The sequence below is a fragment of the Centrocercus urophasianus genome, unplaced genomic scaffold (genome assembly GCF_019232065.1).
Source record: "Centrocercus urophasianus isolate 14NV4802_14NV808 unplaced genomic scaffold, USGS_Curo_1.0 seq_18, whole genome shotgun sequence".
In the NCBI taxonomy this organism is placed as follows: Eukaryota; Metazoa; Chordata; class Aves; order Galliformes; family Phasianidae; genus Centrocercus; species Centrocercus urophasianus.
The window spans coordinates 5,560,762-5,631,884 of record NW_024884733.1 but is presented as its reverse complement, the minus strand read 5'-3'; the positions used below and the strand labels follow the sequence as shown (position 1 = coordinate 5,631,884).

The following is a 71,123-nucleotide window of genomic DNA, read 5'->3' as shown; positions in this document are numbered from 1 at the left end:
GGTAGCTGCCCCATCCCTGGAGGTGTCAAGGCCAGAGCCCCATCACTCAATGGGGGTCCAGACAGTCTGATTTGGTGGGGGGCATCCAGCCCATGGCAGGGGGTTGGAACTGGGTGATCTTTGATGCCCCTTCCAACCCAAGCCATTCTATGATTCATCCTAAATGTCCGCCTCCAGCTTCACTTTTTACAGACTACTGTGGCCAAGGAGGAACAAACCCAGTCCTCATGCACAGAACCAGACACCACAGGTCAAATCTCAGCAAAAAACACTTTGTCACCAAGCCTGCCTGAAACAGCTTTTGTGGATTTAACCACTGAATAATTCCTGCTAATTAACCACATCCCTTTTGTCCTCAGGAGAGGCATACCTGTACAGAAGGCACCTGGTTCAGCCAGTCTGGAGCAGGATGGCAGCAACTAACTCCTATACCTTACCCTCACCCCACCTGCCCCAGCAGCACAGATAAGTAGAGCCAACAGGATGAGGTGGTGCCAACAGGAGAGGGGCTCTTGCAAGCTGGACACTTCCAGCTGCTTTCCCCAAAGCAAAGCAGGACATTTGCTCATACCCTCAATGCTTGGCTGTCCAAGGGCATTGCACAAGACCCCTTTTCTCTTTGTGGATCGCAGCTGCTCCCCAGCAGCAAGGAATCAAATTGCCTCATTATGGTTTTAGGATTGCTAATTGCCAGTTACAAGAAACCCAGCCATAGAAGACAATGTCTCTCTCTACGCCCTGAAAGACAACACTGGCCCTGGGGATGATCTCTGGGTGCAGCAGCCCATACACACAGCACTGAGTGGGTGATTTTTCCTGGCTTCTCCTCCTTGTGCATAGATTTGTGATGACATGGTAATTCATGAGGCACCAGCCTCAGTGAGAGCTGAAGAAGCCCAACTTGCACCCTGGTTTTTACATCCATTCTCACATAGCAACTGGCTCTGCTCTTTTGGGATGCTGAACCACCGCTGTTCCACAGGGCCAGCCTGGAGGAGCTGCCTCAGCCCGAACTTCTGGCCTGGTTTTGTTTGCCCTGCAGATTGCTTTCTTCACACTGTATTTGATTACCTGCCATATATCTGTGGGAGATATCACCTTTTACAACTTCCTCATATCACGTATTCAGGATTAACACAGCTACTGCTAGAACACCCTTATGCTTGTGTTCTTCATCCTGTTCACTTTACAGGCAACCCATATATGTTTCCCATGCTCCGCTCCTGGGCAGTGCTGGAGATCAGACTGGTTTAGAAGTGAAACCACCCAACTCCTCATTGTGCACAATGAATGGCTTTGAGCAGCAGAATAAGTCACACAGCCCCTTCTTCTTTAAGACCCACACTCCTCTGTGTGCCAATTGCATGCCTCAAGCACTCCCTGTGCACAGATCAATGGGCAATCCCAGTGAGCCCACCCTGAGCTGCAGATAGCTCAGACTGATCTCCCTTTGTGCTGTAGTGATATTACTAAATCATATTTTTATTGCTGTCATATTGGTTAAAAAATATGCACTTCAGTACAACCATTAACCACAATTACAACTCATTTGCACAGAATCTGAAACTAGATGTGCATTTGCTCTTCTGCTATCAACCAATAAATCTCAAGTGCACGTGGACCAGACAGCAAGGCAAGCAATCACTTTGCCTGTAGCTTTTAGCTGTCCCAGCAAAGAGCTTTGCAAACAGCATTTTCTCCATTTTTGTTGACTGGTGGGTGCCCCGTCACGGCAGACAGCCAAGGTCAGCCTGGATGGGGCTCTGAGCACACAATGGAGCTGTAGGTATCCCTGTTCACTGCAGGGAAGTTGAACCAGATGGCTTTTAAGGTCTTCTTCCAACTCAAACAGTTCTATGATCCTGGAGCCCACAGCTTGTCCTTGGGCTCTGACCATTTGTAATCTCCTAGCCATGTAAATCCTTTATGGGGCATTGGCCCTGGTGTCTGCTCAGAGCTCCCCTGTGCAGTTTGCCTCTCCTCCAGGACAATGGGCATTCGGATTAAAATATCTGTTAGCTTGCTGAATTTTTTACTCTCCGCTGGTCTCTGGAATCCAAGTAGTGCAGAACTGTTTTGCAGCTTCATGCAGCTCTTTATGGGTCTGTGAGCATTCAGGCTTGGCAGGATCCAGTACGGTGCCAGCTAGCCTAAATTCAGCAGTACTCCAGCTTTGAGGCTTGAGGAAGAGGCTCTTGGAAGCATCCTACCTGCACAGAGAAAAAAAAAAAACAAAAAACCTACACTCTAAGGCCATAAGAAAGGCATTAAACTGAACACACCCTACACACAATTCAACATGGGCAGAGCTCAGAAAAGGGATGCTGCACAGCTCTGAGCTCCTGAGCGCGAAGATACGGGCCCAGGTGGGGCTGCTTGGGGGAACCGAGGTCTATAAAGCCCCAACATCCACCCATACCGATAGGCGTGTTTGTTCCTTAGGCTTAGGTTTGTTCCTTAGGGACCGGCATCCCCCACCCGCATCCACCGCTCCGCCCCAACGCCGGCAGCGGTCCGCGGACGCTTAGCGCCCCCTGACGGTACGGGGTGAGCCGCACAGCGCAGCGGGGCGGGGGCGGGCTGAGCTCGCGGAGATGTTTCTGCCGTGATTCAAGTTCATTAGCTCCGATGATGCCTCCGAAGGGAAACGTTCCTCCTTTCGATTCCAGCCGACTTGGGCCCGAGCCTGTTTTTCATAAGGGCCGGTAAATGCAAACAGATAGGGCTCTTCCATTGGAAACAGGCGGCGTGAGACATAATTAAAGAAGTATGCACTGGCGTTTCAAAGAACCGTTTTCAATTACTGCTATTTCGAGAGTATGAAGGGGAAATATTTTAAACAAGACCGCTTCAGAAACAGATGATGTTTGTCATTAGTTTTGAAATAATATTTGATTATGGGACCGAAGTTTTCATTTGCCAGATCTCCCTTACATGGGCACAATGGGGCTGATGCACTATGGTGTGGGAGCAGGAGTGCAGGTCCTAGGGAGAGGGCTTCTTTTTCCATAGGAAATGTCCTCCTTCTCCCATTGCCCATTTTTCAGTTACAGGATCATTCAGATTGAAAAAGAGCACTAAAAAGAGGACTAGGATTACCAAGGCCAACCCCAATCCCCCCAACATCATGCCCACTGACCACATCCCTCAGTGCCACATCTCCACTGTTCCTGAACACCTCCACAGGTGGTGACCCCACTGCATTCCATACTGACACCCATAGGTTCAGCACCACATTACCCAGCAGCTTGAGGTCAATGAACCTCTCTATCCAAGCTTCCTTTGGCCACATGCAAAGTGGGCACATCCGCGTTCCCTTTCATCTTCTGGATTCTTCCAGCACTTCAGTCACTGGGGCTCCTGGGAGACCCCAAAGCCTTCACGAGGTCAGCAGCATGGGAATTGCCTGGCCATGGAGGAGGGCTCTCCACTGACATCTGCCCTGTGAGCTTGTGAGGCTAGAGCAGCAGAAATGCTGGTCCTCGACAGACCATGAGAAATCCTTTCCTTGCGCTATTTACAGCAGCCAAGGACATTTTTTCCTTCTGGAAACACCGCAAGGAGGACGTTTCTCATGGCTACTGAGAAAGGGGAGGGTCTGCTCTGGGGAATAGTGTGAGCTGGGGCAGCACCACAGCACATCAAAGTGAGCCCAGGAGGCCAAACCCAGTATTTTGCTGCTCCTGTGTCAGAGTGCAGCATTGCTGGCGTCAGCACAGGCTCTCGTATGTAGGATGAGCATCAGCAGGCTGCAGGGACATCCAGCAAGTGGAGGCATCAACAGACAGCTCCTGTCCATGTTCCTGGGCCCACAGCTATTCCCAAATCCATGGCTGCTGGACCTGAGGCGCACATGATGGCTTCCCTGTCTCACCGAGGGTCAGATGATTCCTGCAGATTCTCACCTGGTGGAGCTGGACATGGGTGGTAATGCCTCCTTTTCCATGCATGGATTTTACAGGGGCTGTAAGTGGTGGGTAAGTCAACATTTTCTCACTGAGTCACCATTGCCATTCCCAGTGCAGTTTCCCACTCCTGCTGCCCACTTCGAGGCATGCAGGGGCCCAGGCCCTTTCTCCCCATCTCCACTCCCATCCCCTTTCCCAGCTCCATCACTATTACCACCCCCAATCCCATCCCACCACTCCCCTTCAGCCTTTGGTGACAGAGAGCTATGGCTCCACCACTGGCCTATGGCCTCCCAGGTCCAGGTATGAGCAGAACACTGTGATGATCCAGCAAATCCTCCCTTTCCACACCCACCTCCCTCCCTTCTTACACCACAGCCCCTCAGAAAGGGACCATCCACCTGCATCACTGTCAGACACCATCCTTTGGCATGGTCCCAAGCTAATCCTGGTGCTTTCCAACCACTTGTAAGACCATGACAACACCACCAGCCCTGATTTCTGCTTGCCTCCTGCCTCCATGAGCCTGCAGAAAGCATCCCGCAGAGAGCAGCCACTGTGTTAAAGAGCAGAAGGGTTTCAGCTTTGGCCAAGCTCTGGCAGGTTCCCAAAGCTGGGAAGGAGAAAAGAGTTATGAAAACACTCATCAGAAGGCAGTGAGAAATTAGATGTAGGTCACTTGAACTCCAGCCCCGAGAAAAGGGGTCAAGCCCACGGGGTAAAGCACAGCTGGATGGGAAGAAGCCAGCAGAGTTTTGGAGGAGAAATGGCTTGATCTGTTAATTTGCTGACATTCCCCAGGCTGGGCTTTTCCTCCCCTCGGGGATGCAGGTCTGGCCTCACGTGCACACAACGGGATGTGGATAATGCCTCAGGGATGGGGTCTGGCCCAGGTGACTGGGACCATACATCTGCTGAGAGAAAGCCACAGTGCAGTGTGATTCTCCTTTTAACACACATTTTGGGGATCGTGTGATGCTTTTCTTACCATTTGCACACATTTAAAAGAGCACAGGGCCTTGCTTTCACATCCTCTAAATCTGAGTGAACAAGCCTGAAATTTGTATTAACACTGACATCAAAAAACATGACTTGCAAAATTAACTTAGTGCAGTTCTACCAGTGAAGTTCTTTCCTTCTCATTTGCACACATTTACCAGTAATTATTGCAAACACCAGTTCCAGCACCTCCACTGCTGCCCCTTGCCTAACATCAGGCAGATCTTCACAGATGCCAAACCTCCAATTTCAAAAGCAATTTGTACTTAAGAACAATTATCTCCCAAGAACAACAACCTTTGCTTTGGGGACTTTGTATATTGCAATTTTTAAAGTGCTGCTACTCAGCAGTCTGAAAATTTAGTGGAGAGCTGGAGAACATAACTTCATCTGATTTCTGTCTATAGGGAAGAGCTGAAACCAGGCATAAGGGTTGCAGTGAGGCTGGAGATCCAAGCTGGGGAGGAGCTACCGAGATATAGAATCATAGAATCATAGAATCACCAAGGTTGGAAAAGACCTAAAAGATCATCCAGTCCAACCGTTCACCTATTCCCAATAGCTCCCACTAAACCGTGTCCCTCAACACAACATCCAGCCTTTCCTTGAACTCCCCCAGGCTCGGTGACTCCACCACCTCCCTGGGCAGTCCATTCCAGTGCCTGACCACCCTTTCTGAAAAGTAAGACTTCCTCATGTCCAGCCTGAATCTCCCCTGCCGTAGCTTGAAGCCATTCCCTCTGGTCCTATCACTAATGACACGAGAGAAGAGGCCGACCCCCAGCTCACTACAACCTCCCTTCAGGAAGTATAGAGAGCAATGAGGTCTCCCCTGAGCCTCTTCTTCTCCAGGCTGAACATTCCCAGCTCCTTCGGCCTCTCCTCATATGGCCTGTGTTCCAGACCCCTCACCAGCTTTGTTGCCAAGTAGATGTTGCTTTAGCCATGAGCTGAAAGAGGCAAAGGGGAGCAAATCCTCTGTGCCAGCCCAAAGTATGGCTCAGCCATTCAGATGTACAATTATAGAACCAGCTTGTTTAGAAAAAACCTTCAAGATCATTGACTCCAATCACTGACTTGACCTACAGAGTCCTGTCAGCAGCCCAAATCCCTTAGTGCCATGCGCTCACATCTGGGGACACAAGATAGAATTTCCTTCTGAAGAGCCCAAGACCCTCTACAGAACAGAGGAACCACAAGGAGCAGGTGACCCTTGGAAAGCACAGGGCAGGGCCAGATACCCAGATCTCCAGCCAGCTAGGTGGTGGAGGCTCTCCAAAGACGGCATCCCCTTGGATGCTGCATTCAGGGCCATGGAGAGCCAAGAGACACATTCAGCCTCCCTCTGCTTCCAACTTCATCTTGCCCTGGAAGGCTTTGCAACCTTGCTCCTTCTGGGAGATTTATAGCTTGGCCCCACAGTTGCACTCAGTTCAGAGTTTACATAAACGTTGGGCAAAGTCCATTGCTGACATTTCACGCCATCAAGGACTGCAACAGCTGCTGAAACAGCCAAATCATAGGGGTTCATGCCCTGGAGAGAAGGGGCTTTAAATCTTCCCCTGCCCAGCCACTGACCTCATGTCATTGGGCTGCTCCAGCTGCCGGCAGGGCTGATTCATTCTCCTGCAGGGAGATTTCCCTGGGCAGTAGCACAGAGGCTCAGCTCAGGCACCACCAGCCCAAGATGGTGCCACCATGATGGAGGCTCCAAGGGATGGAGCACAATCACAGCCTCACCTGCACTTCAGGAAGCAAAGAATACCCTTCAATGTCAGAAAAAGCAGAGCCTGAGAATCAAGGAGATTCCTGCACATTGCTGTTCCCTGATGCTCAGGACAGAGACAGAAGCCATAGAACCTGTTTATGACTTGTACAAACATGATGAATGGCTGCTCCGAAAGCATTTCAGATGGGCTGCTCCTCGCCTGCATCTTCATAAGCTGATGTTTGGGAATAGTTAAAGAGCTGTCTTGACTTGGTTAACTTGATAGCCACAATGTTTCACCAAGCTGATGCAGGATTTATGTCTCAATCAGGCGATAATGTTTGGTAAGCATTTGGTTTTGGTGGAGATTTACGTCCTATCAGAGATCTGACAGATTTACATGTGTGCCAGAGGTAGAGTTTCAAGAGGAGCCTACTGTGAAACACTGAGCATAGGGTCTTACTGCCCAGAGGGCAAGTCCCTGTGGACACTGTGTCCTGGCCCCCGCTGTTGCATTGCCCTGCTAATGTTTTCAAGTAATAAAATGAAATAAAGTCTAAGGGAGCTGCCTGGTGACAGAAAGCATTTGCAATGTGGTTCTCCTCCTCCATCTTTTTGATGAGAACCCATCATAATCCAGCCTCAGGAGGGAGGCGATGCCCATCTCTTGTTCTCCCAGCAGAGCTGCAACTCAGAGGAAATATCCCTGTGATGCAAGCAATGGCCACAACAGCTTCATGCTTCAAGCAGGTACATGAGCATCTTGAACATCTACAGGTACGGCCAAAAAGTAGCTGGAGCTGATGGCTGGTTTTTGATTGATGGTTCTGAGCATGCTTTGGCACTGGAAGGAACCAGAGGTCCTCACATCACTGATTTGGCATGCTGAGCTTCAAATCCTGGCTCCTTCTCCATGGTGTTCATCATTAATGTGGGAATCGCTATTAATCAGCAAGTGCTCATTTCCTCATTACTCACCCATAACGGGACGCGGCCAGCGTGCCGGCACCTTCAAGCAGTGGTTGTTTAATGACTCGTACCTTGAAGGCATCCCAGGAAAAACAAGCACGAGCAGAGTCACTCGGTGTCAAATAAACCACACATTTTAGAATTTGCTGAAACAGTGACGTTTAAGTGCATAAAAGTTCTGGAGGGGGTCATCAGATTTCAGATTTGGTTGCACAAGGTAGCATTTGGCCAGGACAAACAAAGACTTGTTTTTTTTTTTTTTGGTTTTTTTTTTTTTTTTTTTTTTTCCCCTCTTCTACTTTAAACAGCTTCCTCCAATCCTTTCTTTGGAAAAGGAGGAAAGGTGAAATGTGGCAAGAAGGGTGCAGGGGAAACAGCTTTTCAGCCACATTGTGCAAACTCCTCCTTTCCCAACGAACAATACTAGGGAAAGGAGCCCCACAACAGTAGCTGGGCAGAGGAACAAGAGGGCTTGTCTCAGTCCCAAAGCATTGCAGACCCTTCCTCAGCTCCCCCCAGCACCTACCTCCTGTCCATGCACTTCTCTTGCTTTTTCTTCATCACTTTTGTTGCCCATGTCTGTGAGTCTGGGAGTCTGTGTTATCAGTTCACATTTAGTGGAAAACATGGCACGTGCAGTAGCTGGATGGGGGAGCAGAGCCTGGACCCACCACTGCTCTCCTGACTAGAGATACTCAAAACCTGGATGTTTTCCTGCTCGATCTACTGTAGAGAACCTGCTTTAGCAGGGATTTGGGCTTAGCGATCTCCAGAGGTCCCTTTCAGCCCCTACACCTACAACTGTACCTCAAGAATACAGCTGCGTGCATTAGCACAGAGCAAACAAATATGTCGCATGTGTACAGCACATGCAACACGCATTTCCCAAATGATTTTGGGCACAGGAACCTTCCTGCTCCTGTACAGCCCACGCTTCTCTCTCTTTGCTTCAATAAACTCAACACATGTGATGAAATCGACTTACACGCATGCAGCAACGCCGTCTTTGAAGAGAAAATCTGCAGAATGAGCCATCCTCAGGCATGCAGCCTGTGGGGCTGTGCAGGTGGGGACACACGTAGCTGCATGGAGACATCTGTGATTGTCCCCTGTGTGTCACTCCTGTCCCCACGTGGGGGCTGGAGGTTGAGATCTGCACAAATGTGCTGCCAGGGCTCCTATCCAACAGAAGGAGTGTGAGTGTTCTGGCACAGTTAGAGGTTTAGGATGCGTTTTTTTAATTAGGAAAATAACAACTTTGCTGACTTTTCTATTCTGGTCTTGTTCTGCTCTCGTTAACTGCTCTTTTTGTATCAAGCAGCACCCTAGCCCAGGCTCAAGCCCTTATGACCGCTGATGGGAAGCATTTTGTTTCGTAACAGTGGTCTCAGCCAGCAGAGCACATGAGAACATTTTTTCATGAACATGAAAGATGCTATTTTAGAAACTGTTCTCCCCCATGTTTATGGTGCTTAGAGATGCGCCAGCTCAAACACTTTGCAGCCACGTGCACCATTTAACCCACTGGGGCCAGGCAATGGGGCGTGCAGAGTTTCCATGTGCCAGATGTGTAGTGGCTGTCCCCTTGATATGTTGGATTCCTGCTGCTTATTCATTTACAGCTTAACAGTCTTTCCTCCTCTTTTGGCATCCTTTATCCTCAACGGGAAGGTCCTTCTCTTTCCTGATGAGCAGACCTCATGCTCACTGCCTTTTCCACCTTGTCTCCTTTGTGGTTACAAAGCCCCATTCAGCATTGTGATTTCACGTCTTCATATCTCCCCAGAAACCAGGCCTGCTGAGGTCAGCTTCAACGCAAGGCTCCAGGTAGGTCTAAAAGCTCCCATGCAGTGCTGGGGATGCCACAAACCCAACAGCATTAAGGCAGCAGGAGGGTTCCAGCAAAAGCTCCACTGAGATCACTATCCACCATGTCCAACAAAAATACACACTCCCCTGTCACAGAGCTAAGCGGAGTCACCCAGAGTTATGATTTCCTTTCAGCAGATATTTCATCTTCAGGCTGTCACTTTCGCTCAGGCCATGATTAAAACAATAAACCCCAGAGAAGCCACCCTGCTCCCCGTCAACAGCTGCTTCTCCTCGCTGCAAGCCATTCATCACCAAGAGGAGAGAGGGGAAATTAAAGACAGATTATTATTATTATTATCTATAATTTGAGGCTGCCACGCTGGGTGAGTGAGCTCTCCTTGGCGAAGCCTGAGGTGGATCTGTTGGTGTGAGGGATGTGCCACATGCCAAGCACCTTCAGCAAGTCATCAACCTGGGTGGATTACTGCTGCTTACCTCTGAAATCCTTCTTGGCCACTTGTGTTAGATCCAAAACTTCATCTTGAGGAAAAAAACGCCCAGTAAGTGCACCACTTTGACTACCAATGTGGTCCTCAACATCCTAACCCAACCCATTCTTCTTCATCTCTGCCATGTCTTAGCTGGGATGGCAGCATGAGACCTTCATGGCCCTAAACAAACTGGGTTATGAGGATGAAGTGGGAACCTGGTTGTCCTCTGAGCCTGCAATCACAGAATCATAAAGATTGGAAAAGATCATCAGGTCCAACCATCCACTTACCAACAATATTGCCCACTGATTGCGTCCCTCAGTGTCACATTCCCATGGTTCTTGAGCACCTCCAGGGACAGTGATACCACCACCGCCTCCCTGGGAAGCCTGTGCCAATCCACCACCACTCTTTTTGAGAAGAGATGTTTTCTAATATCCAACCTGAGCCTCCCCTGGTACAACTTAAAGCCACCCTCATCCTATTGCTATTACCTGGGAAAAGAAGTCAAACCCCACCTCACCACAAAACGTCCATGTGCCATTATGTAGACATGAAGAACCATCCAGCCAGGCTGACTGCAGGGCTCATGAAGGAGATACCTACAACTGTCTGCTTGAGAGATGCTGAAGAAAAGAGCCTTCATCCTGCCAAGTTCTGGACACAAAACATCCTGCTCAGATGTCTCACTTGAGCCATGGTGACGTGTGGCTGTGGCAGACACATAGCAGCTTTCCTGGGAGTTTATTTTTCAAAGGCTCAGTGTGTTCCATTTCAGTACGGCTGGAAAATCTATTGTGTCAGTGCCCCAGCCATGCCTGTGCATACTTGCATTTTCATTACAGTATTTTTAGAGATTTCCACTCCTCGGCCTGATTTGGGAAGAAGTCAAAAATGTGAAATCTTGGACACTACCACAGGAAAAGAAACTCAATTTTTCAGTCAGCATTAGATACAGCCCTCAGACGTGGTGATGGATGTGCTGCCAGCCTGGAGAGCTGCACTCCAAAGATAAGGGCCTGATGTGTCCCAGGAGGACTCTGTCCCCCAAGGAGCTGCTCCCAGCCCATCCTGCCCAAAAGCCACCCCGAAACCCAGCGGTGCTAAGGAGCAATGCCAGCAACATGGTTTGACTGCCTGTGCACTGAAAACTCACCTACTTCTAATCTGGTTGCTTTTCGGGCAGATAGAACCAGCCTTTCTGTCCACTTCCGTTGCACATGGTGCACTTTGGGGTGAAAACCTCCTGGACCAACAGCTGCAGCCAGAAACCTATTGAGCACATTTATCTAGTGACATCCTGTAAGAGCAAAGCTCTACAGTCACTCAGCTTTCCTCCATCAGGTTGATGTTTCAAGCATTTCCACACACCCAGTAGCACTGAGTAAAGCAACAGCCTAGATTCTCACTAAAGGGTGCCTCAGTCCATGGGCCTCACCTCTAGCCAAGCATCTCATGTCAGATGAAGGTCAGCCCAACACTCTGTGACGAGGCCATGAGGGGTGGATGTACTGGGATCCCAATGAGAGGTCATGTTGAGCTGAGCTCTGCTGGTGTTTCTCCCGAAAGCAGGATCCCACATCTTGCTGAGGAGCTCAAACAACTCCAGCCCTGTGGCTGGTTTGGAAGCTACGCCATTTGCAACTCTGTTTCTTTTGATAACCAGACAATCATGTGCTAGGAGCTGATGTTATCATTTCAGTATCAAGGAGCAGCTTAGCTCAAGGCAGGTTAACTGCAGATGCTCAGCAGGTACCTGCCCTCTTTAGAAGGTTCCCAGACATCAGTCGCTCCAAACTTTCAGCCCAGTTGCCTTAATTCAGAAGTTAGGAGTCCATCACAGGGAAGCAGGAAGGTAGCCAATACACACTCAGGAATCCCCCCAACAACTGCTGTATCCCTAAAACACAACTCACCAACTCCAACCAAGCCTGATACCTTTCCCCACAAAGAAAAAAGCTCCTCCTTAGCACCTGCCCACTCCTATTTTAACAGCTGACTCCACTAATTAGCCCTCATTAGCCTCTGTGCCCCTCCTTTGTTTGGCAGTGAAGTCTCTTCCCTGTTGAGGTGATCCCATTTTGTCCCCCATCCAGGCAGTGAGACCAAGCACTTTTCCTCTTCTGGTTTCCTTACCTCCCACCCTCTTTGCCAGCCCCCCAGCCCCACCATAACAATGCCCAAGCTTTAGCCTCACCACACTCAGGGATCTTCCCATCGCCAGCCCACGCTGTGGGACCTCAGGGCAGTAACACGTCACACGTGGGGCAGCTGATGGGGACTGGGGAGCTTTTCCCCCACCTTTTATTGAAAATCATTTCTATTCTAGTGCAAACACTGTACATTTTACATCACAAAGCCAGAGATAATTTACAGGATCCGCTTCCATCTGGGAGTCCCTCCCATGGCATCATGTGTCAAACCCCCCCAGCTTCATCTATCATCCATGCCATGACTGCAAATCCCATTCACAGAGAATCGGTGCCTGTTCCTGTGTCGGGAAGGGGGTAAGGCTGAGAAATCAGTGCTTGTACAGAACAGGCAAGTGTGACTCAAGATCATTTTTTCCCCTGAACCGTACTAAAATATGGCAATAATGGGGGTAACCATGGCAACGTCCTTGGAGCTGCAACCAAACACCTCCTAAAACCCCACAGCACTCCATGCCTTCAGGACAAGGCTCTGAATTTGCAAATCTATTTACACAGTTCAGTAACATACAGATAAAATGAACATGATGGTAACATTTGGCTTGACAGATGATACTGCATGTTGGCTGAGGCCATTGGCGACTGAGTACAAACAAAACCTGCCCATTGATCCAGCTGCACTCGTTTAGCAGATATATGCGAACAAAGCACTACTGATATTATGTGAACCCCTTTGTGTAAACATCCTAGCATGGGCCTTGAGATGTGTTTCTCTGTCCAGGAATGAGTAACACTGGTCGGGTGCAGCAGAGGGCAGAAAGGCAAGGAGGGGGTGAGCCAGACACTGGGCAGACAGCTGAGGAGCTGCCTGTTGCACCAGTCCCTTTTCCTTCTGATGTTGCAGGACAGTTTTCAATCATGGCTCTGTTTGTGTAGGCACAGGAACCAAGAGTTTCTAAATGAAGGCTGAGATTTCCAATAGCATAACCTGGTCCCAGGAGCTGGAACTGCATACTTGTGATAGAAATAGTTTGGTTTAGAAATGCCAGCTCCTCTGCACTATAGAAGGCCAAAAAAAAAAAAAAAAAAAAGGATCAAAACAGAACATCAGGGATTTCTTAAAATCCCTGTTCAGTCTTTGTGTTCTGTTCTGTATAGCTTTAAGTCCTGATCACACGTGCATTTCTTCTTTTGTCAAAAAGGAAGAAAAAAAAGTCCACAAGCAATCACACATGCAATCACCAGCACAACTTACACCAGTTTGGATTCAGGGCTTTGTTTCCAGCGTAGCTCAAATACCTTGTCTGGACTTCCGTTCATACTCAGCCAGTATAATTTCACCTTCACTTTAAAGAGATTTATTTCTCATTTCCTGTAACGTGCTATTTTAGACTACCCTGTGGCAGACATCTGCACATGCCCAAGGCAGCAAACACCAAGATGGAGACCTAAGGAGTATCCCTCATGGCCGAGCTTCATTCTCCTCCCCACATCCCTGTGTGGACCACAGATAAGCTCTGCTGAATTCAGTAGGGCAACTCCAGGGTTAGCATGGGACATGTCTCTTAGAGAAGCACTATTTGCCATAATTAAGCCCCTTCCTCACCCAAGGTTTCCAAGAGGCAGGCACAACAAGCAACACGAAAGATCCTAAGATCTTTGCTTGCATGGAAGACACACCTTTTGGGTTGCATCTTCTCTGCTTTTCAAGGAGAGAAGGAAATAAGGTTCTAATTGGCTCTTCAGATGAGGGAGGGCAGGTGGGAAGAGTAAAGGAGAGTGGTGAAGGCTATAGGGCAGGTGGTAATGATAGGTCTGTGTGTTCTCCCTGCTGAGACATTACCCATCCTCTGAGGGATTGGTGGAAACTTTCCACCCGATGTCCCTGTGCGTTCCCAGTCACACGAACCCACCTAGTCAGTTAGGTGACAAGATCCTCATCTTATTCCATCAGGATGCAAATACCCAAGAGAAAAATGTGCATAGAATTGTGGCTTCCCTCCTGCCCCACTGCTGTGGGGTTTCCCATGGGAGGAGGAGAGCCACTGTGAGTGCTGCAGGAGGCTGTGGGGAAGGGCTCTGACAAGGGTGAGAGATGTTGTGGCTGGAATCTCAACGCATGGCTCCAGGAACCTGGATGCAGCACAAACATCCCAAGCATTTTCAATGGATTTTATTTCGTTTAATAAAAAACACCAACCAAGCTTGCATGTATATCTTATATATATAAATATATACAGTATATATAAAACAAATGCATCTGGACAACGCCTCTCCCTGTGGCACAAGCCATAAGGCATGGAAAGGAGTGTCCTAACAGTCCTATTCTTGGCACTACAGAGCAAACCCTTCTCCATCCTCCCCCCACTCACAAACACACATTGGCTTTTCTCTCTTCTTTGGCTTTTCGAGGCGCTGACAACGTGTGTGAAGCCCACAGAGATCTTCCTTGTGTCGTGGTCCAGGCAACCTGGCAAGGATGCTCCCAGCCCATCGCGCCAATGGGCTTCTTGCAGTCAACATGAACAGCATTGCCTCTGGGGAACAAGGGATGTGGGAGGGGACGGAAGGTCAGGTGGATACAACGGAAAGCAGTGACCAAACAATTTCTTCTTCTAGGGTGAGCTGGGGTGGGGGAGCAAGCTTTGCACCTCAGCGCGGTGTTGGGTGGGAAGCAGCCGCGGGCTGAGATCAGCGAAGGTTTCTTTTTGCAGTCCCATACAAAAATGGAAAACAAGGGTGAGACTGTCCTTAACTGAAGAAGCTCATAGTATACTGAGCAGAAGCAATAAACCTGACAATAACAAGAAAAAAAATGGTGGCATTATCCCAAAAGGAAGGAGGAACCTTGTCACTCGAGCGGTTCAGTTTGCTCCCGCTTTGGTCCCAATATTCAGTTCTGGGTTGGGGTTGGCTTTTTTTTTTTTTCCTTTTTTCTTTTTTTAATATTTTTTAATATATATATATTTTTTATTTCAGCACAGAAGTTGCAAAGCAGGACGGGTGTTGTCGTATTTTCTCCTTCTGCGAAGCAGCTGCCTCCAGTCATTAATTGACTGTGGGCACTTGATTCCTCTGTAAACTATATTCTTTTGCCTTCAGTCTCAGGTTGGCAATACTGTTGGCCATATTCATGCCCTGCGCCGGGCTGGCGTTGGTACACGTGGTGGAGTAGGTGGCCATGGCACTGCAGGGTGGGGGAGAAAGAGAGAAACACTGGGTCACAGCGAGGTCCCTGCACTGCGGCACAATTCTGCATTACTGAGGTTAAACCCTGGGGTTTCCATCCCTGTGGGATGCGATTCTTACATGAGCATGGGATTGTCACAGTCCTTCACAGAACACCCTTGGAAATCTCTGCGCTGCAGCCCACTTGCTGAGGGACAGCCAAGGCCAGAGTTGTTCAAGGCAAGAGGAAATTTTCCACTTCCTATTCACTAACCCAAGAGATTTGCAATGAGGTCAGGGTGCCCGGCCTGCCAACTAGACCATTGTCCTTAAAACTATTCCCACTGGAAGCAATGTCCTTTTGATGAGACCAAGTTTTGTTTTTACTGCTTGAGAAAACACGTCACTTCTGAAACACATGTTACTTCAAAGAAGCGCTCCGGGAAAAACCCATTTCAACAGTTGTGATGCCTGTAGGTTGCAGAATCTTGGAAGGCAAAATTCCACATTTTTTTTCCCTCAAAACTTCAGCTGATCCTATAGAACAAGCCTTAAAGGCTGAGAGGAAAAAAACAAAACAAAAACACATTTTTGCTGCTTTCAAATCACGTATTTGTTCGTGAAAAACAGTACTTTTGGCAGCAGAGGCTGAACAAAGATGTCAGAGTCCTTTCTTATCCTACAAAAAATTTGCAAGTCTGCTTTCCAGACCACTAGAAAACTTCTTTAACTCATGCGTCCCAGGATTCTGCAAAAAGAACCCATCCCAAAAGTCACCAAACTATCTGATGTGGTACATTTCTTTATGGGGGTCCACAAATAAACACCAAGTGAACCAGAGATGCCAATTTAATACGGTCAGTGCATTTAGGAGGAAACTCCAAGTGGTGTTGGTGGTGCTCAGCCTACCAAATCACCTTCCTGGGTAGCTCATGTCTGGGAAATATTCTCCTCTACCCATAGAACCATGGAATCATAGAATCTTGAAGGTTGGAAAAGTCCTCTGAGATCATTTAGACCAACCATCAACCTATCCCATCATGCCCATGGACTCCCTCAGTGCCACATCTCCACGGTTCTTGAACACCTCCAGAGATGCTGATCCCCACACCTCCTTTCTTTCCAGCACCAACTTCCATGACTGGAAGAATTTTTGCAACAGCAAAGCTTCCCAGAGGTCCATGAGGTTTGCTGCATACACAGATGCAAGCTGTGGCTGCATGCTCATCCCAATGCACTGGTACAGCCTTAGACACCATGGGGCAGACCTCCCAGCAGTTTAAACCCAATTCAGCACTGCCTGAATTCTCCGACTGCCAGGAGATCCAGATCAGTGCTATTGGAAGGTCCCACCTTAGGTGATATTTCTCATTTTATAAGCAGGGAAAAGAACTTCAGGGAGGAATGCTACATCTGCATGGAAACAGAACAGCTCACACCCATGGAAATGATACTGAGGGCCATGTATATACAACTGCTTACAACCTCTGAACAGCACAAAACCTCTTGCAGGAGAGAAAACACTGAAGACACTTCCAGAGTTTCCAACATGGAGGTAAGACACTGAAATACACGTATTAAAGCACACCTTTTGTTCCTATTTTCCTCTAGAACAACCCAAGAAATGTCAGCCCCTCCAGCAGCCCTGAGGGCAGGAACTGTGGGGTGAGCTGCTGAGTCCCCGCATACCCCTGGGGCTCAGGGATGCTCTAGTTCTTCCATGAACTTCCATCAGCTCCTTCCCCATGTCCACCTCTGAACTGCTGACCATCCTCTGCCCCGTACTGCAGCAGCAGTAAGAGGAGGCCTATGCTGCTTGGGGCTTCCTAAGATGTATGGAGAGCTGGTAGGCACAGAGCAGCCTTTCCCACAGGTACATCTTCCCTTAGCTTAGTGCTGGAAGAAATGAGGAGAGGCAGAAGGATGCTCCAGCTTAGATAAAAGAGGAATTTTCAGCCTCGGGTGAAAACCGTCCCCATTCTTTTGCTGACATTCATAAATTTGGCTGTATTTATGACTGCTCCACTATCTCCCTTATTGAGACTCAGGTTTCCTCCTCTCCTCCCTCTCCCACAAGATTATTATTATTTTTTTTGGCATCCAAAAACCGTATGTAGCTGCTGCCCAAGTCCTGCCTACAACTCCGAGGAGCCTCCTGCTCCCCAAAGGCCTGGGGGAAATTGCTGCTGGCCCATGAAAACCCTGCTAAAGCAAAAATTCACAGAAACACTCTCCTTTAGCAAGTTGCTCCATCAGGAGCGGCACACGCAAAGGCTTCTCTTAACACTGCTCTGCTCTGAGCAGTTGTTCTAGAGACTCTCCAAGGTCTAAAGGTTGATATCACCCTGAAGTCCCCCCATTGCTCAGTCCAGATGCAGAAGCCAGGCTTTGTCCTCTCCTCAGCCGCCTATTTTCATGAAACATGGAGGAACATCATGTTTCTGAGTCCCAAAATCCTCCTTTCAAATACGGTTTTCAATGGACCACAGAGTCAAAGGTTGTTGGAGTGGGAAGTGCAGGCTGACAGCACGACTGCTAGTCTTGTTTTCTTAGGAACGCACGCTAAAATATGTCTAACCAAAACATTTCAGCTTCAAAAAATAATAGTATCTACTTGGCTATCTATGCAACGCAGATCTGCAAATAGCTTTGGTTGACCTGTAGCAGAATGTATTTGGAGAATAAACACACTGATTGAAAACTTGTCCCAGATCTAACAGTAAAAACAGCACCGGCCACGCAGCTCTCAGTCCTATCTTGAAGCAGCTGTGAATCAGAGGCTGCTGGGGCAGCCCGAGGAGGTGGGGAGGGGGCAGAGGGCCATGCAAACACTCTGCACGGCTGTTTTTTCACCAAACGTCCGATATTTTAATAACCCTACCGAGTTCAAAGCTTTTATGAGGCTCTGACAGCCTGGCCCAGGTGCCCATTAAAATGAATATGACTCAAGTGATGCCCGGCAGAATTAGAAAGCGGGGGAGCAGAAAGTGTCTAAAGGGTCACGACCACCTCATGCTGGGGAAACAAACTGCTCTGTTCCTCTGCCAATGCCACCCACCCCACTGCAGGGGCAGTGGGAGAAGACAGCCTGTCCTAGTTTGGTGTGTTAGTGGGAATGGCCGCAAGCTGCAAATGCCTTTGGCTGAAATGCTTTGGCTGTAAATGAGAGGAAGAAGTCAAGACATTGGGAAAGTGTCGTCTTCTCACCATGGAAAGGCACTGCCAGGTCTGGACCTCACCTCAGGGGGAAAAAAAATTTCCCAAGACTCTCCCTTCTCCCTTGCTCTACTTGTTTGCACACCCTTGATGTGCTGGGCTTCCCCTTGCCCAGAACAGCCCCTGACAGCCCTTCCCCATGTGCCCCTGAAGTTACCTTTGCAGGGTCTTCTCCTAGAAGCCGTTATGAAGCCCCTCGTGTAAACAACATCTTGGGAGGGACGATCTATTTTTAAAAGTGTGAGAGGTAGAAATGAGCCACAAGTGTTCAGCAGAGATCTGGTGCTGTGACCAGAGCAGACTTAGCAGGGTAGGGAAGGACTTGTGCTTCTCTCCCCTAAGCTCACCACCCAAACTCCTCCCTAGGATGCAATGCCTCACAGAGGAAAAGCCTTAACTTCTAATGGGGGATTTGCCAGTCAGTAGTCCTCAAATAAAATCCAGAGGATAAGGACCATTTCTAAGACCAAACCGGTGGTCATCAGAAGCATCTTTTGCAGTTTCTGCAGTGGATGAACCTAAGATTTGTTCTTCTGGAGCTACTGGGTGGGCAAGGGTGACCCCATGGCACAGAAACAACAAACTATCAAGGAAGCAAAATGTTTCCAGACCTCACTGTGCAAACAATGTTTGGGGTGCACAAAGGAGGTCAAGGCGGCTAAAGAAGAAAGGACCTGGGTTTGGTGTAACTCCTACAAGCCAGTGGGAAACTGGCTGTGACAAAGCCAGGTGAACAGAAAGAAATTCAGCCAAGGGCTACAAGAACTTGACCAACAATGAGGTCACTATCCTAAAAAACACCCAACAACCTCATTTTTACTTGCCTGCAAGTCAGCTGGCTCCCCACAAACCAACATATCCAGTGGATCTTGCATCCACAGTTCCCATCAGGTTGTGGAGAGGACAGAAGAGAACAGGGAGACCTGTGATGTGTGTGGACATCCCAGTTCCATTGAGCAGATCAGGGCTGACACATATGCATTTCTTTACCACCACTCCTTAAGCAATGCTAGCCATGGGAGATGGATGTTGAACCCCAGTCTGCCACCCAAAAATACCGGGTCCTGACTGCAGGCAAACCACAGTACAGCAGTACAGCTCATTCAGATACGTGCTTGTGCTCTAGCTACTAGAGAGCAAACACTCCATTCTGACAACTCTGGGGAGGGTTGGGAGCAATATGCCTGGGATGAGTTCTCACTACTTACTGCCATGGGACAGCCACAAAAATCCTTCTCCTGGTCACTGCATGGTGACTCAGTCTCCCTAAGTGCTCTGCCATAACTTCTCCTGGCTATGCGCCCCATGGAAATATTTCCTCCTTGCTTCAAATTAGATGCACAAGAGAAGTGAGTGTTACCCCTTCCGCTTCCATGTACTCCTACCTGATCATAAACAGCCCGTTAGAGCTATTGAAAACAAATGCACTTAAGGGCCATGTTCAGGCTGCTCTGAATCATGCCAGCAACTGAGCAGCCCCAGAGGGGTTACTGACTCACCTGTAAGGCGAAGCGGTACCCCAGGAGAGATAGTCGGTGGGTCTTGGAGCTGGGCGAGGTACTATGGGCTGCTCCACGGCGGTCACGTCCCCTGAGTAGGATTTGAGCAGAGAAGCATTCTTGCTGGCCAGCATGGCCCTCTCATTCCGGCGAAACTTGGCTCTCCGGTTCTGGAACCACACCTGGGATGGGAAGCACACAGACCAACCACCCATCACAACCAGCACTGCTGCGGTGCTCGCTCCTTCACCACACCACCCCAGCCCTGCTGGGCAAGATGGGACCCTGCAAAAGCAAGTTCTCTATCACTGGAAACTCTAATGCAAGACAATCTGTAAGTCTGCTCTGGTAGAGCTCTTGTGTAATAGATTGACTCATCATGGCCCCTGTTCTGTGCTGTACAACCCATCATGTTCCCCAATGCGCCTTCACCTTCAGGAGATGCAGACTTGCAAGCTAAATGCTGAGCAGCTCAAATTGACATCAGCAACCTGCGCACAGCACATCCAGCATCCTAACCTTCAAAAGGCTCTATGAATACATCTGTATGAGTAGGTGGCAAGTACAGAGGCAGATCAGGCCTGGCAGCCTTCCTCAAGACATGGCATCCTTGGGACTGACACATGAGATAACCCAAGATTTGGTGACCTTACTGTCCCATGTGGACTTCAATGATATCTACTGCCATACTGAATGGCCCAATGATGCCAGCTAGGTGAGGTTTGCCTACATACAGGCTGTGAGAATTACCTGAACTCTGGCTTCAGTGAGGTTGACTCTGCGTGCAAGGTCTTCCCGTACAAAAGCATCAGGGTAGTGTGTCCTCTCAAAGACCCTCTCTAGTGCCTGGAGCTGGCTGCTGTTGAAGGTAGTCCTGTTCCTTCTCTGCTTTCTTTTCTTCTTCTCTTCTGAATTCAGCTGATCATCTAGGAGAGACAATTGGAGATATGAAAGGCTAGAAGTTTCAGAGTCCATAGCAATGTTGTGATCTGAATGTTAAGAAGTACCAGAGCGGACAATAGTTCCAGCATGCCATCATCCTCACTGTTTTGCCATCTCCAAAACATCCTTTCATTTGCCAGCTAGGCATGCTCAGAGGTTGCCCTTGGGGATCAGCTGCTTCAGGAAGGTCTGACACCAATTCCTGTCTACTTTGGAGAAAGATTCTCCTCCTCCACTCTCTTGTCCTCATCTGACTTGTATGCATCTTTATATGCACAGACTTCACATGCTGCTCTTTACCCCAGCATCCCTGAGAGCACTCCTTCCAGAAGACATTTATCGTAAATGGAGAATCTACACATGCCCACAGACCCAGTTTGCCTCCCTACCCCATTCTGACAACACCAGAGACTTTTCTGAATATGAAAAATCACAAACTGCTCCTTTCTGGGCTTCTAATTCCCAAGGAATGCCCTTAGAGAAATGAAATAGATCTCTCAGGGAAGTACAAATCCCATGCCTGCTTTGACTGGGACACAGCATACTCATCTCTATGTAAGGAAAAGTAAGGAGCCAGCTACTACTCTGGGACTGACTATAGCCAAGGCAGTGCCACTCTCTGTAAGCCACTCTGTTTGGCTTAAACAAGAACTGCACTTGCACCCAGATAAGAGACATTGGTTTGAGCAGAGTTGGGGAGATGTTAACAAAGAGGTGTCAGGGCTAAAAAAGAAACAAATACAAAAGCCAGTTTTACTTGTATGCTCATAGGCCCTTTGCCTTGCACTTGTCCATCTTTAAGTGCCCCAGTCCCCACATTTCAAGACTCAACATGTGATGGGCCCCACCAAAACCAGCACATTTCTATGCTGCCAAGCACATCGCGTGGGCAGTGGTGGAGAGGTCCTGTTGTTTCATGTAGGGGAACAGTAGCTAAATCTGGGAGGACCACAGCCAATATCTGGATGAACACGTGTTAAAATACATCAATTATTGTACCTACAAAACACATAAGTGAATTACACTTGATGTTAATTAATATGCACCTGGGCCCAGATGACAGTGCCACCACTCAGTGTCCAAGGGCTTAAATCACGCTATGCGGTTGCAGAATAACCCACCAAACATCATTCCTTTTGCCATACAGAAATGTGACAGCTCCGCTCATCTTCCCATTCTCGAGAGGGTACGTAAGGCACAGAGAGATGCTGACAGGGAAATTAAAGTCCACAGCTATTGTCCTCACCACCTGTTTGTGCTGCTTTTCACAGCCTGGTTACAGTTCACATCTGGTTACAGTTACCGCACCTGAACGCCTTTGGAACAGCGCCTATCCATTTGGGAACAAGAGGACATTCTTCTTAAATTAAAGGAGCTTTTCCAAATTCCTGCGGGTTTACAGCCCTTCCATCCCCTCTCCAGCAACCTGACAATCCCCACCAGGCTCCTCTTCAGCCTGGGGATTCCTGGGTGCAGAAATACACCACAGCTCTCTAGTATCTGAGAGGAAGCATTTGGAGATGAGCCAGGAGGGGACTTGCAATGGGATGTGCAAAGAAAAGAAATACACGTAGGAATCCTGAGAAAGCTCCAGAGAGACCTCATTACAGCCTTCCAGAACTTGAAGGGAGCTTACAAGCAGGAAGGGGATTGACTTTACATTGTCTGACAGTAGTGGACAAGGGAAATGGCTTTAAACTAAAAGAGAGGAGATTTAGACTAGATGTTGGAGAAATGTTTCATTCAGAGGGCAGTGAGGTGCTGGCACTGCTGTCCAGAGCTATGGGTGCCCAAGACCATGGATGGGTCCTGGGCAGCCTGAGCTGGGGAGCAGCCAGCCCACAGTGGGGGAATAGAGGGGGGAGGGTATGGGGGGACTTTGAGGTCCCTTCTGACCAAAGGCATTCTATGTTTCTATGATTCTACGCAGTTCATCACATCTCAAGATGTGGAAAGAGAAACTGGGAAGCAGAGGGATAGAATCAAACTGGTGCTCGTGCAGAGCATTGTGCATATTTCCACTTGTAGGGTCTGCCCACAGCAGGGAAAAGGAAGCCCTGCAACTTCCACCTCAGAGTGCTCATCCAAAGAGGCTCCACAGGTGAGCACTGGCACAGCTGTGCACCATGCAACTCAGCAAACAGAGAACCAACCTTGGGGCACGATCACCTCTTCAAATGGCACAAACGCTGCAAGTTCAGCTGCTATCAAAGTCAATGTCAACATGGACATTGTTCTTCCTTCTGAGCTCCCCATTCAATTCTCCTTTTGGATCTTAACCCTGTGTATGCAGACCAGATGAACAAATCTCTGAAAGCCTTTGGAACTTCCTGGGAGTCTGCCAGGCTTTTCAAGATCCTCTCCAGCCCAGAAGACACCCAGTGGAAGGCTCTTGGGGCTGCCTGGCCATTGCTCAGATCCTGCGTGATGCTTCCATACAAGGAAACGTGAGCACAGCGCCCTGAGGGACAAGAAGTAAGCAAGCCAAAGGCTGTACAAGGCTGGGGAACAAAAAACCCTCCTGCCAAACACGTTAACACCACTTGCCTGGTTTCCTCCCGGAGCAAAGCGAGACAGTGGTGATTCACAGCTCACCTCCTAACCGCTGGGCTGAGCGGCGGAAGGATGCCGGCATTACCACAGTGACTCAGGGCCAGATCACCTCCAGCCCTGGCTGGCATCAGGCAGGGACGTGAGTCACTGTCCCGGCACCGAGCGGCAGAGCTCAGCCTGCACAGTGGGCTGCAGCTTTGAGGTCTCCCTTTGCTGCACATCTGGAACAGCGCAGCACAGCTGGATCCAAGCGATGTGGGCAGGAGGAAAAAAACTACAGAACGGCCGTGTGAGCCCAGAGCTGGGCTGACAATCAGCCCTGCTGGAACTCCTTGTCGCGTTGATATGCCACAGGACAACTAAAAACTGCTAACGAGGGAATGCAGGCACTAAACCCCACGGGTCTGCAAATGTCACCTTGCTCACAGCATTTAAGGCAGCCTTTGACATGTTGACAGATATATATATATCTGTCATATATATATATATATTTTTTTTTACACCAGTCACAGAAACATAGAATTGCTCAAGTTGGAAAAGACCTTCAAGTATTGCTTTTCCTTATCAGGAAGGAGCCCTGACAAATGGTACCCCTAAATTATGTTGACAGCACCAATGCCTGGAGTCAGCAGAAACAGAAAGAAGAGGAAACAAGCTCTAAAGTTCTTGAGATGGGTCAGGAGCCTTTCATCAACATTCTTTTAATCAGAAATATTACAAACAGTGTTCTTCAAAGCCCTGCTTCTCGCAAGTGAGGCCCCTGAGGAGAACGAGATGCACGCTCCTCTGCTCCGGAACCAGTGCTGGATATTCTGAGAAGTTCATTTCCAAATCCCAGTGTTTCACACTGCACTGGGGGGATTTTGTTTCCTGTTTCCATATACGTGTTTTTCCTGTACGAGCTCTACGTTCATGCACTACTTAAAAATCCAAACGCACTTCTAGGACGCTCCAGAGCACTTCTAACTGCTCCCAAATAACACAGTGTCCTATCCTTTCCTCCTCACTCATCACGTCTCCCCGTGCAACAGGGCAGAACCGCTGTCTTCATGTCAGGGACAGTCACTGGAGTATCATCAGATGGGTCTGTTGGGATGTCACATTGAAAATATAACAAACTATAAACCAAACCAGAGCTCCGAACTGTATGCCTACATGTAACTTACAAGAGCAGTACTTTTTCCAACAGTACATGCAACCGCGACAAATTTTGGATTTCCAGTTTGTAGGAATGCCTGTACATACTTGCTTTCATTCCAGGTCGGAATAAAAACAAATTTCCAGATGGGGTTTACATTGCGTGGGCAGTTTTGAAAAGTTTTGACCGGTTCTATGAAGTCTTGAAGCAGAGGTTAGAGAGCATGTATCAGATCTGAACTGAAAGTCAACAATTGGGTCTCATTAAACAAGAGACTGAGATGTCCAGCTGCAAATCACTTACAGTAAAGCTGGGCAGATCTGTCATATTGGTTATATAAACTGTAAACCAAGGAAGGATTCCAGGAAAAAAAAAGGAATCACGCTGTAATCATTGCCTGAAAAACAAGAAGTTACCACCAGAGATTGAATACGGATTAAAGAAAACCAAAACAAATCTATTTCATGGGAGAAAACAAAGCTAGAAACTAAAAACCCAGCAACTGATAACTCCTCAAAGGTCAAAAAAATCCCGCAAGCCAAAAAAAAATGAAGGTTTTACTTGGAGTAGTAGGGGAGAAAGAAAAATAGAGAACAGAAGGGAGAGGAAAAATCTTTTGCTTGGGATTGAAGTTGAATTTTAAGACCTTCGCAGGCACACTTTGCAATTTTATCCACTCTGCTTTGCTTTCGGTTCGTTACATTCATCCAAAATACTGTCATTCCTAGTGTACAGGAATCGACACAAGAAAAAGAAGGGGAAAAAAAGAGCTGGAAAGGTTTAATCAAAGCTAATTCTCCTTCTGTAGCTCCAGTGTCCCAACAGATGTCCATGGGACAGTGACACGGGTGCGAGATGCATCACTCCTACACAAGACCTCAAATTATTTCAGTTACACAGAAAATTGCAGTATGTGAAGCTGTCTTGTTTGGATCACCAGGAACACAGGAATGAGAAGAGGAAAAAAAAGAAAATAATAGAAAGAAACAGATGCTGCATTTTTTTAAAAACGTCTTCGGGTTTGATTATCTCATGAACTAGTCAAGTTCACCTCCTTCACAAGAAAAAAAATGGCTATTTTGTGAACAGGGTGTGGGACTTCAGAAAGGCAATATTGAATTTTTCACATCAAAATTCAGTTTTAATATAAAATAGAAAAGCGTGTGCATTTCCAGCGTTACCCAGGGGACGACAGCAGTTCCTCTCCGAAGTGTCTGCAATGTGGAACTTATCAGGGTAATTTCTAGCTGACCGCATACAAACAATTACATATCATTACAGAGCTGTGAATAGCTCTTGCATGGATTGCGTGCCTCCAGACTCCCAGCTCTGCTTGCAGGCTGGGAACTTGCTGAGGTGCTGCACAGCCCTTCACCAGGGCACTACAAGCCCAATCCCAGCTGGAAGACAGCACTCCTCTTTGGGATAGTTTCAGCTCCGGTGCTCTGCCTCTCATCCAGAGGGGATCTCAGAGCCCATAGATTGTGCCATCTGCAGCTGCGCGCCCATAGGATGTCCCTTCTCCCCATGTCAGTGCTCCTGTTTGCTGGACTTGGTAGCAGCAGTGAAGTTGAACAAAAAAATTGCAATTGCGACCCAATGGGAATCCAGACATTCTTCCTAGAAAGGCAAACGATGGTAAGCGCTTATTACTGGGAAACAATATTTGCGGGGGAGGAAGTATACATCCTTCTCCAGGATTTGATACAAAGCCACTGAGAGTCCCCCTAGATCCCAGAGACAAGCCTGAGTTCTGCTCTAACAGCTCTGCTTTGATATTTGCTAGAGTTTTCCTCCTGGGCATCCTACAGCTCAAGGCTTAGCCCAGCTCCTCTAACAAGCCTTCCCGCCGGGTCTTGGGGTCAGAGTGTTCCCATAATACAATAAGCACTGTATGGATCTCATAAGCTCCAAGGCACAGTATGTTATGTGTTTGGAATTCCTCGTATGCTTTTATACTTTGTTTTACATATTGTAATTTTTATATGCATTACCACATTGATCCTTGGAAAATTAATTTAAAAAAAAAAAAAAAAAAAAAAAAAAGAAAGATAATCAAAAGCAAACACATAGTTTAAAAGCCTGCCAGCGGCAAATCATGTTCTGTGAGACTGCACTTTGTAACTGACAAAGAGACCAAACCACCAGACTGTGGCCGGGATCCAGCAGGGTGAGTTTACCAGGCAGGGTGGGGATAGGATCCAGCAGGGCTGCGGACTCCCGAGCCCCTCGTTAGGGCAGCCCAATGCCGCAGGCACACTGGACCTGAGACAGAGGAGCAGAAATGCAATCGCGTGGATGCTTCAGCCAAACCCCACTGCTATACCCAAGGCACGGAACCCATGGCACCCTGAAGAGGCTGTGCCTCCCCAGTGAGTTGGGGCACCTTGACCTTCATAGCTCCTGTCTCACTTTGGGGTCAGAGCTGGAATGGGTGCCTTGGGCAGGGCTGAATATGAAGTCATGCCTTTGCAAGGTCAGGGTATGGCTTCCAACACCCACATCCTCTTCCCATCAGCTCCCCTTCCCATGCCATGTGTCCTGATGTTTCAACTTAGAAACGGCACTCATGCAGCCAAGATCAAACTTCCCAACCTCCGCCCTACTCCGTCGGTATTTTCTCATTTCCAAAGCCCCTCCCTGTCCTAGTTCATTCCAGATAACATCCGTCTTTCCATCTCCCCAGCACCCTTTCTTGGCCTTTCTGAAGAAGCTCAGAAGCCTATCTACGTATAACCAGGTATCTCTGCCTCTTTAAACCTCAGCGTGCACATGGGGTACATCCACACACACACAGCTACAGAGAACACTCCTCTTAAAAGTCCAACCTGCTCTTACACACCGACCACATACCCATCCAGGACCTTCAGGCAGGAGCCCAGCACCAATGTCCACATCCTCCTGCTCATCATCAACTGTCTCCAAGGCAGTGGCAATAAGCTGTCACCGGAGCCTGGCAGGGCCAGGTCATTCAGTTGCTTTCTGTACACATCCCATCACAGAAGGCTCCATATGGTCACAAGCTGTAGACACATGGCATTATTTCCACCTACTGGATTTACCTAGAGTTTCCTCTCTCAGTTAATGGGATGTACTGGAGCCAGGAGCACAAGGGTGGTTGCACCAGCCTTTCTGGATGGCACATCCCAGGGTTTTTTTTTTCCAAGACCCTTCCAAGCCCTGAAAGTAGTCCTCCTTCTCCTGATGGCCATGGGTTCAGCACGTGTTTGTACTCATTCAAGTGGCTGTAGAAGCCATGAAGAGGGGGCCCTGCAGCCCACCTGAAACCACTCCCCCCATCCAGCACCTACCCAAACTCTGGGCAACAGTGCTTTTATTACTGATTTTCTCTTATATTTAAAAAAAAAAAAAAAAAAGTGGCATAAAGTCCCCATGAACTTCAACCACTGACACTTTCTAATGGGGAAAGTTAAAGCAGATACATGGATTAAGAAAAAAGCTTTTGCCAAGGCAGGGAAGAGCTGCTTTGGGGGTATTTTTATTTTTTTTTCAGACCATAGACGGATTACAAATGAGCTAACAGGCGTTCTGGGCAGACAACTCATTTCCAAATGCTCCAGCCGTTGCAAGAGTCTGCAAACATTACCAGGGCCCAGCAACCCACACCGGCAAAGCTTGACTCGGGCTCACCTGCCCAATGAGCATCTGAGCATGCTGGGACCCCGCCGTGCTGAGCAGTGCCATTATCACACAGCCCTACCTCAGCAGGGTCTGGAAATTCACTTGGACGTGGGCTTTGTATGTAGGACCCGTGCGAGCAGACAATAACCGGTGGGATGCACGCCAGCTGGCCCTAGTGGTGCACAGAAAAGCTGTTCTCAATGGATATTTCATCTGTTTGTCATCCAGACATGCAGACCTTTGAGCTGCATGGCAGAGCAGGCTCCAGCTCATCTCGCCTGGCGGCCAGGGCCACTGGTGGAGCCCAGAGCACCAACAAGAAGGGAAGGCGCAGAGCATGGTGAGAATGCGGAAGCCAGCTCCCCAAAGGCTGTGCTCCCCTTTCATTAGCATCCAAGAACAAATGGGTTTTGACCAGATCAGGCCACCAAGTAACATGCAAATCAGAGCGGAGCCGCTGCAGAGCTCCACTCAGAAATCCAGATTTCGACCACTAATGCATTTTATGGGTCCCTCTTGATCATGACTGGAAAAACGATGACATAAGAGGTCCAGAAATAACAGAACTTGAGCCTGGCTGTCAGCATCCAGCCCACCTGCCTCTTCCGAGCATCCCGACAGGGAACGCATTCCTCGGGTGGGGATAAAGGGCCTTTATATCCCACACTGCTCAAGAAGGCAAAGCCTTTGGAGCACTTAGGGCCATTTTGGAGTGTAACTTATCTGACACAGCAGCATTCTGCAGAACAGGACCACAGAGAGGATGCTCCAAGGGCTCCCATGAGCCCTGTGCCCCTCTCTGTGCCATGCCAAGAGAAACCGGGCTGTGCCCCGCCGCCATCCCCAGCCCCTTCTGGGCAGGGAATGCATTTTACATTAGCTAATAAATTGCTACATCTTATGTTTCCTAGCCTGCTGGAATGATGAATATTTCGGAATGTGTTTTGAATGGTTCCTTGCCAGAGTCAAACAATCATCTAGAGATTTTAAATCAAAAGGCTGAAAAATGGAAACCTCTGTCTGTCCACAAAGTTCACTGCAGTTTGAAAAGCCCAACTCCCAGCAGAGGAGGCACAATGATTGTTGTCAGAGCTCCTGCGAATTGGGGCAAATGAGTGATGTGCTGGAAACCGTGTTCCCTAACATGGACTAATAACCTTTGCCTCCAGGTGATGAATATATTAGCAGGTTTTTGCCTATTGCTGCCCTTCATCAGGCTGCGAAGTCAGATATGCTAACCTTGAGGATCAGACGATTTAGGGAAGCTGTATGGAAACACAGGATATTTCTGCCATAAATTGCTGCTCTCAGCCTGCTGCAGGGCTAGCAGATAAATGCTGCTTTTCTAGCCTAATTTAACAAAATTTAAAGGCTTTTAAAGATTCTAGATAATTAATTGCGTCCACTTTTTTACTTACACTACAGCCAGCCTCATGCCTACCTAGAATAGGAATAACTCACTCAAAATAAGACTCGATAGCCCACCCAAAGGGGCACACAATTAACACAACCATTTACACAACACAACAATTAACGCACCCATACTGCGTCCCACCTCCTGCTCCAGCCTCTGCATCCCATCGCTGCGGTAGCACAGGTCACTGCACACTGGATTGGCCATCTGCAACTATGGCTTAGCAAGCTTAGCACTACCCCCATGCAGTGAGATGCGGTCTCCGTTGATAAAGTAGAGCAGGACACGGCCGTGTCTCATTGGAGCAGTCAGAGCTGGAGTGGGTCCAGGAAATAAGCTTCCCTCTCCCCCGTGGAGATGGGCTGTCTAGACACATTGGCAAAGCTGTGAAGTCAAATTTGCAAGGCTGCATCCTTGTATACAGCGTGCTAAAGACACAAGTTCCTGTCCCCTGGCCTGTTAGCATCAGTGTTTTTTCATACTCCCTCATGTCAATCGTGTCCAGCAACGCCAATTACTTTCACTGAGAAATTCTTAAACAGAATTCTTTCCCCTAGAAAAAACAGTTTTTTCGATCAACCCACTGGCAAAACCATTTGCTGGTTATTTTGCTATGCTTATTTTCGCTAACAATTAACGTAAAAATAAAATAAGTCTAGTAGAAAGCATTCTTAAGCCAAAAAACATCAGAATTCATATATAAATTGCAATGGAAGCCTGAAAAAAAAAAGTTATCCGACTAATAAAAAAATATTGAACAAAACCACTGGGAGTCAGGCGATGTTTTCCATGCCCTCAGGGCCCCACTCAACACGGCACTTAAGGGCAGGCTGAAGACCATCCCCCTCCAGTCTCCCAGCGATAATGGGATGAGGGCTTCTGTTCCATGCTGGAGCCCTCCTGAAATCAGTAAATGACTCTCAGCCAGACTTAAGTTCCTGAAGGTCATTAGAGTATGTTAAACAGATCTCTTCACCGCCGGAGGCCCTTGCAATGAGCTAGAAAAACACGTGTTGGAACTGCACCTCCATGTTGGAACTGCACCTCCATGTTGGAACTGCACCTCCATTTCCTTCCTTGCTTTGCCTCCCCCATCCATTTAGACATCCTGCTCTCTGAGGACACGCTCTGGCGCTTCACTCACAGCACTTAGAGGGGTGTGGACAACAAGGAAGTCACTTCAAACTAAACCAGAAATAGGTCATATTGCAATTGTGATCACAATCATAATTAAAACTACTTTGGGCACATTGTGTAAACATACACAGCAGCTCATCGTCTGGATGCAAACAAGCAGGAGTGGGATGGGCTTCCCACTCTGCTCCACCAACTACATCCCTCAAGAGGGCTTCTGAAGCCATCCCACCCCGAGGCAAGAAAGCTCAGCTGCTCCCAGAAATCTCAAGAGCCTTTGACTTCACTTGGGCAATCTCCACCCAGTTGCAGGAATAAACACATCAGTCCATGGCTTCCTCCTCATGCAGCTCTCCATACAGCTCCTGGAAATAGGCACTGGGATGAAGGCCACAGATCAGGCCATCTCCTGCCAGACCAGGTCCCAGCCTCGTGCTGAAAATGTTGAGATGGGACTGGTTGTGTGGAGTGTAACAAAGATTAGAGCATCCAAAGAGCTACGGATCCAGCTCAGAGAGAGCTAACACAGAATGGTCTGATCCTGCAATAGGTCCTCTTTTTCTTGTAAACGCAGCTCATTAAATGTTTGCTGGAAAAACAGAAAAGCATTTTCCACTGAGAAGGGGACATCCAAGAAAAGCCCTTTTGGACATAAATTGGCAAAAGGCTGCCGAGCATTTATCTTCGGCATAGAATGTGCTCTGTCAGGAGGGCTGTAACTAACAATATGCTGAAAAACATGCCACAGACTTCCACTGTATTTTATTTGGCGCAAAGGGGTTATTCCTCAGCACAAAGTATTTGCAACTGGCATTGGTTAAACAAGAAATTACAACCTTCAAAAGATCCATTTAGCGTCGGCTGCAAAAGTACGGAATTTGCCATCGGCTTCGATGACAACAGACTGTGCTCCATAAAACACCATGAAGACGCCTGGCTACGATGCTCAGTGCAAGCTGCCAGTTCAGCAGGGCTCCAGGAGCTTCCTGCCCCTGCTCAGGAGGATGCCACCAGTTTTAGGACAGTGATATCTCTGTCCCCAAACCTCATGCAGCTGCTGACTTCAGCCACCAGGCTCAAGGCACTGCGAGCTGATTTCCACGAGAACCAGCAAAGCCAATGGGGAAATGGCTCTGGTCAGGCTGGGAAGAATCTCTAAGCCACAGCTCAAGTCAACAGCACAGACAGATCCAAGGATGTGGAACTGAATTAATGGGTCATCCGGTCACCATGTGGCACCTGGGGTAGGAAGGGGGGAGTGTCATTACCTCCAGCAGCTGCCCCTGGTGCTGCCAAGTGGCATCCCAGGACAGGAGATGGCCACATGTCCCCATCCCCACCTCTCCATGCAGAGGAAGAAGCTCTGCCAGCAAACTCCCCAGACCCCACATCTTTTTCCATTCCTATTTGCTGGGTGCTCCAGGAAAAGGAAACCTCAGAGGCCTTCCTGGTGTTTGCTTTGCACCTTGCCTTTGCGGGGTGCACATACTAAAGGGAGAAGGTGACTGCCCCCCAGCAGCCTAGTGCTATCTTGAATTGGCCCAGAGAAAGTAACAGAGACTCTGGGTTCAAAATGAGTCCTCACATCAGCTGTCAAAAGTGAATTCTGCACAGTTTAACCTTAACCTTGCTGCAAGCCCAGTGCTCACTCAGTGAGCTGTGAAGTGCTCTGCAGGAACTTTACTGCTTCCTTCCCCAGTCCGAGCGCAGCTACAGCAGACATACAAAGACAGGGTTTTACTAGGCAAAAGCCCTTATAGTTTACCTTGCTCTGGCAGGGTATTTAACCATTCACCAAATTTCTGCATGAGAAGGGAAAATGAAAGCTTTTGCATTGTTGCTGCCCAGCACTATGGTGTCTGCAGCCTTCAGATTAACCCTTGCTCCTGTGCTTCTTCCAACTAGGAGCTTTCACTTGGTTTGAGATGAAGTACAGCCTGCGAGCCTGCTTTGGGCTGGAATGGAGGAGCTGGCCTCAGTTGGCTCCAGGTGCCACGCAGCATCGCTCATATGGGGAAGAAATGCTCACAACACAACCAGCCTAAAAGTTCATGGGCAGAAAGCTGGATGCTCCCAGGATCTGCAACCTAAATAGGTAAATAAAAGAATGAAGAGTCATGATCAAGCAAAGACACACAGATCTGGAAAGTGTACTTGGGTCTCACTGTACCAGCATGGCACGTGTAAGTGACAGCCCTCCCATAAAGCATTTCTGACCGATTCTGGAGCCCTCTCCTCCCTTTTCATCAGACAAAAAATCATTCAGATTTTCTCTCCCGGCACAGACTTGCAAGCCAGTATTGCCTAATGATTGCACTGAAATCCCATCCAGCATTTGATGGGAAGAAATGCATCAAGCTGCATGTCTCCCACTGCCATGCGCTTGCACTGGAGCGAGCGCCAGCAGAATGCCAAGGACACAGAGACTGCTCCCTGCACAGACACTGCTTTTACTCTGCAGATAGTTTAAGTGCCCCTGATGAATAGACATGCTTTCATGAATCAAAAGCAAGAGGAAAAAAAAAAAAAAACCAACAAAAGTCATCACATAAATTAAATCCAAGAAATATTTTGACCAAATCTGCTCCCAGCATTAGGAGGACTCTGAGAGCAGCAGATGAAAAGCTCCTATTAAGTTGGAGAATTCATCTCCTCATCCCTGCTGAAGGATGGATGGGTTGCTAAAACAAATATTACATTTCATTCTGGCTTACAGCACTCTGATCTTGCACCGCATGAACAGGGGAGGCAAAATGCTCCCAATGATCGTCATTCACACGCAGATGAATTCAGACCTTCCTTCTTGACAGAGCTGCCATGATACACACGGGTTTCTCCCACAGACTTCTCTGCTGCTTGGATATTTGTTCTGCACTAATCCTGGCAGTTTTAATGGACCTATTACCCTGGCATGGAGTAACAAAACTAAATCACAGAATTGTAGGGTTTGGAAGGTACCTCTGGAGACCATCCAGTCCAACCCTCCTGCTAAAGCAGGTTGCCTACAATAGGTTGCACAGGAAAACGCCCATGCAGGTCTTGAATGTCTCCAGAGAAGACTCCACCACCTCCCTGGGTAGCCTGTTCCAGGGCTCTGTCACCCTCAAAGCAAAGAAGTTCTTTCTTGTGTTCAGCTGTGTTCCACTTTGTGGCCGTTGCCCCTCGTCCTGTTGCTAGGCACCACCAAAAAGAGCCTGGCCCCATTCACCTGATGTCCACCACAGAGATACTGGTAAACAGTGATCAGATCCCCATTCTGTTTTCTGCAGGCTGAACAGCCCCAGGTTTCCCAGCCTCTCAAACCATCTCCCCCTTCTTGGGCACAGGCTGCATCTTTCCCTCGTTATAGCTTACAGCCCAAGTCTGAATCACAACATCTCTTTCCATTCTGGGATACCCCCACAGCTCTTGCTCACAGCAACACCCCAAATGATGGGTGCCTAACCGACCCCAACCACCTGCAGAGCTGCACCACTGGCACTGCCTGGAATGGCCAGGCTGTCCCAAAACAGTGCAGAACCCCTGCAACGGCCCCTGGCACATGAGATCTCCCTGCTCCATGCCAGAAAGACCTGTCATCCCCATCTTCAATGGGACATGAAGAATGAACAAGGCTGTGGGACCCAGTGCAGACAAGCCACTTTCAAAACAAAAATCGATAATAATTTAAAGAAAAAGCAGGAAAAGCTGTCAGAAAACCCCACTGAAGACCTCTAGCCTCTCTCTGCTCTCCCTACCCACTGCTCCCAGTCCTGGCTGAGCTCAAGGCAGGCTATGCCTTGCCACATCAGAGTGACACAAGCCAAAAAAGGGCCTCAGCCCTTTGAAGCAGCCACAACACAGGACATCCTCTCCATGGAGATGCACTGTGTGAGCCTGGCCCCTCACCACCAGGACACCAAAGCCAATGCGCAGAGTATGGTGGGGGAGAGCTAACGATGGAAGGGAAGATGCATCCCAGCGGAGTTCTGACACCAAACCCCTCTGAGATACCTTCCAAAAGGGCAGCCCAGCTGCTCCAGCTGCTTTCTCCTGGGTTTCCTGAGCAACCATTTATGATGTGATGTGTGCTACATCCCTTACTGCCTCGATGGCTTTAAAGTCATTGGCCAACTTCAACCGCAATTTGAGAACAACACGAACTGCAAAGGTAACCTCTACAGCTTCCCAAATCCGATAGCCTGGTACAAATGAAGAGATCTGATGCACCCGGCTCCTGCAACCCACACCGTCCACTCACATTTCCTTCCCTTTTCCTGCTGTCTCGGCACATTCCTGTAGGCTCGGACCAGTAGATGGCACCAGAATAACAGCAAAGCCCGTCTGGTTCTGCAATTACCAGCAACAACATCCCTGAATGCAGACTGGACAGTGGTACCAGCTCCTGCTGGGTGGGCATTTTCCCCTAGGACAGACCTCCTTTTGCACACACAGGGCACCCTGAAGATCTGTGAGAAACTCAGAGACCTTCCAACTCTTCACACCCAGGACTTACTTAGGAACTCTGTCCAGTAACATTTTAAGAGGAGTTAAGATTATTTTGACCTTTCCCCTCTCCCTACTATCAATTATACCCCAGTGAAGTGCAATTCCTCCGAACTATCTTCCGAACCATTTCTCAGCACGTTTTACCTACTGGTCCTTTTAGGAACACATTTGGAAACAGCAGCGCCTGAATCCTCCTTGGCCAACAGCACACAACTGTGAGCATTGGGCAACACCTACTGGGTTGGGATGGCCCCAGCCCCTGCAGGCTGGAGGGATGGATGGTAGGGCAGAGGGTGAGGCTGTGGAGGGTGAGGCTGTGCACTGTGAACACTGCCCAACCACCCACCTCTCCACTGCTCTTTGGTAATTCCTGGTTTCGGTGAGCTCCTCCTTGGCTGGCAACAAGTAAACACAAAATGGAGGGAAGCGGGCAGCAAGGGATGGCTCGCTGCTATCACTGCTGTCACCACTGCTTCTTGTGCTCAGTGCCAGCCCTGTGCAGCTGTCTCTGACCCTTCCAGGGAGCTCAGAGCCCCTCTGTCCCTAGATGATACTGAGTGTGCTTATCCCCCATCCCATTGATTAGATTTGCAGCTCTCCCTGTTTTCCTCATTTTACCCAAAGCCAACTGTGTTGTGATTATGAGATGCTACTCACACAGACTCTCCAACTTGGCCAGGAACACCAGAAATCTTCTGCAACCGCCTATTTTCTTCAGAGCCTCAGTCAAGTCTGAAGAGGTCCCAAAATACAAGATCAAGTTAGGCCCTTTCCACGCCTGATCTTCACTCTTTGTGGCTCTGCAGAGGTTTTCCTATCTCTGCTACTCATAACAGTGGGACTTTGGAGAGGGGATTCTCCTACAAACAAGCATGGCAGCTGCTTCACATAAGGGCTCGAGTTACAATCAGCGATGAGGACACATTTTTTCTTTTGTTTCTCACTATGTTTTGCTCCAAACCTGTAAACAGTTTTGCACCGCGTGGATCTGCGTTCTCCATCTGGTCCTGTGATCTGATTTCCTGGCAGGAATACCCCTGACATGGAATCACACAGGAATGCTGCAGCACATCCCTCCATCTCCCAGCCAGAACAGAGTTGCTTGGCCCACTGGGGTCTGTGACCCAGCCACAGCATCTCACCCAGTTACCCAATTGCAAGACCAGTGACTTGCATCTTCCAAAAGGCCTTCCAGGCCTTTGTGGCTTGAGAAGCTAACACTCCTTTCTACTTAGTTCTAGTGACTACATCACATTGTAAAAAAAAAAAAAAAAAAAAAAAAAAAAAAAGTATTTTCTGCCTCCTCTGAATGCTTGCCTGGCTTTTGCTCACAGCCCCTGGCTTGTTCTATCTTCTTCTGATGGAAAACAAAGAACTCTTCCTAGAGAGTCACGGAAAGGGATTCAAACCCAACATTGCAAGCGTCTGGAATGGCTCTTGTCAACACACTTGAATGAGAGGGAAAGGGATATGTAACACAAGCAAAAGCCAGCAGAGATGGGGAAACCCAGCGGAGAGCAAAGCCTTACCGAGGCAGCCTGTGGCCAGAGAGGCTGGGGCACGGGAAGCCCAGCACTGAGAGGAAGCCACGGCTCTGCACACAGTCCTGGAATGAACACTGCAACTTTGCTGACCAGCACAGGCAGAGCACCAGGCTAAGAACATGGGTGGTTGCCTGCTGAAATCCCCAGTATCACTGTAACGTGGGCAGGGACATCCAAGAGACCCTAGGGCAGGATCAGCTATATGATATTCACTCCTTCAGACGTCTGTCTTCAGCAGATCTTCATCTGGAGTCTCCACAGAATCCTCCCATCATCTCTCCCAGAGCTTCCTTACCCCAACTAACTAGGGCTGGGAGGACCTTTCCAGCTGCAATACAAGTACATGCACCTGAAGATCAGTCTATTCCCATCTTGAATGTATTTGAAGGCTGTTCTCCTGTCATCTTCTGCCCTCGAGCACCTCTTTCCTTCTAGACCATGGGTTCTGCAGCTCTCCTTACTGCTTTCTATCTCTGGGCTTTTCACTTAGTTGGTGCCTTTGACACTCAGCGAGCACAAGTGGAGCCAAGCACATGAGGACACCCCATAAGTGAAGCAGAACTACAGGTGATACGAGGGGATAAAAAACATCTGTCTTACTTCACAAAGATGCAGCTCTTGCATTGAGTCTGATGATTCACAAAGGGCACAGAGCCACAGCACTCCTTACACCAGATTCATACTCCCCTATAGAGGCAGCAGGTTGATAGCTCCCTCACTGCCTTACACGGCACCATGCATTAAGGCTTGGGTCATGGCTTGGAGGAGACATCTGCTCCATAAGCCTCACAGAGAAACAAGAGTGATTATTTTCCTTTGGGGCGAGTGCCAATCCCTGGCTAGGAGCCACTGGTGTGGATGGGACCAATCCATCTTGCTGGGCATCACAACCAGACCTCACCCCATGTACCATGATGCGCACCCTGCGCCACACGGAGGAAGGGTTCACACTGAACAAGCCAATAGTCAGCGACGTGGGGTTTCTGCATTCTTCTCCAGGCCGCTCGTTTTCCTGAGGGGAATGCCTCAGAAAACCCAGTGGGGAGGAAGAGGAATTCACAGTTCCCTTCCAAAGAGCAGTCTTTTGTTTGTTTGATCATTTTTTTAAATGATCAAGTAACTTGTGAATACAATTTCTGATGATTCTCACATCCTCCCAGCTGGAGAACGGTTCATGAACAGGCTCCAAACTCTGTAAATGAGCTTGTTAGTCATAAGCCTTCAAACAGGCTTGATAAACAACTTTCAGCCCGCAGGATATTCATCAACCATTCTGTCTGCTTGGTCTCCTGACACTAATTTATTATTTACAGTGAGAGATCCCTCTCCTAAATCACAGGTGATTGTTTCTCTTCACTGATTAGCTGTTTCTTTGTGGGATTTTTTTTTTTTTTTTTTTTTTAAAGGAGAAACAATGAAAACCAAATCACAAACAAGCAACACATAGCAAACTCTTATTCCGGAGCAATTCCCTTAGTTTCCATGAGACACATCAGTGTCCAAATGAAACAAACTGTAAGCAAAGATCTTTTTGGCCCAACCATCCAGACCTGGCAATAGCCAAGAAAAAGAGCGTGAACATCCCTGCGGGCTGCTGGGAATTTCTATTGGATACTGGGTGCTCCTTTCATCCTCTGGGAGAGCCCAACCATCTCATGGTGTTCAGCAGACCTGAGCCCGAGGAGTGAGGTGGGTTCAGATGTAGGCAGGCTCAAAACAGGCTCCCTGCAGGAATCCTTGCTGGAAGTTGCTCTGGTTCATGGAAAGGAATCTCCTTATAGCTAATCAGCTAATTAAAAAGGAAGGTGGTCAACTGCAGAGATGGAAGGAAATTAACTAACAACCAGGGGAGGAGATGCGGAGGGAAGAGAATATTCCCAAATCATTGTTAAAGCCAAGCTCTTATGTACAACCTATCCCACAGATCTCAAAGCCCCTCATTAAGGAGTTAGGATCATGACCCACTTCTATGGGTAGGGAAACTGAGCGCAACCAGTTGAACTTGGCCAAGATACTGCAGCAAGAACACAGGAAAAAGGCATAAATGCTGCACTAAGGAATTTTGGAGCAATAAAAAACTGGGCCATGTCTACCGACACTGAGGAAGAAGAATCACACCAAAAACCATTTTCTATTTACATTTTGGGTGCAAGTGCAGTACCAGCACAAAGTCTGTACCTTACAAACCCCACCCCAAGCAGAGCAGCCCCATGCAGCCTGGGTTGTGCACAGAACAGACCAACAGCCTCCCTGAAGTGCTGTCTTTCATTTGAGCACAAAATCCAGACCTGTGGTTCCACCACCTTAGGTCCCCAGAGTGCAGAATCCCATCAGCATTCAGGTGAAGGAAGTAGGATGCAGAGATCAGTTCCAGCCCTGTCCTGAAAGCTTTTGTTTCTCTCTCACTGCAAAATCTCTGCCACCTTTGCTCACCTATCCTCAAGCACTTTGGAACAGACAGGCTGCACTACCAGCCTGGGTGTGGAGATGGACTTCCCAGAGCCAAATTGAGCAAGCACGCTTAGGGAAGAGACACAGAACATCCACCAACTCCTTCTAGCACTGTCAACATGAGAGCGACCCATCCCAAGAAAGGACTTGACGCTGGGTTCACAAACCTCTGTGCTGCTCCCTTCATGGGAGAGAGTCACCAAGGTGCCATGCAGAACCATGACAGCCCAGCACCTTTCCCCACCCAAGTCCGACCCATCCCTGCAGAATCTTGTCTGCTAAGCTGAAGCTGAGAAGCAGCAGCTCTTCAAAAGCTGCAACCACAATTCTTTTTCCTAAATACGGGTCATATTAGTGATGCTTCCAAAAAGCAGATGATTTCCAGAAGCGCTGAGCAGGTCTTTACAGCTTCACCAGCTCACCACCCTCAAACACAATGGAAATAAGAGCAAAGCACAGACTAGCATAGCTCCCCATGGGCTAAAAAACCTCCTTGATCATGACTGGTCTGGCATCTACATGGGCTACAAGACAGGGCTGGGAGCAGCCTGGACCCTTCCCCACAACACCAAGGCACCCTGCTTTGTTCCCAGTGCTGCCGCTCTCCTCAGATCAGGATGCCACGTTCCCTCTCCACGCTGGAAATTTCATCTTGCCCCCAGACACACAGGGCCAAGGATAGATTTGCTTTTCCTTTGGTCAAGGAGGCCACCAGAGAGCTGGTGAGCTCCTTGTCCCCAGGTCCTGACGAATTCCAGCTCTTGGTGCAAAAGCAGTTGTGCTGCCTGAGCAGCCTGTGGCAATGAGGAGAGGGCCTCGGGCAGAGAGCGAGCAGCTCTTTGGACACCCGCCCTGCCCAACAGCCTTGCTGACTGACTGCAGTTTCTCCTGTCAGAAAATGCCTCCAGCCAGAAAACGGGGAAAATTTAGGTGGAATACATCCATGATAGGATGTAGTGACTTGTTAACAGCACAGCTGGCTCCCCTCACCTCTCTGCTCTCCTTCCCTTCCAGGAACACACGGCACCACGAGGTCCCGGGCACAGACTGTCTGGGACAGTGCTCTAAGCTATAACCTTTCCTTAGCCTCTGCAGTGAGAGAGGCGCCCAGAAAGCTACGTAAGCTGAAATAGATGAAGGCTGGCTTGCTCATCACGCTTTCCTCCCGGCTTCGGCCCTGCAGACGCCAGGCGTTCCGCTGCAGGAGGCCATCCCAGCTCCAGCACCGCTCCCAGCCCAGCCAGCATCCTCTGGATGCTCTCATTCTGGGGAAATTTGTCTCTGAGTAACGCTGCAGTGGTCCCAGCGGACGTGCAGTAAGCTCCATCCCCACATCAGGGCGCCTTCCATGGGGGCCCAGCAGAAAGTGCAGGAAGACAAATGATACCTTCTGTGGCTGTGGTAGAGCAGAGGCAGGCAGGAAGGGAAATGGCAGGACAGGCACACGTCACACACCGATGTACCAAGGGACAGCCATCCAACTGAGGTGCTGGAGGACTTCAGAGCCCTGGCTGTCACAACATGGAGTGACAAAGCACAAACCCCTGCACACCCAGCAAAGCGGGTGGCAATGGGGTCTACATTCATAGGCTTCAAGCCATAGAGTCTGTAACATAGTGCTGTTCAGAAGGACTTTTCTGCACGGCCAGTGAGAGGTTGAATTCATACTCCTGCCCCTCAGGGGAGCATCACTGCGACTGAGGGTATTTCAGAGATGGCAGCTCTCTCAGCTCCAGACATCACATCCCACATACACCAACCACGCAATGCACCATCCTTCAAAGAACCAGACCTATGCTCTATGCTCCACCACCCATGCACAGGTTGAAACCTCTGTAATCTGAGCGTAAAGCCACAAGGACAGTCCAGACAAAGCCAGAACAGAGCCCTGGACAGCAGCTCCTCTGCCACGCCGTGGGGATTCTCACTTTGCTGCAGAGAAAGGGAGCAGGGTGGGGAACCAAAAGGCAGTGATTCATCCTCCCCAAAACAGAGGCCCGAGGCTGGGATATTGTGACACTTGGTCATACTCGTGATGTGCTTCATTATGCAACGGAGGCCCAGCAGGAGCGCAGCTCCCTCAGGGCTACTTCATACAGGTTTCCAAAACAATTAAATATACCATAAACAACTTGCGACCAAGAATAAACACCTATAATCTCATCAAGCCATTCTGGTGATCTCAAAAACCATGGGAGTATATTCAGCCATCAGGGAAAAAAAAAAAAAAAAAAAAAAAAAAAAAAGGAAAGACCATTGCCTTGAAGGAATTATGGCCATGTAATTCTGTGCCTGCTTTGTCAGAGCACTCAGCTTTAAAGCCTGCCAGCTCCTCCTGCTCATGCAGTGTCCATGCTCTCTCTCAGCCCAGGCTCCCTACCATCACTATTTGGGTACGTGTTGCACCAGTGCCAAAATGCACAAGGATGGTGCCCCTGAGTACAGACAGCAGCGCCTCATCCCTCCACAGGGACATTTATTCCACCGGCCTCAAAAAAAGGTTTTTTTTTTTTTTTTCACATGACTCCAGGCTGCTGGTCAAGCCTCTAAACGCTAATACTCATCAATTGGCATAGGCATAAACAGACCATTGAATCGCATGCTATGACCTGTGTGAGTAAGGACTGCCCAAATTAACCCTGAGATAATATTTTCCCATGCGACTGTTTTATACACCACCAAAAAAACAGAAAACGGAGCAGTTAACAGTGGAAACTCAGCACAGATGACAGAAAGCTGATGTTCGTTCAAAGCCTGCTGGAAGTTTAGATCAAACCTTTAAGCTTCTTTTTTACGAGATGTTTCAAAATCTCATTTTCATGGCACTATTTTCATTACGTCAGGGGAAGGGGGGGAATTAAAACAAAAAGAAGTAAAAACTTCCAGCGAAATCTTTTTCAAATTAAGGAGTTGGAAGCGTTCGCGGATGGGCTGCAAACACAAACGCCATCAGCACATTAGGAGACCATGAGAACCAGGAAGCAAATCTGATTGCGATAAAACAAAGTGAAACGCACAAATAAAAGCCTGGTTTTGTCCATCTAAAGGAGGGCAGTGCAATCAGCACCCTCAGACACACTCAGCTCCCTCCTTCACATTCACATAGCTTTCCACCCCTCTGTTAAAAACAGTAAATTGCCCATTTTTGTCCATTCTTTGCTTTCGTTTCATTTTTCTTCAGGACTCTGCTTGTGACAGAGTTGCACTCCTGTCTCTTGTAGGCAGTCAGAAGAAAGAGAAATCTACATGAAAAAAAAAAAAAAAAAAAAAAATTGCTTTTCCAATTTCAAATCACAGCATTCAAGGATGCAAGAAAAAATATCAAACAGCAGGCAATGCTTAACCAAATAATCACACACCAACCGGCCTGAGAGCAAAATGACAAAGCAGGCAGGCTCTAGGATGCCCGCCGCACTGCTGGTGTGCACAAAGATCAGTCTTGCAAGAAGCAGCAAACTGCTCTGTTTCTTTCAGGCAAACAGCCCAAAGGAGTGCCTCAAAAGGAGCACCCATCCCCAGTTTTTGCATGAGTGGCTGGGAGGGGAGGGCTGGGTTTGGGATACTCGTTCCTGGCGGCACCGTGGATGGATGCTCAGCGCTGTTGCGTGGTTCAGGCTTCACTTCGTTCATTTGCAAGGTGAGCTCCTGCCTCCAGCCCGTTCTTTGCCTATCTCAGTCTGAGCAGCTTCTGGGAATGAGGGCTGCATTTCACAAAAGAAACAGCCCTTTAGAGCTTCAAGAGAAAGCAAGTTTGTAAAAAACCCCACAGCCCTGCTGCTTTCTCCCCATATACCTCGGCAGCGCCCGAACCGCTCTTCCCATTACAAAGCAATGGCAGAGCTCTTCTTCTCCTTACAATATTCCCAACAGTTTTGGGTTTTTTTTTTTTGTTTTTTTTACACAGGGTGGGGAGGCACCACGACACCAGATCAGCAAGAAAAGGAGAAACAATTCAACATACACACAAATCATTTTCTCTTCCTGCAGCACCTGCACCTGCTTTAATTAAAAAGGGGTGATTAACAGCACAAACAGCAGCTGTGCATCCTGCAACTCAGGGTCCTGCCTGCAGCCAGCAATGAGACACGGAGGCAGAGGGCAGGAGCCCAGTTGGCGATGGAATCATTCCTGCCCTTGTTCATCCCTGCATCCCCATACCCAGCGAGCTGCCTAAGCACAACCCATCCCCAGCAGCCCGACGTGGGCTGGAAGAGAAGCACAGCCCCAGGCTGCCACCCCATTGTATCCAAGAAAAATTAAGGGACAGTAATAACCCCAACATGCAGAAGCTGAGCACGTCCTGGATCAAAGTGGGGTTTATTCATTCCTCACGAGAGAACTGAGAGCACAACCAATTTTTCTTCTGCTGCTCGCTCTCCACACTGTTTTACGAGCCGTCAACAGTCACACTCAAACAAACAAACCAAAAAAGAGAAGAAAAAAAAAAAAAAGCAGATGGCAAACATGCCATCTCCAAAACAAACTGTTAGCTCCGCAGCCCCATGCTTGGAGGACTCATCCTGCTCAGGACCACGAGCTCTGGGAACCCACCATCGGGCTCCTGCCACCACCAAAGGGCACTGCGTCCCTTTGCTGGGAAGCCCTGGGAGCCCTCCCTGCTGAACTGGGATGGCGTTTTCATCCCAGCTTCAGTTGGTCTCAATGCAAACCTTGCTAGCAAACACAGTGCAGCCGTATCTTTCGGGTGGTTTTACAGTGAAGAGGAACTCAACTCCCAGCTGCAGGGCAATGGCATGGATGCTCACCATCCAGCTTTTCAGGTTTGCGGAGCGCAATTTGAACTCGACGCAGCGATGGTTTTGCAGCACCACTGATGAAATCCTGTTACACACACTGACAGCTCTCCCCACACGTATTACGATCTGAGCTATTCCCAGAGATGCCGTTTTCCTTCTTTTCCAATAGGAAAAATGTTTTCCCCTCAACCCCTTCACAGTGAATTAATGGTAATGTAGTTCCCCCAGCCCCACAAGTCTGGATAAAACTTTGTTATCTCTGTGTCATCCAGCACTTTGGTTCGCTGCTACAGGTCGGGGCAAAACACAACAGCAGGCCAGCCGACTTTCCTCCAGATTAGAAGAACATTTTCAGTACGCCGTAGACATCCCACAATATCTCCAAGCAGCTTTTCCTTTCTCGTCCTCAGTAACACAGAATAACAGAGCTCGGCGTTGGCTGTTCTGCTGAACCAGCTCTCATTCTGCACCGTGCTCTCACACAGCCCTTTCCTGCACACACAGCAGAACACTCTGCAGGTGGGGAAACTGAGGCACGGATCACACTGGGGCTACTAAACACATCAATGAAACAGCCACACAGCCCAGATGACAGCTCTGCCCAAGGAGACAGAGAGGATTTATCCACGCTATTCTTTTCGTCTTGCTTTAAAATACTTCTAAAACTTCCTAATTCGCTGCAACGGCATCCAAGCTTTTACGGCATCTGGAGAATCCCCGATTGACTTCGAGGGGCAGTTTGCCCCCTGCTTGGCATTGCTGGATGGGCAGCATATGCCTGGACTGGGATATGGAGTGTTCAACGTTCTGAGAGCAACGTGGGCAGCAGGGGAATGCAGCCTCTCTGCTCCGGGCTGAGCTCAGCAGCGGGAAGCACCACGAGCAACCCGGGGCCCAGTTAAATACCATCAACGAAACTGGGGGCAAAAACAAGGAGGAAAAAAAGAGCTGTTGGCAGAACTCGTTGCTTATGTCGGGGGCCGCCCGGCCACAGCCTGGCAGGACAGGAGTCGAACCACAGGACAACGGCGATCGCTGCCGCCCTGACCCACTGAACGCACACTTTTAGGGCCAGAAATGCGTTTTGCCGGCTCTCAGGAAGGGACGTTTTTAAAGCGGTTTTCCAGCGGCGCTCGATTCGCTCCTGTCCCCGCCGCAAAGGAAAAGCCGCCCCGGGACGCTGCCTCTCCGCCAGACAGAAGCGGTCACCGCAGTGAAGCCCGGGGGCGGGGGAGGGGGGGTCTCACGTTGGGGAAACGCCGTTTTTTGGGTGCGTTACCCCTTCGTCAGCCCCGCCCGGGGAAGCCGAGAGAAGCCGTGTCGGGGCGGCGGGGGGGGGCTGCGGGCCGGCTCCGAGCACCCAGCGGAAAGTCAGCGATGGGCCGGGGGGGCACAAGGGGAGGGTTCCCTACAGCCGGGGATGGGTGGCGGTGCCGCTGGCCCGGTCCGTGATAGCACCGTGACGGTGCCGCTCGTTTATATACGGCGGCTGCCAGCGAGAGGCAAAAAAACAAAACAAAGCAAAAAAAAAAAAAAAAAAAACCAAAAAAAGAAAACCCAACAAACAATCCGAAAACCAAAAAGGAACGAAAACCGTGATTTTCGTTTTTCCTTTCTCGTTCTTTTCGCCTCTCGCTGGCGGCCCGGCCGATCTCGCTGGCAGAGGGGGGAGTTCTCACCGGGAGCCCTCGGAAGGGATCCCGTGTCCTTGGCTGCGCTCCGCTCCCCGCAGCGGCTGCCGCCTGACCCGACCCACAACGAAAACCGCGTCCAGGGCGCATTTCTAACCGAAACGAGGAGGGGAAAGGCAGAGGGACTTGCACACCTACCTCACCCCAGTCCTCCGCGGCTCTCCCGTAGCACAGCGCTGCGCTTGGAAAATACCGCGCAAGCCTGTGCGCATTCCCCGCTGCCCTACTGCGGCCCTTTAGGACGGGCTGCCCTGCCCCATCCCCTGCCCCGCGCCTGGGGGCTGCAGGGGCCCGCAGCAGGCGGCTCGGCGAGAAGCAGGGCTCGACGAGAAACGAGGCTCGGCAAGGAGGCTGCTCCGTTTTCCGACCACGCACAGAACCACGGAGCTGCGCGCAGAGCTCCAAGCTGCGGCCGGCTCCGACGGGACGGGCGATGAATGGACAGATAGACGGGTGAAGGATGGATGGACGGAAGCACGGATGGAGAGATGGATGGACGGAGGGAGAGAGGAAGGAATGATGGATGCTCTGCCCCGACCCCGTCCCGCTCAGCCCCGCGCTCAGCCCCGACCCTGCCGCGCCGCTCCCCGGTTCTGCTCGGTTCCCCAAGCGGCGGCGGGCTGTCCCCGCACTTACTGTCCTGCTGCGGAGTGTCGCTACCGCTCGTCAGCCCGGGGGACTCCAACAAGCTCCTGCCGGGCTCGCCGCCGCCCTCGTCCCCCTGCGCGGCCACCATGTCTCCCGCCTCCTCCAGGTCCAGCAGGTGACTCACGGAAAAGTTCTTCTTGGCTTGTAAATTGTCCAGGCCGGCAGGGCCGTCGAGGCGGGCTGGCAGCAGGGCCTGCCTCTCCATGGCGTGGGCATAGCTGGACGCCATGGTGCCGAGCGGGGGCTTTTCTGCCCTCGCCCCCCCGGCGCCCACCGCCCCCGCTCCCCCCCCAGCCGCCGGCCCTTCGAGGGGGGAAGCGCACGGCCCGAGGGCGGGGGGAACGGGGACCCGACGGCGGTGGGGCGGCTGGAAGGAAAGCCCAAAGGAGAGCGGCTAGGGCCGGCCTTAAAACATGCCGGAGGGAAGAGAGAGGCCGGCTCGGGGCGCCGGGAGCTGCCGCCGGCCGGGAGGAGAACGATGGCTGTGGGGCGGCTAGGGCGGGTGCGCCCCGTCCCTCCGCCTCCCCGCCCGGCCGCTCCGCTCCCCTCCCCTCCCTCCTTCTCCTCCCTCCGCCCCTCCGGGCCGCACTTCAAACGGCGGGGGCGGCCCGCCGGGTACCCGTGGAGGGCGGCCCTGCCGGGACGTGGCACCGGAGCGGGGCCCCCCACCCCCGGCCGGGATGAGTGGCGGCTGCGGGGGGCACCGGGCAGAAGAAGACGGGGGAGAAGCGGCTCTCAGTCCTCTTTAGAGGGATGCGAGGGTGGGGGGTATGGTCAGCGGGAAAAGGGTGGGTACGGCCCTTGGGGGAGCAGAAAGAAAGGGTGAAAATGAGAAATACAGTTGAAAGAGTAATAGGAATGGGAGAGAGAGGGGGGAAAAAAAGTAGAGGGGAAGAAAAAGTGCAACAAAACTAAGGAAAAAGGCAGGCGAGAAGTAGCAAAAGAAGAAAAAAAAAGCAAAATAGAAGCAGAAAAAAAAAAAAAAAAAAAAAACCAACAACGGTCAGACCAAAAAGCAAAAAAGCAAAGGAGACTGAAAGATAGGAGGACCCTCAGAGCTCTGCAGCCAGTGAGCCAAGGTCCCAGCAGGTCCTGGTGACGCAGACAAGCAGAAGGACAGGCAGTGCTCAGCCTTTACAGCAGGGCCCCAGGGCAGCCTGGTGGGTGCAGAGAGGGGTGCTGGCACGCTTCACCAGGCCCCCAAGACCCCACATCCCAATAGCTGCAGCATGGGATCGGCACTGCCACAGCCAGCCCAGAATTTCCATCCCCCCTGATCTGGGGAAAGAACATTTGATGCCATCAAAGGGCTCCAGATTGAAAACAGATGTGCTTCCCCGAGCCTCTCCATGCATTTAATTAAGGCTCAGGCATGGAGGAGACAGTTTCATCATTAGTTTGCTTTCAGGCCCCCACTCCAGTCCCAGTTTACCCTTTGCTGTCTCAAAGACCCAAATGAGTGTGGCAGGGCTCTGTTGTGCTCAGCTTGGACAGAGCAAGGCTGCCCACAGCAGACAGTGGGGCAAAGCTGTGCACATATGTGTGGGTATACTCGCACCTAAATACCGCATGTGCATCTTTGTGCCAACAGCAGTGCCTCACTGCATACTAGTGTGTCCCTTTTTGGGATGGGTATTAATATAAGGGGCACCTCTCAGGCAGTTTTACCCTCTTTCTTCTCATTCTCCTAATCAGTTTTGCAGCTGACCTGACAGCTATGCTGGGGAACCTGAACCACGTTCATCCCCTTTGCACTGGTGTAATGCTGCAATGGGATGATATTAGCACGGTCGCAAAGTCTTTGACTACAGCAAATGAGAATGAGACCAAATGCAGCAGCCATAGTTACAGAAATGAAAGAAAAGAGCTGCTTACTTTTGTAAGGCCTCAGGTATGCAGGGATCTCCAGCAAGAGATGCCCACACCTCCACTGCCAATCCTTCAGTAAGGTCTCAGAAGGGATGGATCCTGACTCCATACCTTCTGGTCACTCAGGTTCATTGCACACACCTGAGCTCCCCTGGGTTGGCCCTGCCTTTCCACCAGGTGCTCAATCACTGCTTCAGGCTGTGACTCAGCATTTCTGCTACAACTGGGGAGAGACTGCTCTGACCCCCAGGCAGCCCCAGCAGAAGCCACAGAACGTGAAAGAGCAACTCTCGGTTCTTCCTTCATTGATATTCTCACAGATATCCAAGGAAAGAAACATCTCCATTTATTTTTCACATGTTCCTCTGCTCAAGGGCATCCCTCAAACAAACGTTTCTTGGCTTCAGGATTTGGGAACCCAACCCAGTACCAACAGGTGCCCTGGAGTGATGATAAGTGAAAGCATGTTGGTACTCCATGAGTGCTCCCCATAAACACATCCTCCACAGAAGAGTGACACAGACATAGCAGCAGCTCAGAATCAGGATTAGTGCATTCTGCTCCAGAAGCTTTCATCTATGGGAAGAAATCCCACTAGGAGATGGAAGGGTGCTCTGTGTACACTCAGTGTAGCAGGGCATCCTATTATACTGGCCATCAAGCAAAGCTTGAGGGAATGGAGAAGGCACCTTCTGACGTGTAGGAAATGGGTTGCGCTCAGCCCCAGTTGTAGTTTAGCTTCTTAGCTTCTGTGTTTGGGGATGCCAAGCAGCTGGAGGGCTTGAGGCACATCTTTTTGTGGCCTATGAGACCAGGCTTTCAAAGAGCCCACCTGAGGCTACTTTGGCCAGCTGTATTATGTCTGTGTTCAGAGCCTGGCACGGATCATAACCCGGATAAGATCAGACAGGCAGGAAGCATTTCCCTACCAGACTCATCTTGTGATAGACCAAAGCAGCCCCAGAAAACCACAAGCAAAAGACAAACAATCAGAGAGATGAGGATGGGGAGTGGATGAAGGACATGTACTGAGCTCCTGGGTGAGCTATTGCAAATCTCACACTGCTATTGCAATAGGAGTAGGATCACCTCCACAGGACGAGCATAAAAACATGCCCTCATCAGCCATTTCATTTAACTTGATTCAAAGTTTAAGATTGTCACCTTATGTGAGTGCTCAAGGAAATCACCTCTGTGTCCCTCTCCAGGAGAAGAAGATAAGGTATTTGCTACCAACTCAGACGCTTCAGTTTCATCCTTTCTGAGTGTCCAACGGCCAGGTGTCGCGCACTTTTTCTGGATAAATAGGCACGAGCCACACTGCTGTCTGTTGAGAACTCAGCACATCTGATCTTATTGTCAGATGGGGAAACTGGTGCACAGGCAGTTTGTCCTTGGCAGCAGACCCAAAGAGAGGTGATAGGATACCACAGTTCTCATAACCTCAACTGGGTTCTCATAGCCCCAGTTGGGTCCCATGCTCACCACCCAGAGCCCTGCCTAAAAACCTGTCTTCCTACCTTGTAGCCACCTCAAAGGATGTAAGGCAGAACCAAATGCTATGATTTTCTTCCCTCTCTTCCCAGTTGCATATCAAGAAGGAGAGTCTCTAACTCAAGCATCCATCCTAGTTCCTGCAGTTTCCCATGAAACCCAGCACCTGGCAGTTCCTGTGGCTCTCAGCTCCAATAATATGGGCTATCCAAGTGTGGTATAAACCTTCAGAAATGTTTCCTTCACTTTTGCACGTGTCCAAGCAGGGATTTCCCAGCACCCTCAGCCATAACCTTGGTTAAAGTTCTCAAGCAGACAAGCAGCTGGAACATACCAGGACCAAAATATACAGTGCCATTTATTACTGCTCCGCAGTCCTTAGCCTTGACTGTACAAGGTGCTCAGCTCCTGTGAAGCATGCAGGTGTCCTCAGTGCTGCTCTCCTGTTGTTGAGACGGGTGACTGAGCAGGCAGGAGGCTGCAACAATGTTTGTTCCTCTTCTACTGACAGCCACTCTGCAGAGAGGTTTCCCTGAGATAGACCTTCCTCCCAGAAAATTCAGCTCCCTACAGGCAAGCCAATGAGAGACATCACATCAGGGCAGCTCTCTGCCCCTGAGCCTTTTTGGGCTGCAGCCACATGGTTCCATTGCATTCCATTGCATCCCATTGCATCCCATCCTATCCCATGCCATCCCATGCCATGCCATGCCATCCCATCCCATCCCATCCCCAGCAATATCTCCAGTGCTGGGCTCTCCTCTGCCAATACCCCAGTGCTGAGGAGCCAAAGACAGCTCTGCAGCTACAAGACCCTCTTTGCAGCTCTGTTCAGGGCTGGATGAGAACAAGGCTGAGCTGGGAACCTGCACAGGGGCATGTGTATGTGTATCGCCTTACACGTGTGTGTGCACACATTGCCAGCCTGGAGGCAGCCCTCTCTCCTACAGACCCACAGACTTCTGCTACACACTTGGGTCAAATCTACCTCTTTTCCTCCTCTCCTGCCCATGCAGAGCTGCATTATTAGATCTGTGGGGACCAGGTAGTCGATGGTCATTTTAAGCTGTAAACTCAACATCACGGTTTCTTTTAATCCCAAACATCTTGATATCATCTGGAAATGCCATGAGCAGTTTATAATTAGGGTTTAGCATGCAGATTAATACCAGCAGCTCCAGGGTGAACAGACCATCAGAGTCTAATCAAAGCTTAAGTGGGGCAGCAATTTTAAACCAAGATTTATTATTCCTCTGCATAATATTTTGAATCAGGGGCTGAGTTCACATCACACACAATCATTCCTGGAAGCACTATCACATCTCCAGCTAGACCGAGGTGGCTTGTTACTGGTGCACAGTGGTGATAACCATCAGGCTTTTGAAACTTGCTTAGGGATCGCAACATTGGCACTGTACACGATTTAGGTGCAGAAACACCTGGGCTGGTGTTTCCACCGGCAGGGCTCTTTGCTTTGTAAAATCTGCCCTGCCCAAACCTCCCATAGCCAGTTTGGGATGAGGTCCTGCCCTTGCCTTGTCATTTAGAAAGCAGAAAAGGATGAGGGGGCAGGCAGAGCAGAGATTTGCTCACTGGTTTGTCTGTACAACACTCCATTTTCAGATTTCAAGGCAGATTGAGCTTCAACTGCTGCCACCTCACTTTCAGCAGAGATGACAAGCAAATCTACCAGCTGGAGATGGAGAGAACTCATTTCCTATTTTTCTTCTGTAAGCTTTCCAACAAGTGGAAGAGAGGCTGGCAGGGAGGGAACCCCCTCATCTCTGGCCTGCAAGGACTGTGGATCTGAGCTGGAAACAGCTCTTCACGCTGTGCCTTTGCCCTTCCTAGGGTTGCCAGCAATGAGAACAACACAGTGCTCCACAGCAGCGTGAGCAGGCAGTGGTCTTTTCAGATTGTCCACCCAACCCACATGGTTACGCTGGGGCACTGAGATGGCCACCAGTTAAACAGGGCATGCTAAACTGGGCTAAGCTGAGCGTTCCCAGGGGCTCAGTGGAACTGGCTGCAGAGCTCCCTGCAGAAGGAGCCATGGGTTTGGATAAGCCAGGCGTTTAAGCGGGGTTTTATTACCAGGCAGGGTAACAAAAGCACTCAGAGGTCACCCGGGAACTTTAATCAGCACCAAGGGTCACTGGATACCTGGCCTAGCTGGGCTGAGGGCAGGGCCCAGGGCACTCAAATAAATAAATAGATGTATTGAAACCACCTCCGCTCTTCCAAACCATCGCCTCTCCCTCTCTCCCCCTCTCTGTGCACATTCTAAAGATCTGCGCTCTTTACAGTCAGACGCTCAAATGGCCCTCATTTCCCCAGCAGAAACTCCAAGATCTCCTGCAAATTTAGCAAAGACCTTCATCCACAAACTTTTCTTTCTTTTTGGTAAATCCCTCGCTGCTGGAGATGAAAGTTCAGACTGCTGCGCTGCTCTCGGGCTGGATATCAGATATCCCTAACCCCGCAGAGAGAAAGCGTCCCACCAGCTTCTCTCCCCTGCAGGAAAAAAAAGAAAAAAAGCCTCCCACAATCAGAGTCTGGGCAGACAAATTGGCACCACTCTTTTCTGCTTTTCTGCCTCCTGGAAGAGGACTAACCCTTCGGAGCACAATCACAACTCACAAATATTTGTGGGTATTATATTGCAAGAGGGGGGAAAAAATGCAAAGGAAGGTAACTGTTAAAAGCTTAGTCCCTCTCCCGTGGAAAGCAGCTTTATGCATGCCCATAAATCTCCTTTGTAAGTGGTCATTAAAATTGCATCTTGTTTAATTTTTTTTTCTTTTTAATCTCGTTTAAACACTTTTTCTCATCTTGCAAACGAATGATGTCACTGGCATTCAGTAATGAGCTGAAAACAGTCAGCTTTCTCTTGTTTGGGGGTCTCTCTCCAAAAGCAAATGTTTCAATACCAGCCTGGTAATCCAGCCAAATACTTCAGCATGTGCTTAACAACAACTTGCATTTAAGTCCCTCAGGGACATCTGTCCACACTCATCTTCACGCACAGATGACGTGTTTAAAATGAAGGCTGCACTCAATCTCTTGGAGAATGAGGTTTCCTAGAACAGATTGCTGAGCTGTTGAATTTCTTATTCCTTGGGCAAAGTGATCAAAAATGCAGTAGGAACCCCAAAATTGCTGTACGTGGGTTCCCTGATAATGGCCGATCTCCTCTCTCCTTCTGAAGCCTTGCGAGCCTTGAGATGGACGTCCTCAGGGTTTCCCGCACCTATTCTTTGTGCCCACTCCTCTCCAGATGCCACCAAACAGGATCGCCACCAGCCTGCTCTGCCCTTCGCTTCTCACACGTGCCTTTGAACCTTGTTTGCTTTTTGGGTGCATGGCTGAGGTCTTTCAGTTGCTTTTTAATTATTACTATTATTAATATTTTCTTGGAAACCATTCTAATGAAGCAGAAGCAAAACCAAAGAGCAGATGGCGCAAAGGAGGAGAAAATAAAAGCAAAACTTGAAAATGAATAATTGGCGTGGTTTTAATTAAAAAGCCATTAACTGTTTCGGGGTGAAGAGCGTGATTTTGACACCGTCTGAACCCGGGCAAGAGCACGTTGAGCTCTTCTCCATGCTGCGGGTTAACAAAATGGGAAATAAATACACCCCAGCCACTTGGAAAACTAAACCATCTTTAGGGCTCAGCTGTAAACTTTCTTCAGCAATTTATTAGAGCTCCAGAAAACACTTGTTGAGTAGCCTTGGCCTGTAATAAATATCAGTCCTTGTTTGTTTGTTTTTGCAATGGGAACAAAACCACATCTTTTTCTTTCTAAAGTGGATAATTTAATTACATGGCAAGAAACACATTCATTGTCCAGAATGCTCGGAGAAGATCGCCGCGAAACTTGCTGCTCAGCCGAGAGGGGGACAGAGCCACTGATAGCACAGCACTGTCAGGGGAGGCTTTCCTGTTGGCACTTGTGCTTCTTCTGGAGGTGATGGTGGCCCTGGGACTGCCACCACCAACTGCAGGAGGAGACAGGGTCACAGCTCAAGGGAACCGGAGCATTGGAGGGGCAAGGCAAACATGAAGAGGAAGGAAAAAAAGAGAACAGGGAGCTTGATGATCTTTCTGATCCCTTCCAACCCAAGCCATTCTATGATTCTGTAACGGGTGAGGAAACTGATCTGGAGCCCTCTGTCCTCAGCCAGATGCCTGCACTTCTGTCTTCATCATGCGGATGGGCAATGAATATTCTATGAGAAATGAGAGTGCTTGTGATCATCCCTCTCCCTTGCTCAATAAAGAAATCTGACAGTTGTCAAAACACAGACCCTCATTCCTCCAAGCTCTTCTTGAGCAGCACCATCAGAGTGCTGAGGTGATTAAAGCCCTGCTCAGCCCTGCCATAGGAAGAGGAGGAGCACCCAGCTAGCTCCTGCAAAGACAGCAGCTCCAACCCGAGGCAGTGTTACCTGGTTTGTGGCCAATCAAGTAGAAATCAACCATTCCTGTCCACATAGCTACATCATGCCGTTAAACAGCCAAAGCCTCTTCCCTTACATGTCTCAGAGGGAGATGAATTCCATATGGCTTGCAGAGAGAGCATGGGCTAGGGTGGAAGGAAGGACAGAAACAGCATTTCTCCAGGACAGAAGACAATGGAAACGTTTCCACTGATTCCAATAGGTTCTGAATTGGCGGCTGCAACCAATTTGCCTTCTAAATGGACTTCCATATGCCTAGAAAGTCCCACAAGCACTGGAATTTGTTACAGAACAAACCTGTGCTTTATTACTCTCCTCCCTGACTCCAAGCATTTCTCCCTTTACATTCCTTGGTCGGCCATTGCTGGGGTTCACTTTCGAGAAAGATATCAACATTTACAGCAAAATTTTCCATGAAACAGAGACAAGTGTCCCTCTCTGTCCCCAGCATATTCCATTTTCCCCTTCTCCACAAAGAGCTGAAATTTTATTTTGCCCTCTTTGTGACTGGCACCTTTAATGGCTTTTCTATTTTCTTCTTTCATCATATAACAAAACATTGGGTGGAGTAGACCTTTCATCAAAATCAGTTTTGTAAGGAAAGAGAGTCACTTCCCATAACATCTGTACTACATGCTATGCTTACAGAGATTTAGGAGCCTATGTACCATTTTCAAAAGCAGTCTAGGCACTAAATGGGGCATAGGCACAAAGTTTCCTATCTTTATCCCAGTAACATCAACAAAGGTTCAGCACTTAGATACTCTTTATCTTATCCTGAGGATTCAAAGAAAGCCAGGCTTTCTACAGTGCATTGAAAACAGGGCTTAAGATCAATTGAATTTCTAAAACCTAACAGATTTTTTAGAACTTTCTCCTAATACTATATGGAAATGGTCAAAACAATCACAGTCTTCAAAATCGTCTACCAAGTGAAAATAATTTCTATGGTCTTGCAAGAATGAAAACCCAGGAAGACAGTTTCAAAGCAGCTCCTCCAAGGAACATCCCATCCCTAAGGCACCATTTAATTCACAACTTTAAGGAGCTTTTAAATTTTCAGAGTATTTTTTTCATCAATTTAGCTTAAGTGTGTTGTTTCAATACGAAATCTCAAACGCTTGGATTTCTTCTTCCTTTCCTTGAAGCTGATACGAATTCACAATCATTTTCCAGCTGACCTCAAGCACAATCTCCAGCAGATGAATAATCTGCCTAAAAAAAAAAAGAAGGCAATTGTCCTGTTTTAAGAATGAGGAAAAAAACCCATCTGTGATTACAAGGGCTCAGACTGAATGATGATTGAGTATTTGCCCCGATGATAGAGAACGAGCAATAAATTTTGCTTGCTACTTTACATATATATTTATACGTATCTGAAATATATACACACGCACATGCACACAGCTCTTTCCTCCCAACATGAATGTTTTCAACACAGAAGAAGTAAAGAGAAGAGATTTAGTGCTGATTAGAACAAAAGTCGCACTGTACCTTACAGATTTCAGCATGTCTCATTAAAACCGGGCTTGAAATATACATATCCTTTAATAAATAAAGCTTAAGGTACATAAACACTGCAGCGGATATAAATTATTTTAACCAAAGTATGTAGGGGAAAAAAAAAAAAATTACTGGAACACCACGATCCAGAGCATTTTACAGTAAATTGGACTTCATCAGCGGTTTTGCATTTTTATTTGATTTTGGAGTTCCTCCACTAAAGCTGTAAGTTTTGTAGAGTTTATTTCACACCTTGTAATTTAAAACGTTACACTCCATCGAAATGCCTCTCCAAAAAAATAATCAAATAAAAAAAAAAAGGACCCGAGTAATTAACGTCTTCGGGCTCAACGTTTATTATATCCCACTAGTGTGAAAATTCATAAAAATAAGACGTGGGATTAGGAGCTTAGCAGCCTCACACATTTGCAGAGCTGCTGCATTGGCAGATCCCCCTCTGCCCTTTCAGAGCAGAGCGCTCTGCTGGCTGCGCGCGGTTGTTTGGTTGGATCATCGCGGCCATCATCATGGAGTGCCTGAAAGGAAAACTCACGTCTTGTGCTCCTTTTTGTTCTTGGAAGCGGATCGATAGAAGGGGATGGGGCTATTTCAGCCCTTGCTCTTGTATTTTCTTTGTTTGGTGTCAGGATGTGCATGAACTCCTGATGGAGACAATGGGAATTTTGGCTACGCGCAGCAAGGGGACTCAGGATCCCCTTGGAAAGGAAGCAGGGCTGGGACTTTGATTACCCACAGCTGAATTGCCTCCTTCATAAAGATGGCCTGGGTTCTCCTCCCTGGTTCCAAGGAGTTGGAACAGCTCCGGGCTCAGTCACAGGCTCTGTTCTGCTCTCGACAGATTCACAGATACAGCGGGTGAATTTGTGCAGTAACTTTGACCAGAGCTTCACTTTGGAGGGACATAAACCATTCCCAAAGTTGGGTTGAATCGGACAAACACCTTTTGCCAAAAAAACAAACAAAACCAACAACCCTAATACAGGAGGCTCTTTTTTAAACTTCAAAACATTTCATTCCAAAGTGTTTTCAAAGGAAAGAGGTTGACTTCACATAGGTGTTTCTGAAACGAGCCTTTTGGAGGTTTTATTGAAAAACCTGACTCTAGAAAAAAAAGTAAGTGTAAAACAGAACATTGCGTTTCAGATCAAACACCATGTCCTAGATTGACTCACTATTTCTGCTTTTTTTTTCTTTTCTTTTTTTTTTTTTTTTTTTTCTTTCTTCCTGTCTATGTTGGTTTGAAACAAAGTGAATTGCTTCTTTCCCTTGTCCTTCCCCCCAAGTATCTGAACATGACCATGGTACAAAGCATCTTTCATCCACTGAAGTTGCAATCGTTCACTCCAGGACATGGCAAGCCGGAAACATTAAGGAGTAGATGAACACATCTCTCCCTGCAGCTCTGGTTATTCAGTTTCCTTCTAAAGTGGGCAATTGCTATTGTGCAGAAGCCTGTTCCAGATCTGAGTTAATCATTCCTCAATAGCAATGGTGAGAACTTCCAGCCCAAGATCAAACCATACTCTGTGCTTTCCAACTTCCACTCATAGAGATCTGAAGTGAGGAGAATGAAATCTGCAACAGAACATACTCTTGGGCAGAGGAAATGACTGCACATCGCTGTTGTCATCATGGCACGTGGCTGTGTGAAGCAAAAACTTTGTCCAAGAGATCGACTACAGCATCTGCCCTGGGAATGAAGTTGTCAGCAGCAGCTGGGAGAAATGCTTTTGGCATTCAAGTATTTTGCCGCTTTCTGATATTTAAGGTCATATTCAGATTACCTTTCTGCCAACAGCTTTCTGGCTGTAAGATCACCCATACAGGGAGGGGCTTTTTGAGAAGATCTCAAAAGAATCTCCAAACTTGATCTGACGGCTGTCTTGCAACTCTAGAGGGCTGTTCTGCACTTAGAGCAAAGCACCTCTGCAGTAAAGGACAAGTGGCTGCTAAGCAGACATCAGGGCATCTCAGATGGGTGGAAACCAGGAGATCTCTCAGAAAAGTTACCCTTCAGCTTGATGGAGAAATCTGTCATCACGTACTCTGGCTGGCAAAGAAGTGATAAAATCACAGCTTTGGGACATGGAGCGGTTCTCTCAAATTTAAATCAGATGGAAAGAGAGACAACTTGTTTTCAAAAGTAGCTTGGCTCTCTGCAAGGATGATGAGTCCTCTCATTTTTTTGTAGTTGCAAATCAAGCATGCTTAATGGTTTGAACATAACACTGAACAACCAGCATACTTTCATTATGAACGTTCGGTGCATTGCAGCTCTGTGCACCCATGAGCACAACAATGAGGAAACCTGGTGCTGTCGTCCATGCGTGTGTGCGATGATTCAGAGCTCTACTTGCTCTGAAGCTATCTGCATGAGTTGACGCACAAGCATGAAGATGAGTCACAGATGGCTTGATCAGTGCTGGAAACCCAGTGCAGATCTGAATGGGTTTTGGATGCTTCCCACCATGCATGCTTCGCTTTCTGCCTCACTGCAGAGGCTGCTGTGCAAATGCTCTAAAGGTTAACTTGGAGAAATGGTTGTGCTTTGGAGAAGAGAAAGAACTGCTCTCTTCAAACTCGGTTAATGGGGCAAGAAGACTCAGGTTTAAATTGCTGCAATGCAGATTCAAGTTAGACTTTGAGGTAAACTGCTCAAAGACACATTTTCCATCACCACAGTTGGACAATTATCTGACAGGAAGAATGGATGTACATGTGGTTATCAGCTAGAGGACATCTAAAGATCTTTTCCAGACTTTGTAATTCTACAACAGGAGGTCACCCTACTTGGCACCTCAATCTTGCCTGGCATTGAAGGTGCACCCTGAGAAAACATAGTCTACCAGTCAGGTGCATACACGGCGATTACTGAAGGAGCAATCTAAGAAATCACTGTAACACTAATGCAATCAGAATTCACATTTCTTCATGGAAGCACCCCCATAAGTAGCACGTATAGCAACTACACAAGACACAAGGAAGTTTTATTTGATGGCACCCAGGAGAGGATTAAAACTGCTGTGAATTTATGCAGCAAACACTGATGCAGTATATACCCCTCTGCCTCACCAAATTTATCCTCTGACTTGTTAGGGGGTAACTTCAGTCTAACAGAATTTATGCCAGATGGGATATCATATGTCTTCCGGCAGTCAATGTACAAGATGAAGCCAATATAAATACTGTGTAGCATGTTCTAGCTAATTCAACACAAAGCAACAGTGTGCACACACCTGATCTGGATCATATTTGTCCTGTCAGGTAATTTTATAAGACACGGAATGAGTGTTAATGATGTGGGAATCCTAACCCCATCTATCGCCCTCTCAGACGCTTGGCTGACAAGCCTCCACCCAGTGTTTCCTGCTTAAAAAAAAATAAAGAACAACAAACTTCATGCCAGTTGAAGCTCACATGCACCCTTCACAGATACTAATGAAGTCCCAAGAAGTTATTCCTGATGAATTTTCCCACTCTCAAGCAATCAAACTGTATGTTCAAACCTAATTTGTAGGGAAAGGGATTTATGCCTTTTGGCAGAGACGCACGAAACAACATTGATGCTCAGCACCATTACATAGAACTATATAATAGAATAGTCCCAGCCAACAGCACTGAGCAGCAGATGAGCCCTTGCTCTTGGTCTCACACAAAGGCAAAGCTGTTGCATGCCTGTAACCCAGCTAGGAGAGCAGCACTGAATTCCCCTGTCCTTCAGAATGAATGTTGTACCTTACCCGAAACACCTCAACAGTCCTGGCATGCATGAAGCAAAGCCCAATTCTCCTCCCTCTCCAGCCCATGTCCCCAGTTCTATGGGATGTTTGTCCCTGCATTTCACCTCTCTGATGTGCCCTCATTCTCTGGAGAGGGAAAAAGCCCTAAGTGGATGAAGGGAAACCAGGGTGCAAGAGACCCTGAGAAAATTTCCCTAGAGATATTCAAGGTCAGGCTGCAAAATGCCTTGGGCATCCTGATCTAGCTGTGGTGTCTCCGTTCATTGCAGCAGAGTTGCACTAGTTAGCTTCCAGAGGTCCCTCTGAACTCTAAGGGTTCTATGATAAAATCAACTTGAGGCTAGATGACCTTGAAAGAGTGAAGAGGAAAGGAAAAATTAGAGCATGAGGACTTCTCAGCCTTACCTTATGTTGCTGATAGCAAGGCTACACCTAAAGAAACGACTTGTTTCTTCTGGTTGGAGTGACTACAGAGGATCGAGTAACAGGCTTCCATCTGGGCTTTGCCAATGACTGCTTCAGCACTGATGATAAGAAGCAACCTCATTAGAAAATGAGGAGGCACAAACTTAGCAGAGGAGTCTGGGCAGCTATTGCCAGTGTCTCTCTTCTATCTTCATAGATTTATAACTCCAATAGGTGGGAAAAGGAAAGTGAAGAAACCCAAAAGGTGAAGAAAACCCATCAGTTGTTCTTCAGGTCCAAAAGAGAAGCAGGAATCTTCAAGGCCAAGCAGGAGTGGGAAACAAAAGCTCTGAGTTGAATTAGTCATAAACAAATCTGTCCTGTAAGAGAAGCCAAATTTCTACCTTGCATGGATTCCTGGTGCTCTGGTGTGCAGCTGAGCCCCTGCAGTCCACAGGCTGGATGTTTTAGTGCCTAGCTCTTTTTAACTGGCACATGTTAAGAGCTTTGAATTAACAGGTGCATAAAAACTGTCAAAAAACACTTAGCTCTCAAGACAGTCTGTCGGTTGTATTAAAAATATGGTTTTTATGTAACCACATTCTCTCAACACTTGCTGGGTATTACAGCACGGGAAAGTCACTTGCCCTTTTCAAATGAAAGTAGCAATCTTTACACTCTCCCACTGAAGAAGAAAAAGGAGGGAAAAAAAAAAATACAGAGAGAGAGAGAGAGAGAGAGGAAAAGCCTACAATTCCTCTGATCTTGTAAGGGAATTTCCACCTTTGGTGGGGACAGCAAGAGATTTCTTCCTGTAAAACAGGACTGGCCTAAAGATCCAGAGTAGAAGTAAGCATCCCAGAAGGTCAAAAAGCCAATGCCTCGTAGCCTTACTGAGCTGGAACTGAGGTACTTCTGACAACTGAATGGAGGATGTCTCACTCTCTGTCTGAGGAGATGTTATCTGCTAAAATCAAATAAACAACAAAGATAACAGAGGATCAGAGCTGAAAAAACAACAAACCCAAAAAACAACACTACTTGTGCCCAAGTTTCAAAGAGGTTTTGAAATGGTTTTAGTTCTCATTCTCTCCTTAGTCGCCAGTTCTGAATATCTGGGATCCCCAAAACAAAAGCATCAGGTTTCCAGAGTAGAGACATTTGTAAGATACAGGTCTAGAGAATTTACAGAACTCTCGAAAGCATTTGTGAAATCACTTCCCTTTTAAATATGTGGCAAATATATTAAAGTGGGCTTTGGATTAAAGTTTTATTGCCTCTTGATAAAAGCCATTTGCACCTTTGATGTGTTTGTGGATGGCAGCCATCCCAAATGCCTTCTCCAGGCCTCACCCCCATCAGGAAGTCTCCTCTTGGCTCTCTCCGGGGTTGCCCAGATGGGTTATCATCTGTCACCTCTCCAGAGGTAACCAACTCAAAACAGCCTCCTCTGGGGTCACAAATATGGTAAGCGAAAGATTTCTGAGAGCAAGGGTGTAACAGTGAAAAACAGGTAGCCTGAAAGCCTGGGAGTGGGAAGAACAGTGGGAATCTGGGCTGCTGAAGCTGCCTCTGAGTTTAATTCTATAGAGTATTAATTCTGTGAATCAAAGTACTTGCAGTACCACCATGCACTCACCCACCTTCTGCTCAGATCTGGTTAGATGCCTAGCTTGCAGGACAGACGGATCCAGAAAGTTTCTCAGCAGCTGCTGGAAAGAGAAAGCAAAGCAGGTTGAAGGAGAAAACCTGGTGGATTGGGAAGGTTTGAGTAATAAAAAACTCCAGCGTTGTGAGCAATATGGACAGAGGAGACAGACTAGGCACTGAAAAGCAAAACTGGATTCCCCTGTACGAAAAGTAGATTTAGCTTTGTGGATGCCAAGGCCAGAAGGAAGCATCATAAGTGTCCAAGCATGATATCCTGCAAATTCCAAGTCAAAGAAATCATCCTCCTACAGCTTCTCTGGTTCTGAAAGGGAGAGCATCACCCCCAAAAGACTCACAGAGGGTCTGTGTCACTGACAATACCAGATTGCTGAGCAAGGCCAGGAGTAAGAGCCTGCCTGCTTGGCAGTGCTGGCTTTCTGCAGACCTGGTTAGCATCAGTGAGGCTGACGGACAGTCCACAGTAGTTAGGGGGGGATGCAGTAGGATGTCACGAAGAAAAGTACATAGCTAAATATTTTGATTTGAGGAGTGCAGAAAAGAAAACACGTGGTATTTTAGCAGACATTAAAGAAAAAAAAAAAGATCTGGATGCAAGAAGAAAATCCTGCAGAGAACCAGGCCTGACTTTTTAAACAGCTGCAAGATGTTCTTCTTGGAGAATCAGAGAAGCATGCTAGAAAAATGTTGGAATGGACCTAGTTCTTTATGAGCACATCCTTATGCCAAACAATATTATCTTCTTTGCCATGAAACTAAGCACCAAGATGTGGGACCAGCTGCAGCTCATGTGATAGTGAAGACAGAGACACAACCTCTAGGACACCACCAGCATGGAACTTGCACAATCAGCAATAAGAGTCAACAGTTAAGCAGCTACAGAACTCACCAAAACGTGATGCGGGGATTCGGCTATTACTGAGAAACCTAATCCAGATCCAAATTGGAAAACTTTTAAAAAAAGATGATGTCTGAATTCTATTAACCCATCCTTGGGAGAGAAGAGCTGTCTGTACTGGAAAAGTCATTCGAGCCTACAAAGGCATGACTGTTTCACTCTAGCTCATGTTGCAAACACTGAGAATACTGAGCACAGGCTCACAGCATGGGTCTGCAGAGAGCTTACAGAGCTTGTTGCCCAAACTGACAATCTGGGGGACAGCCAGCTTGTGAGTCTTCAGTCATACCGTATGCAGCCAAACATTTCTAGTTGGGTACCCCTTGCTGGGCTGATGGCTCATCACCTCCTGGGCATGGATAGCCCAAGGGGTTACACTTCTTGCACAGTGGGAAAAAGAAAAAAGAAAAAAAAAAGGTGGCAAGATAGCATGGCTTTCTCAGGTATCTGCAGGATACCTAGCTCCATGTCTTGGAGGAATCATACCAACAGCAAGCTGCTGTTACCCCCTGCCTAGGCTCTCCAAAACATCCACAGATCAGAGCAAAGACCCATGGCTGCTCACTGAGGAAAGAAATGCTAGAGAGACACTCAAAGGGTCAGATTCAGCACTGATGACATGAGAGGATTGCACCAGACAATCACCTGTTCAAATGCATCACCAGCACTGCTAACTGCTTCAGCAAAGAGCAAGGATTTCTGCCTATGGAAAGTCACTCCTCAGTTCCACCTCTATTACACAAAGCAACCAAGGTTCGTTTGGGTGTTTTTCAGCTCCACCTCTCAGGGAAGGCCATTGCTTCAGGCCATGCTTGGGCTGGGTGAACAGCATTCTGCTCCCTTATTCAGCTATCTTTGCACATCCTCTCCCCCACTCTGCAAGATGCAAGAGACTGAAGAGGTATCCTTAGCACTGCAGCTCTCACACTGAATTTTTTATATCCACTCCAATGGGATTTCAAGGCACAAAACAAGTCCTAGGGTTTAATTGTTTTCTGTGAGGAAACTCCAAGTGTTTCCATGGATGCCTGCTCAGAGGGATCCCAGCACTCCACCCAAGCAGGGCTGAAATGTGCCAGCAGAGCACCCACCCCCTTTCCATTATCCATCAATCTCTGGAAAGCAGCACAGTTCTTCCACGGTGTAGGCCTGGAAAGGGAGTTATGGCTTGGAGAGCACAAAGTGCTTTCCAGTTCTGGGTATCACTCTGAAAGGCATCTCTGCTGCTGTTACATTTTCTGTGCTTGTGCCTCCAATCATTGTTTCCTACTCAACAGGACAGTGCCTCCCCTCTCTGAAGGATGACGCCACATTGATCTCACTAAGACCAATTTCTCCTAGTTATCACTTCTCACACACAAGTGCCAGGTATAAGAACCAGCACAGACACTAAAACCCACTGCTTGGCTCTGGCAGCGTGGAAAAATAAAATCACCAGCAGATCAGCCAAATAACCAGGTGGGAGCAGTAAGGACAGAGGCAGGAGAGACAAGGTACTAAACCTGCCCAATGCTCCCAAGCGCCTCGTTATATTGATTTATGTTTAGCTAATTGAGAAAATGACTCTAACTACACAATCCAGGCCCTAATTCAGAAAGGCCCAAGCTTTTTAGTGTCTCTACCTGCATCTTAAAAGGCATGATTTAAACCCTGCAACTAACAGGCTGCCAAAGGCAAGGATTTGAAGGATCTGATGTTCTGACATGCTGAGGGGGTGAGGCTTGGCTAACCTCTCTTGTTACTTGGTCTTTCCCCACTGACACCGGTTCGCTGCTGGGACATAAATCAGGGTAAATGATGAAGGAAACCAGTCTCGTGCCCCATCAAAGGAGCCAACACTCGCTTTAATAGGACCATGCAGACAGGCCTAAATAGGGCACTTAACAAGCATGTGGTTTCCATTATACCAGCCCACATCTCTACGCCCTGCCTGCATTGCCACTGGCAAAAGCCTTTGTCCCTTGTACCCACACCTGCCTATATGCACAGAGTTAGAAAAGGGACTGTGATACAATACCAAAGTGTCAAACATACAATTTCTGGGCTGAATCAGGCCTGCAGAAAAAATTTATCTAGCTCTCAACCACAGTATGAACCTTTACACACAGCAATGGCATGCCTTAGAGGAGAGCACAGAAATGTCTCAGCTCGTATTATCCCAAGCCTCCATGTCTATACAGAATCAGAATCGTACTGAACTAAGACCAAGAGCTACTCACAGATCCCACACAAGGCGAGTCTGATAAAGTAACAGGTCTCAGGCTGGGACAATCCATATCATCAGGGTTTTCATTCAAGTTTGAACCTTTGCAGAGAATGGAAAGTCTAAAGATCCTACAGTCCTAAGCAAAAAACGCAAAGCAGTGGGTGCCAGCACAGAGGGCAATTTGGAAGTGCTCTATCCCTATTTCTGGATCTAGAACTTCTGAATAGGGTGACTTTCCTATCAGCAATCCCATCTAGCATGTTCTTGATACTGCTAGTCAGGAAAGGCAGTACACCAACTACTCTTGCTAGTCTATCCTAGTCTGTCCTTATTCTCTTTAGGTGGGATATGGACTCAAAGCAAAGACTTCAGAATGTTGCAGAAGGTATTAGGGAGAAACATGGCCGACTGAGAACTTAAATCTCTACCAGATAGCTATTCTAAGATGAAGCCTCTCAAGAGCTCAACTTAGCTGGTTGGATATACAATCAAACTGGGGACTGTCCAAGTGCTTTACACCACACGCTAGATATCCATAGGAACCCTGGACTGCTGGAGTTAATGCTATTTTGTCTGAGCCGTGACCATCTGTGCTCACTTAAACATTTCTTGATAGAGGAAGGAGCATTAATCCCAACATCCTGGCCAAACTGCAACATGAGCAATTATATTGTACTCCTTTAACACTCTCACAGTAGCATACATTGGTGTTTTCTACTTCTTCCCATAGAGGAAATTCTGTAGCCCAACACAGAAATGGCTGCACTGCCACAGGAGAAACCAAATCCTCTGTGCTGAGCCCTACAGTGGTACCGTCAGGTATCACTCCATTTTCCCTGCCATGGTGTTCAACCTCAGCACGTTTCATATTCAGACTTCCACCTGCACAAGCAACTGGCCCTCACTTAAAAATCTGCCTACCTGCTCTTGGCTTCATCTGAATTTTGCAGTTCTCCACTTTTCTGAAGAGGTGCAACACGCTGAGTGGACGGTGCACCTGCCTTTGATGCATTCTAACAACAGCAGAGCCAAAGATAATAAAACATGTTGACCGCTACTAAGGTAGAAAAGGCTTTTGTTTGGAGAGCAACTCCAACCGTTCTGTTTTCTTCAAGGAAAAAAAAAAACAAGAAAAAAACCCCAACTCCTCTGTTGCACCAAAATCATCTCCTGGCATTTCTGACCAGCACACATGTTGTTACAATTACGACTGGACGGCTTGGCTCCGGCATAGGGGGAATGTTAAACCGGCACACTGGCACCCATCAAAACATTTGCAAATTTCCAAAGTGGAACTGACACCATGGTAGTGGTTTATATCACACGTCAGAGAAAGGCTTCATAACTCAGATCAAACAATTTAACTCTTCGGCTTCCTGCCTAGAGAGAGCAACCAAATGCTAGGCTGCCTATTGTTATTTCATGTGGCCGCTTCATATGGCGTGCAGCCAGTTCACTTCATTTTGCAAGCTCAGAAGTTAAATACAGAGAGAACTGGCCAGAACTTCGATGAGAGACTAGTGAGAGAACAGAAACTGCTGATTCTAACAATAACATTTTCCCAAGAGGCAGAAACACCAGCACTATCAGCATGGTACATGAGAATTTTCCATCTTCTAAGCCTTTCTAATGGACATAAGCTTACTCCGTTTCAGAAAACTCATGTTCCTGAGTAGTTATCAGAAAGATCTTTGGATTTCCAGCTTTCCACCTTTTTTGGTTTGAGGCATTCAGACAATAACCATATTGGTAATAACAACAAGGTGCAATCAGTAGGTCTATTTCAATACGTTAGCATAGCAGAGACCCACAAATTATAAGCCAAAGTGTATGCATTTGTACCTTGTAAACACCATTACAATTCAAATCTTGTCAGATGCTCCTCTTTATGCCCCTCGATGAGCTGAATATAATTGTAATGAGGAACAGACTTACCCAGTAAGACTTAGGATTCTCTCGAGGAGCAACTAGGGACAGCTGCAAAGGATGGAAACAAGAACAGTACAATTAAATTATTATTGCACTTACCAGTAACCAGCTTTGAAAACCATAATAAGGTTGCTACAAGCTGCTCTGCAATTGCAGACAGGGCAAAGGAAGTCTGTCACCATTTTTTTCCAAAATGCAATCAAATACTTGGTTGTTAGGCCAACTTTTTTTTTTCAGCGAAATATCAGAGAAAGAAGTCTATCAGCAACACAGCAGTGTTTCCTGTGCATCTCAAAGGTTGTTTTAGGCTTTCCCAACTTTAATCAGTCCTAATCATGAGAGTTTTCTCTAGAAATATTTATCCTCCTTTCCCCTGTGTATGGGAGGCACCAGTAGCGATTTTTCACTGCTGTCTCAGACCACAGACAGAAGACAAAACTCCTGCCAAGTTGTATCCTGCCATGTCTTTGCCCCATACATTTTCATACATTGGAACGGCCTTCTTCAAGGTTTTACTTTCACACAGAGGAAACTTGCCAAGGGACGTATCCGATTCTGTCATTTATCACCTCCTGTGGAAAAACAGTCTTGGATATGGGTATTAGTATCAAATATCAAAACTGAAAGCAAACACACCACGTAGAAGATGCACCGATTTATTAATAGAATAAAAATGAAATGTAGTGACATAGTTGTTTCCACTGTTAAAGCCATAGAGACAATTAGTGTCCCATTTATACACTTGATGGCATCACTCAGTAACTCATTCATAAACTCTGACACGTTCAGGTCAGGTATTACAGAAAACATTGGCACAGTGAAAGCAGCTTTCCTCTGTTACAAAGTGGATAGCTACAGCGTCCCCAAGGTTTGCAGCTGCATCAGTCTCTACTGGAGGCTTTCATATGTCCTCTGTTTTAATTCCTGAGACTTTCTCCACCTGGAAGAGTTTTCTAAAGCCTTTCAACAGCAACAGAGGGAAATAGCTCAACTTCTTGTGGGGTACAAACCCACTCTTCAGGCAACAGAATGCATTGATCATTACAGGAAAATGGGCTCCATTCCAATATGCTGTGGGAATTATTCATTGCAAGGTCCCTGCTGATTATTAGCATTTTGAGGCAACAGTGATAGAGGAAAATGTTTGTAATGGAATACTTTTAATCATAATTCTGTTTTCTTTGTTTCTACTTCTGCATCATACATTCTGCCATGTCTTAAATTGTCACCCATTATTTTTGTTAAATCATAGCAGCTGTGAGTTCATAGACAATTCATTATCAGCATGGAGCTTTGTGTGATATAGCACTATCTGAAAGAAATAGGAAGCAATACCTAGGAAATATTACAATTAACTTTGCAATTTCTCCCAATATACAATTATCCCTTAAATCAGGTACAGGAAACAGTATAAGCTATGAAGATAATTAAAACATAGTTTCACTGGATTAAAACCGTTGAAAACTTATCCCTTATGGATGCAAAGGAAGATAAAAATCATACTGCATCTGTCAGGGGACAGAATGTGTCTAGAAACAGAGTAAGTGGCAAAGCCTTCTGCTGTAGATATGCATCTCTTGCAAACTGTTTGGAACAGGTATCTGTGATACAGCTATGCAGAAAAGCCCTTGGAAAAAACCCTACTGTTTGCTTCCAAGTGTCATATGTGGAAGGTACAACAACCCATGAGGAGCTGGGCATTAGAATTTGAACCTAAAAGAACGGAATGATAAGGACAGATGGTGATCTCCAAAAGAGATCTTCCTCAAAAAGAATTTTAAAAAAAATCCTCTAAAATGAAGTGCATTTTACTGGCACCGCAGAAGCCCAGAGATAACATACAGCCCACAAGCCTGCAGAGAGTATCACATCCATAACCAGCTGGCTGAAAGTAGTAGTCATGTAGCAGAGCAAGCTGGGGAGTCTCCTGGAGTCACATTTACTGCCTGAGTCTGGTTGTCCATATCAGAGAGGGATTTGGTACCGGAGTTTTCAGACAGCACCAACTGTTCAGAGAGAGCAGGAGAAGCAGCAGCGTGGTTAGCATGCTCACTCTCCTTTGTTGTAACAGTGGGAGCTGAGTTTTCTTTAGCTGTCCCAGCACGATTGTGTGACTGGCTGGCTTGTCTCCCTGCTTCTGCCTCCTGCTGCTGCAGCATCCGCTCCACCTCTATCTCAAGTTCCAGATTTTCCTCATCTGCCTCCACTTCCAGCTGCTGCATTAACTCCTCCAGCTTCCTGGCCTTGCGGAGCTCGTTCTGCTGTATGATAGTGCACAGGTGCTCTGTAAGGTGCTCCTTGATCTCTGTCTTGTGTTGGAGGTCCAGCTTGGCTGCCACATACTCCGACTCAGCCTTATCGTACCGCTTCCTGCAAAATCAGCATCATTTCTCGTGGGTTAGATCTCAAAGCACTTTGCAATCTGCCACACGGACAGACACTTTAAGCATCCCTGAAATGCATTATGCCAGCTGTTTCATGATATGCTGCTACCCTAGTTTAAAGTGGGGGGGAGGAAACAAGTACAAATGCTTTAAGCCATCTTCTTTTGACACATTGGCCTCCATTGCTCCTACATTGCAAGAGTTAATTTGCTTGTCTGAAATACAGAGATTGAATTGCAAGCAAGCATTTTTACCGCCAGTTTTAAGAGATGCAACACTAGCAGGAGAAAGAAACCCTCAGAAGTTGTAATGTTTTCACACTTCAAATGAACAACTATCCAGCAAACTGCAACACCGTAAAGCAGTTTTGAGTTTTTCTAGTCCAACCGTCAGCACAACGGATACAGATGCTATGAGGGTGCTATACATACTTGCACTTGGATCTGATCGAGAGGCAGACTCTTCTGGCCACCCAGATACACATTCTGAAAGTCACGAACTCCACAGATCAACATAGCATCTGACATCAATAGTGATCACAACTTTTGTGTGGCAACAGATGTAGAATTTCATTGCAAGCATTCCCCCAGGACATACCTCCTGCCAATCTGTGTTTCCTGTCATGGCAAATATAGCCAAAAGGAAATATCCCAAATATTTATTGAGGTCGACGTATCCCGGATATGCAGCACTTTAATGGTTGGTGTCCATTTTAGTGATGCATCTTCAACTACATTCATTGAAACTGTATATTAATTCAGCTTAATTATTAGAGCAAGAAATGCAATCTTGCTCATCAGGAATGAGAACAAAACAAGAAAGTCAAGATTTTCCTGGGTCAGGTATCCAAAATGGAAGAGCCAACACTATGCTGGAAGCTTCTGCACGGTCAAACATTTGGGCCAAAATCACATATCTTCTCCACACCATAATTATTAAAATTCCATTCCACAGTGACTGTCAGATGCCATCAACCACGTGCTCAGAATTATTTAACACTGCACTTCTTGACCCAGTGAAAAAGATTGGGTTTTAGCCCAAAAATAGAAGCCAAGGACTGAAAAAATTGCTCTCAAAACCACCACTTAAAAGTAAATCAGCCTTGGCTCATAATGTACAAAAACTACAGCACTGTAATTATGTAACTCACGCTTCCAAATCTCTCCCTCACAAAAAGATTTTACTAAGTCCATCAAAATCACTGTTTCAGAATTTCATCTCCTTTGTCCAACCAATATCCCCTCTGTTACCCTCACTATAAACTGCTTTCCAAAAGCTGGAGCTGATTGTCACATTCTCTTTTGCTATTAAGCATTTCAAAGAGACATGTTATTAGAAGATTTGGATAAGGACATTTGTAAGAGTGTTCAGCAGTTTCAGAAAGCAGAGTTAAGCCAAAAATACAATGAAATGTTTCCCTCTCGAGGATAAGAAATTCAGCATCCATACACACTCAGCTACTGAAACTGCAGTTAACCTTAGATATTTCAAACCCAAATCCTTATTTTTTAAGCTACTACTGGTATTTTTTGAAGACTAATTACCACACCTATTAGCCTGTGGTCGACATACAGCAGAATTCTTAGGTGGAAATAGACATTTCACACATTGAATCCTGAACCAAAAACCTCAACTAAACATTTCCATTTTATTCAACGACTACATAAACATGCTGATGTTTATCTACTGATGTTGTGGTTCACCCACAGCTAAAAGGGTGTTCCGATTAATTTCTTGCACTTAAGGAACTCATCAGAACCAGAGTGATTAAAGGCACATTGTGAAGGAGGAAAGCTTACTTTTTCCTCCCATTTTTCATCCCAGTTCCAAAAACACTTCAGCAGAATTCTGTTTTAAGCTTAATTGGTCCCATAGATTCTAGCAGGACCTGACCTGTCATCAAAAGTCAAGTTTCCCTGAAAGGAAACTTAGGATTTTTGGAAAAGATCTCTTTTCCCTAAGAAGAAACAATAAAGCAGGGCTTAAGGACAACGGCACAGTTAAAGCAGTAAGTATGCCTCACAACAGCACGAAGCTGGAAGGCATAGTCTGCAGTCAGAAGACAAACTTCAGTTTCCAGATTTCAAGGGGAAAACGAGGAAACAGAAAGCACGCTTTTACCTCAAGGTTTCTAAGCAGACAGTCTGAGGGGCTTTACATACGCATTATTACAGCGACCTCACTCCATTACTGCTTCAGTGAGTAGAAACAATATTTGCTC

At 47.7% G+C, this 71,123-nt stretch overlaps 2 protein-coding genes and 2 long non-coding RNA genes across 7 annotated transcripts in view; 1 reads left to right on the top strand and 3 right to left on the bottom strand.

Annotated features, from left to right (window-relative positions):
* The window catches only part of LOC122160895, a 7,813-nt gene extending 7,386 nt beyond the window's left edge, over positions 1 to 427 (bottom strand). For both annotated transcript variants that reach the window (XR_006168981.1, XR_006168984.1), the window contains exon 1: positions 371 to 427. This is a non-coding gene — a long non-coding RNA (uncharacterized LOC122160895). The remainder of the gene's footprint in view (positions 1 to 370) is intronic.
* LOC122160894 overlaps positions 1 to 1,530 on the top strand; it is a 5,667-nt gene extending 4,137 nt beyond the window's left edge. For both annotated transcript variants that reach the window (XR_006168980.1, XR_006168978.1), the window contains one exon: positions 360 to 1,530. This is a non-coding gene — a long non-coding RNA (uncharacterized LOC122160894). The remainder of the gene's footprint in view (positions 1 to 359) is intronic.
* Positions 1,531 to 15,085: 13,555 nt separating this feature from the next.
* Positions 15,086 to 46,551, bottom strand: PRRX1 (paired related homeobox 1). 2 transcript variants are annotated; one of them, XM_042819911.1, is made up of 4 exons: positions 46,311 to 46,551; positions 20,671 to 20,846; positions 19,921 to 20,102; positions 15,086 to 15,224 (listed from the first exon to the last, which is right to left on the bottom strand). In XM_042819911.1, exons 1-4 carry the CDS (start codon positions 46,549 to 46,551, stop codon positions 15,086 to 15,088), a joined length of 738 nt encoding a protein of 245 aa, XP_042675845.1. The 2 variants fall into 2 exon arrangements, with proteins under 2 accessions (XP_042675845.1, XP_042675847.1); XM_042819913.1 differs by lacking the exon at positions 15,086 to 15,224 and adding an exon at positions 18,596 to 18,647.
* Positions 46,552 to 67,158: 20,607 nt separating this feature from the next.
* Positions 67,159 to 71,123, bottom strand: part of GORAB (golgin, RAB6 interacting) — an 8,790-nt gene continuing 4,825 nt past the window's right edge. Inside the window, exon 5 of the mRNA XM_042820037.1 lies at positions 67,159 to 68,888. Within this exon, the coding sequence (XP_042675971.1) occupies positions 68,417 to 68,888 (472 nt within the window). The 3' untranslated portion in view covers positions 67,159 to 68,416. The remainder of the gene's footprint in view (positions 68,889 to 71,123) is intronic.

Bases quoted from the DNA above. Each gene is read 5' to 3' on its own strand.
- PRRX1 (XM_042819911.1), bottom strand. From the start codon at position 46,551: ATGGCGTCCAGCTATGCCCACGCCATGGAGAGGCAGGCCCTGCTGCCA. The intron at 20,847-46,310 runs GTAAGTGCGGGG...TGTCTCTCCTAG, and splicing joins CGACACTCCGCAGCAGGACA to ATGATCAGCTGAATTCAGAA. The intron at 15,225-19,920 runs GTGAGTCAGTAA...CCCACCCTGCAG, and splicing joins GGTACCGCTTCGCCTTACAG to TGCCATGGCCACCTACTCCA.